The sequence below is a fragment of the Athene noctua genome, chromosome 1 (genome assembly GCF_965140245.1).
Source record: "Athene noctua chromosome 1, bAthNoc1.hap1.1, whole genome shotgun sequence".
NCBI lineage: Eukaryota > Metazoa > Chordata > Aves > Strigiformes > Strigidae > Athene > Athene noctua.
In genome coordinates, this window is record NC_134037.1 from 23,636,892 (window position 1) to 23,708,980 (window position 72,089).

The 72,089-nt window shown below is 38.8% G+C and overlaps 2 protein-coding genes across 5 annotated transcripts in view; one reads left to right on the forward strand and one right to left on the reverse strand.

Annotated features, from left to right (window-relative positions):
* Positions 1-7,026: 7,026 nt before the first annotated feature.
* On the forward strand, positions 7,027-43,278 carry FBXO25 (F-box protein 25). Of its 3 annotated transcripts, XM_074895716.1 has the most exons (12): positions 10,737-10,809; positions 14,762-14,769; positions 15,880-15,903; positions 16,031-16,042; positions 19,394-19,481; positions 20,826-20,875; positions 24,471-24,563; positions 29,043-29,136; positions 29,856-30,040; positions 31,892-32,074; positions 34,183-34,326; positions 41,175-43,278. In XM_074895716.1, exons 1-12 carry the CDS (start codon positions 10,737-10,739, stop codon positions 41,262-41,264), a joined length of 1,044 nt encoding a protein of 347 aa, XP_074751817.1. In that variant the 3' UTR covers positions 41,265-43,278. The 3 variants fall into 3 exon arrangements, with proteins under 3 accessions (XP_074751815.1, XP_074751816.1, XP_074751817.1); XM_074895714.1 differs by lacking the exons at positions 14,762-14,769; positions 15,880-15,903; positions 16,031-16,042 and adding exons at positions 7,027-7,128; positions 38,439-38,465 and having other exon boundaries at positions 10,730-10,873; positions 19,372-19,481; XM_074895715.1 differs by lacking the exons at positions 14,762-14,769; positions 15,880-15,903; positions 16,031-16,042 and adding an exon at positions 7,027-7,128 and having other exon boundaries at positions 10,730-10,873; positions 19,372-19,481.
* An 8,339-nt stretch (positions 43,279-51,617) lies between these two features.
* TDRP (testis development related protein) overlaps positions 51,618-72,089 on the reverse strand; it is a 27,886-nt gene continuing 7,414 nt past the window's right edge. Inside the window, exons 2-4 of one of the 2 annotated variants that reach the window (XM_074895717.1) lie at positions 66,792-66,851; positions 57,111-57,214; positions 51,618-54,861 (exon numbers count right to left, since the gene is read on the reverse strand). In XM_074895717.1, the coding sequence (XP_074751818.1) occupies positions 54,516-54,861; positions 57,111-57,214; positions 66,792-66,851 (510 nt within the window). In that variant the 3' untranslated portion in view covers positions 51,618-54,515. The remainder of the gene's footprint in view (positions 54,862-57,110; positions 57,215-66,791; positions 66,852-72,089) is intronic. The other variant, XM_074895718.1, reaches the window with a different exon arrangement.

Genomic DNA, 72,089 nt, shown 5'->3' on the forward strand with positions numbered 1-72,089 from the left:
GGTTATATCACAGGCACAGCTAGATGGAACAGCAGCACACTATTGGCAGACATTTTACTTATGAGTACACATACAAAATAAGATCTGTAGGGAATTTAATTCTGTTTTTCAGACCCCATCTCCAGATCATTTTTAATTCTTAGCATATCTTTCCACATTCTTAGAGATCCCACCAGTTTCCTACCATCTACCAATTTACCATGCATGCACTCTATTCCATATTCAAGATCAATGAAGAGATCATGTCAGTTCCAGATTTTTCCACAAGAAGTTAAATTTACAAATTATAATTTATTGTTTCTAGTTTTATTTTTTTATTTAAATAAACACAGTGTTTGCTCTTTTACGGTTCTGCCGTACTTCTCCAATCTTCCATATGTTTTCTACACAACGGCTAGTATCGTTAAGATTACTTACTAAGTAACCCGATCTATCAGGTCCAGCCAAACTGATGAGCATCTAGTTTCTCTAAATACTCTCTAGCTGTCTTTCTCTTCCTCTGGAAACCCCTATTTTTGTCTATCTCTGTCTTCCTCTGGAAACCTACCCTTTGCAGCTAGCCATCTCCTTCAGCTGAACATTTTAGTAAACACCAATGCATATCACTTTGCAGAACAGCAGACTAATAGTTTAATACTTTTCTTAGCCTTCACAGTACCTCCAGGAGTTTTCATTCAGTTACCTTCAGTCATATTCAAATACATCATATAGCCTCCTTCATACACTGATTAAGCTTCTCTTTAAAATTAATTAGATTTCTTTGTTCCAATTCTTCCTATGGGAAAAGCTGAGAGAAAGAAGAGAGGAAAAGGAGAGAGAATTTCTCTCCTGTAACAGTTAGATATCTTCTCATTTATATATTAATTTTATATCTATTTTAATTATTACAACATTACCTTCAATTTTGATCCATTTTCTCCTTGAGCTGTATGTCCCTAGTTTTTGCTGCAGTCTTTTTTGCTGTTTCTTACGAACAAATTTGAAACCACTGATCCAAAACAATTTATTGGTTGTATGGATGCATACAAATACGTTGAAAACAGCTGTTAACTTACCAATCCAGGAAGTCTGCTTCTAAAGATTGTTTTTTTCTGATTAAAGGTGTCAAGTAGAAGATTAGAAAATGTCTTGCCATCCTTCATTAGCATAAAAGCAAAGAACCTCACTTTTATGAGTAATTTCTTACTGATTTCTATAGCTTGAACTGCCATGAAATTCCACCCCATACAGTAAATTCCTAAACCGGTTCATTTCCTTTCTTAGTTATCTCTCTCTTATATAGGCAAAGCTCATATTTTTTAAAAAATGAAAATTTATTTTCCAAAACTTAGTTTTGATCTCACATTTCCCCCACTGCAGATGAGTCAGTTGCAGTGTCCAATCTGCCATTGATCAAACAGTGTAATTTCTGTTGGTGTCCCAGTGCTTTCAATTAAAGATTTGTCTCAAGATATGGTACATGCTGGTTTTTTAGATTGTTTCTCCAGAGTTTTACTAAAATCATGTTTTTCACTGCAACGCTGAAACTTCTTTTATTTCTCCCTTAGTGTTATTTCCCAGCAAACTGTTACCATTTTTTTCCTAGAATAATTACTAGTTTTCAAGATTCTTTACCCTACCCTACATAGTGTTTCTTCCAACCCAGATAAATTTGGTTTTGCATTCAACAGGGAATTGTTATATAATAAAACATCTTTTATATTAAAATTCTACATCCAGCATTGGTTTGTGAATCCACTGAAAATAATTATATTCCTGAATGTATTTGTTAATAACCTACCATATACCCTTGAATTTATTTTTTCACAAAGCTCATATGTTTCTTTGCATAAAGGCTCTTCATTCCCCATGTTCTTTGGAGAGCGATTTTTCTGATTACATTACCGAGAGGGATCCCAGGGCCAGCAAGGCAGGGGCCTCACCAGCCAGGGCCTGTCTGCATGAGGCAAGCAGATGAGGGCAGTCTCACAGATGGTGGCCAGGTTCAACCAAGAGTCCAGATCATCAGGCAATGGTGAGGCAGGTCCCAGGTTAAACTGAGAAGTCAGTCTGCAGGTCTAGGCGGGGTCCCACTCAGGAGGTTACATGGTGTCGTGGTTTAACACCAGCCAGACACGAAGCACCACAGCGCTGTGGGGAGCCTCTCTCCACCGTTCCCCCATCATGTAACTCAGCCATCTCCTGCCCCAGGGGAAAGGGGGCTGCCCTGGGCTGCACCACCTCTGAGCTGGTCCTAAGCCTCCAGGAAGCACAGTACTCTCTTATGCATCCACAGTTATCCCAACAGACTTAAATATTTATCTTCTCATAACTTGGGGAGAGTAGTAAACGTAATGAAGGAAGAGCTGCAGCATTACCTCTTGTTGTGGCAGTGCCGATGATAAAGATTTAGACAAAAATTATGCCAACCACAAAACAAACTTCTGAAGAACTGTGTAATACACTGGAAATGACACAATAAGTAATATTTAGGACAATGAGACTTTTGTCCAAGATTTGCTTTTCTTTACAGGTTGGAAGCTGTCCTGAAAAATGTAACTATAAGCAACGGACTCCTTGGGAAAATGACAACTGTTTGGAATATCTATTCTTTTCCAGTTTTATCTATAAAATACTATTATTTCTGTCTTCATTAGTGTCATGACCTCCCTTCTGCTGTCTAATGATTTTATTGCTGCTGCATTACTTTCCTGTTTCTTTTTGTTAGCATTAAATGTTGCTAAGTAACTGAATCAGGCCGTGGTATTATTTGGCATAACTATTCTCTCCTTTGAAATATGTATAGAGATTACTCAGCAAAATGTAAATTATTCTCCCAAGGGAAAGAAGGCCATTTGCATCTACCACAACCCTTATTTAACAGATGATTTCTAAGAAAAGTGAAAGGGAATCCTATAAATGTGATGCATATTTCCAAACCAGGTAGTCCAGGAAATACAAATGTTGATGAAAAATTGCTTCACCTTCTCCATGAGGATATCCTAAGTCACCCTAAACAACAGCATTTATTTTGCTTTTAATCATGTCTCAGGTCTTACAAAAGTAACTTAAAAGTAAAATAGCTTGGCTTTCCAGTGCAAGATCATTTAGAAAATTCACCTTTGCTGCGGCTCATTAAATAGAAATAATAATTGAAGTAATTTAATAGGAAAGAAATGGAAAAGATGGAATTTGCCAATATATTTAGGTCTTCTAACTTCGTGTTAACGTGGCAATTATTTATAGTGTCTCATCTGTACTACTCACATGGATCTGCTATCTACAATAACGGTAACCATCCCAACTGCAAAACAGGAGACTGGGTTTAATGAAATCTTCACTTTACATCCATCTGAAATACTCAAAAGCAGTAACAGTCACACTGCAGACCAGTTTGCTCGATTTCCACTGCAAAGGTTTAAACTGCTTCAGTATTAATAAAAAATAATAGAGAAGGTCTAGATGAGGACTGTGACAGCAGAATAGAAAAACAGAATTTTATGAATAATGTCTGAAACGGAATAGTGTCAATCATTATTAAATCACTCAAGAATTGTTTGAGCTGCTCAGTGTTGATTAGAATAGTCTTAAAAGGTTCCACATTCCATTATGTTATTTTAATGTTTCAAATCCCCCCAAAATGAACAACATATTTTCTTTTGTATATTTTTAACAGAGACATGCACTACACATAAAAAATATTCAAAAATAAATTTCTCAGTCTTAGAACCCAACTCCCCCAGATGAATTTTTTATAGGTAAGAGCTTGGATTCTCAAGATAGCAACTACTCTTTCCATGGGAAATATCTCTAAATTTGCTCATTTGAAAATTTATCAGCTTTTGTTAAAAAAAACCCCAAAGGCAGATGGACAGATATCATAAATACTAAATAGCTAAAAGACTTCTGTTAAGTAGTACAGAGAGCTAAAATTACACTTGTAATAGAGATGATGGCTCAACACTAACTATGGGCAATAATCACTTTACATCTGCTTGTTGAATTAGCACAAGATTTTTTAGGCATTTGGAATGAAACCACATAAGTCTTATAACAAATGGCTCTGTAGTAAAAAAAAAAAGAAAAAAAATCCACATTGTTGCAGGTCCCTCTAACGTATAATTAATATAAATATTTTGAAGCCAGCAGGTAAAATACTATAATAGCTGGATACGAGCAGCAGTGAATATTGAGGAAAGAGAGTTGTCATGGAAAACCCAATTACTTATGTACCTCAGCTATTAATGACTTCATAAAACTTGTAGCACAAGTCAAAAAGTGAGACTGCCCAAGCTGTGAAGGCACACTTGTCCTTGCCCTTCTAGATCCTATACCATAACAGAGAAAAAAGTTACAAGAAACTTATCCCTTCCTCTGATTCTTCCTTTCATACTGTATCCTTCCTAAGGTGTGAGGTATTCACCCAGGGTACCATTCACGAGATGGCCTTGATAGTTAAGAGAGTGTGGTGGGTTGACCTTGACTGGCTGCCCAGTGCCCCCCCCAGCTGCTCTCTCACTCCCCTTCCTCAGAAGGACAGGGGGAGAAAATAAGATGAAAGAGCTCTTGGATCCAGATAAGGACAGGGTGATCACTCACCAATTACCATCATAGGTAAAACAGACTCAACCTGGGGAAGATTTATTTAACTTACTGTGAATTAAAAATAGGGTATTATTAAAATAGTATAGTGAGAAAAAAAAAAACAACCAAAAAACAAACAAACAACAAAACAACAAAACAAAACCAAAAAAAAAAACCCACCTTCTCCCCAGCCCCCTTTTCTTCCTTCACTCAACTCTACTCTTTTGTTCTCAACTCTTCTGTCACTTCCTCCCCTCCACAAGTGATGCTGGGGTATGGGGAACAGGGGTTGGGGTCAGTTCATAATGCTTTGTCTCTGCCACTCCTTCCTCCTCACACTATTCCCCTGCTCCAGCAAGGAATCCCTCTCAGAGGATACAGTCCTTCATAAATGGCTCCAATGTGAGTCCTTCCCACAAGGCTGCACTTCCTCAACAAGTAAGCTCCAGATTACTCTCTTTCAGTGTTTTAGTGCTGCCTAGTCCTCAGGTAAATGCAAAGGTACTACATCATGTTTTCTGGACTGCATCACTTTTGGATTACATGTTTCACTCGTGATGCTCTGCTAGTTAAACCCCAGCTGCCCTCAAAGCTCAACCTCACCTGAGCTGTGAGGGAACTGTAATTATTGTATGTCCATATGCCACAGGATACCTCAAGAGACAGAGAGAAAATATAGAATGAACCTAGAGACAAAAGGATTTTTGCCACATTATGAAGGAACTTTCTAGATCTAGAACCAAAAGAGTAAAAAAGACTCTTCCATGGGCTGGGCAAGCATTACAAGTTCCTTGCAGAGCAGTGTGGTTGAGACATATATTTATGACAGAATCATTCAGTGAATGTGGGGATAACTGCAGGTAGACTCAACTATCTTGCTAGCTGTGTGTGGTTGAAGGCTGCCCACAGCAGCCAGTGATGTCAGCAGACGAGTTGAGGAATTAAGATGGGGGGCTAGCAAGACTAAAACCATTATGAGAGAGTGCGCTCCCCACAAAAAGTTCCAGACCAGCATAAACCATCAATATCAATTCACATCCTTTGCCAAGGTGAGGCTGGGAAACTCTTTTCAATCATGGTGTTTTCCAATGTGGCAATCAGGCTGGCAGACAGTGTCGCCCACAGCCTTCTACCATGCAAAGGCAGCATGTTTGCCATGGCTGTTTTTGTGTCAGGAAAAAGACTCGGGTATTGTCTTTTTTCTCTCTTCCTAAAAAGAGATGAATCCTACCTCTAAGACAGTAGCTTAATTACTAAAAGTGACAGACTGAGAACATAATCAATCCCAGATCAGAAAGAACCACTTATGTAACATCTTCAAGCCCAAAGACTGAAAAGAAGCCCTTCTAAGATGTCCAAGCCTATGCTGAATTCTGTGCTCTCATAGCAATGGATTTATTTCATAAGATCATAACCTACACTTTGATATGGAGAAGAGCTGCGAAAGGATTAGTGAATGCTTCCAGGTAGAAACGAGTTGCAGCAATTGCAGTATTGTCAATAACAAACATTCAAATAAGTGAAAGTTCAACCCCTCGTTCTGCAGCACAAAATATTTAGGACTGATTATGATGTTTTAAAAAACAATTTTATTTTTAGCTCGACTTTCTCTTTTTGGTATCTTTCTCCACATTTACACAGGGGAAAATCAATGATTTTTAGGTGAAAGTTGAAATGTTTATACAATCATAGATTCGTTCACAACAAAGCTTTAAGAAATAAGGAGCTCCATAAGGTTGGTTTCCTACAGACTTCCACTTTCACCCAGATTTTTGTTTTAGAAAAATAAGCCTAGTGTAGCTCCGAGCCTCCTAACGCACCTCTAAGGCACCAAAACGCACGGTGCCTGTCTAGGGAGGGTGTACACAAGCAGGGCAGCCGACCGAGGTGTTGGCTGACCCACAGCGCCCGCCGCTCCCAGGCACCAGCGTTCCTCCTGCTCTCCCCAAGGCAGCCGTGAAGCGGCACAGCCCTCAGCCACCTGTTCTCATACAACCTACGGGAGCTTGATTGTCCCCGAGACAACCGCTTCTGCTTCGAGCCCGGCTGAGACCTGCCAGCGGGTTTAGGAACCGAAGCGAAGGGCCGGACGGCACCAGAACCTGCTCTTCCCGCAGGGCCCTACCCGGGCTAAAAACACTCCCTGACCGACCCCACGACCACCGGCACACTCCGCACGGACACCTGCGCTTGCGTTAAAAACACCCACCCGGCGCCAGGCCCGGGGCCGCGCAGGGGCCGCGCAGGGGCCGCCCCGGCGGTGACCGCAGCTCAGAGCCGCTCGCGCCACACGCCCCGCCCCCGGCCGACCAAAACATTGACACGTGCGCCTCGCTCCCGCGTCACGTGATGCGTCCGGCCCGCGCCTGCCGGTGACGCCACCGCCCCTTCCGCCAATGGCGGAGGGCGCTGCCGGGTAGCAACAGGCGCGGCGGCCTCCGGCCAATCAGCGGGGCGGGGGGCGCGGCCCCGTGCTGCTTCCGTCAATAGCCCCGCGGCCCGGGCCGAGCGCGCGGGGGGCTGTCGGGCGGTCGCGCGCGCCGTGGGGAGCGGCGCTGCCGTGAGGTGAGGGGGGACGCGGCCGGGAGCGGAGCGGCACGGCGGGCCCGCGTGTACAAGTGGGGCGGGGAGGGGTGTTGGGACTGTGTAGGTGAGCCCCGCGGGCCCGGGGGCTTGGGGCTGAGCGTGGGCAGAACGGGCAGGTGTGGCGTGAGGGGCGTGCGGAGCTGGAGTAGTTCGGGACGAGGTGTTAGGGTCAGGATGGGCGGGCAGGTGGGGCTGGAGAAGGGGCTGGAGCTAGGAATGAGGGGCAGCGTGGAGGGGGCTGAGGGGGGGAGGTGTCCGGAGCCTGCCTCCAGGAGTGGGGTGTTGGGATATCAGTAGGCCCCATAAGGATGGGAGGAGTGGGAGAAGCAAGAGCTGGGACTAGCAGGCTGGAGGGAAGAAGCTGGAGTAGGCAGTTCAGTTGGAAAGGAGGAGCATGTGTGCCTGTTGGGAGCCCAGAACTGCGTGGCCGGTGTGCACTGAAATTGTTATATGGGGAAATAAGAATCAGAATGGGGTGGGCAAGAGAAGAGCTGAGGAGTTGATGAATCATGGTCTTGTGGAAGTTTGAGATCTGATTTGAGACAGTCATTTGATAGGAAAAAGCACTGGGTAGGATGAAGTCTGTAAGCAGACTCTGACCTCTGAGTCACAGAGGTTGGCTGGGCTAACGCCTAGAAGAGGGTAGTCACCTGCCCGTAGAAGGAGCAGTTTCTGTTGAAAGTTGAGCTGCTGAAGAAATTCTGTTAGCATGCTAAAGGAAGAGATGGGTGTGCTGTTGGATTGTTAGGAAACAGAACCTTACCTGTTCCCATCATGTTGGCAACAGTCTTGCTACTGAATAACAAGAATGGTTTAGGTCATAGTGACAGGTTCTTGAAGTACAGGAATACATAGACAGATCTCCAGCACAGTGACAGAGTAATTAGGGTGACTTGCTACAGTTGTAAATGGCTTTGCAGTGATTTTTGCTCATGTGGTGAGTTACCTATCTCATAAAAAGCAGTACCCTCTTAAAAGTGCAAGGATAGCTGGAGTAGTTATTGTATTCTCAACCCGTACTAAGATAGCATGCGCAGTCCTCTTTTGTGCTTCTCTCTGGTGATGCTTGTTTCCTTAGTCCTTTTTTCCCCCTCTTCTGAGGAAAAGGTGCATGATGCAAAGCAAAGAACTCTTGTTCTTCTTTGCTTTTAGGAAAAAGTGAAATGCAATCAATGTCTTGTCTTAAACTTCTGTTGTCACCTAATGACCACATTCCTTTCCCAGTCCTTTTTTGCTTTAAAGAACCCTGTCCCACTGTGTTTTCCCCAAAATCCACATCTGGGGAGTTCCTACTTTGTTGTGGTGAAAAGTTTTAACAACTAAACAGCTGCTTGCTGTTACTGAAGGTACACTACATAAAGAATCCTGGAACTCCTGAAAGCAAGCTTTGGTCTGGAAGCCACAGGGATGCTTTAGTGCAATACTTGTACTGGGAAGCAAAGTCTGAGTGGAGGCAGAGCAAAAGCATGAATTTTCTTACCTGTATTGTGGTTTAACCCCAGTCAGCAACTAAGCCCCACACAGCCGCTTGCTCACTCCACCCTAGTGGGATGGGGGAAAGAGTCAAAAGAGTAAAAGTGAGAAAACATGGGTTGAGATAAAGACAGCTCAGTAGGTAAAGCAAAAGCTGTCCACACAAGCAAAGCAAAACAAGGAACTCATTCACCACTTCCCATCAGCAGGCACGTGTTCAACCATCTCCAGGAAAGCAGGGATCCATTGTGTGTAATGGTGAATTGGGAGGACAAATGCCATCTCTCTGAACATCCCCCCTTCCCTCTTTCTTCCCCCAGATTTATACGCTGATCATGACGTCATATGGTCTGGGACATCCCTCTGGTCAGTTGGGGTCAGCTGTCCCGTCTGTGTCCCCTCCCAACTCCTTGTGCACCCCCAGCCCACTTGCTGGTGGGGTGGGGTGAGAAGCAGAAGAGGCCTCAGTGCTGTGTAAGCACTGCTCACCAGTAACTAAAACATCCCTGTATTAACAACGCTTTTCAGCACAACTCCAAAACAGCCCCATATTAGATACTATGAAGAAAACTATTGCAGCCAAAACCAACATAACCTGTCCAGGCATTCAAACTCTATGATCACTTCTCATATGAAAGACATACTTAGGAGAGAAGTTTATGATATACTGTAGCTTCTTAAAATTTGGTCACTTATGCTGAACAATGATCAAATCTATACCAGTACTACAGGAATTGAGAAGCAATTTTTTTTTTTTCCTAGTTGCATATTACTATGGTTCATATTACTCCTATGAAGCAGTAAAAAGACTGGAAAAGCAGGTAGGCTTGAATAGAGTTTGTGACTGGAGGAAAGGATGTGGTAGATTTTGGAGAAGATTCCTGTTAGATGAGGAGTAAGGCTGAGTTATGAGGAGGAAGGGGACTTTAGTCAATGCTGAGGGCTACACAATGCACTTCATTTTGTGTGGTGTGTGGATTTTTTATTTTAAAAATCCTGGCTCACGCAACTTGTATGTATTCAGGCTTTTTATGCACTTGCCTTCTGTTCTAACTAGTGTATTGGGCAGATGCTGGTCAAGAGTGCAAGTGGATAAATAAATTTATAGTAATGTTTGACTGATGTGGCCTAATATTTTTTTTCAAATTGAAAAAAAGATAAAAATGGATACTTGTTGGCAACAGAGCTGTTGGTGTTATATATTAACATATGTTTCAACTACGGTAATGCTATTTTCCGTATGGCTTGCATATGAAATCTGTAGTTAAAATAAGGAGCAACATATATGCATGATGAATGGGAAGAAGAGGGCAAAGGATAGCAAGGTCAGAGTCTTCAAAGTGTAGAAGATGGCTTTGTTCAAATTCTTACTTAATGTGTCAGAAGTGAATCTTCCTTTTGAAAAGGGTAGCAGAACACTGAATGATATACTTGTGATGACTTGCATCTGTAGGAATTTCAGGAGACATTTCACAATTGACTATGTTGCATTCTCCATTTGTCCTGGTATCCAGTTAATAGCCTAGCGTGGGAGGTGACCCTTAACAACAACTGAAAAAATATTTGGGAAAATGAAAATTGCTTTACTGAAATATGACTATAATTTGTAGCACAAACTCAGAATTTATAAGCCTTAGGAAAAATAAAAGTCACATGATTTTGTGGCATGTCTAACTCTTTAACAACCATTTATTATTGTCAGGTCTCAAAATCCGTACTCTGATCATGGCAGAGCAGATTACACAGGATACAATTCTGCCTGTCTTGGTATCACCCCTTTCCGGGACTACCATGATTCTTTTCTAAAGAAAATATATATTTTCTAAAGAAAATGTAGTTTTCTAAAGAACTGGGAAACCTACCTTGATCTAATAAATGCTGAAAGACAAGAAGAATGAAGTTGCAGAATCAAAAAAAGTACTTAAATCACTGAATCAGTTTCTTAAATGGATGCTCTCAGAGAACTTTCTTTCCTCAAAATAATCATTATATTTTTAAGGTTAAAGAGAAATAATGACTGAAACTTAAAACTGAAATAATGACAAGAAGTTTAGCAACTTTTCTTGATAGTTAAATAATACAGAAACAATCTTCTTGCTGCTTATAGAGAAACCATGCCATTTTTGGGCCAAGACTGGAGATCCCCTGGATGGAGATGGGTTAAAACAGAAGATGGATGGAAACGATGTGAACTCTTTAGTCCTGCACTTGAGGATGGGAATAATCAGCTGAACGATATCAGTCACGCTGTGTAAGTTTAAAAAACCCTGAAGTGATTCTGCATGAGTTAATAACAGGTGGGAAGGCAAAGATTGACTTAATTTCCATTCAGACTGAGAGTGTTTGTGGTAGGTGATATGTGTGTGCTAGAAGTATACTAGCGCAACCATGTGTTTTGTTCAGTTAGGCAGACAGGAGCCCCTTATGGAAATTGTCTTTTGTCACTGCATTGTGAGTTGCTTGTTTTAGGCAGACAGATCCCATCTTATGTTGTATGTCTTTATTTTAAAAACAAACAAAAATGTCAAGTGCTATTTAAAGATAAAAGTGATATTTATAAATTACAAGTGCAACGGGCATATTGAAATTTTATCTGGATGTGAATGAAGCCTTTCTATGGATTGGGTGTTGGGTCAGGGCTGTTTATGGCAGCCGTGCAATGCCTTTGCTCCAAATATACAATTAATAGTAGTTTTATGGTAATTCTCAAAAATTATATATGAATGTATGTGCTCCTGAAGAACAGGTGAGAAAGTTATTAGTTAAATAACGTAATACTTGTGGCAGATGCTCACAGACTGATGTGATATAAATAGCTTTGTCAAAACAAATTGCTGCTTGATTTCTCCATGAAAAAGTAATTCTCAGGGATAGCATTCTTGGTCATAAATTCCAGGATAATGTGCTCATAATGAGAAAAGGGAACATTCAGTGTGTTGTTGCTAGTCCAGTAAATGATACAGTAACTGATCCTATTTAGAGGGAATTTGCTGGCAAACCAGGACTTGCTGTAGTCATACACCTGTGTTTTCTAAATTTGAGAAATAAACCTCAACAGAGCTATCAAGCAGTGAAGAATTATTATTAAGACTATTTTGACCTGCTGTTTTCTTCATGCCTTTTTTCTTTTTGTGTTCCTCTGTCACTGATCTTATTTGGGCTTTTTTTCCGCACAGTCTGCTACTGTTGATACAAAAGACTATGCTTGTCTGGAAGAGTGTTCATTAAGCCTCCAACATAAAGTTGCCTTAAATACCTTTGAAAAAATAACTGTTCTTCCCTCTTTCATACATCTTTAATAATACAGTTGACAAAAGGAAATCACATTTAATTTTGATAGCCATTTGCACAGTTACTGAATAACTGTATCTTGTAGGTTGCTTTAATGAGTATTGTTTGACAACTATCATATCAATGATAATTGTCTTTGTGAATATCATTAAGACTTTTGCTCTTCTGATCCTAATTTTATATATATATATATCTGTGTGTGTGTCTGTGTTTCCTCCAAAGAGCGAGGTGAGGTATTTTTATTGCTTCTTCAAGCAAAAATACTAGATTTTTTTTTTCCTTAGTCTTGAAAGAACATAGTATTGAAATTCTCTGGAGTTGTCTTACTAGAAACTGATTTGAATCAGCTGGGTTTGGAAAGATGTAAGTATTACAGTTCAGGACTAAAATAGGTACATTAATTTGAAGGGACTGGTCGTGAAATATTTGGGGAGGGGAGGGGAAGTTTTCATTAAATCTGAGGTGTTTCATGATTTGGGTTTATTAGGCTAGCTTGCCAATTGGTCAGAACACCAAACTTGGGGACCAACCTAGTCCGCAGCAGATGCCCTTATCTGTAGCGATTCCCCAGTTTCTCGTCTTCATCTTGTACATCTCCTTCTTAGTGACGCCAAACCACACCATATTCTGTGGCCCTATATTTTTTTCTTAATTCTAGTACTGTCTATTCAGTTAAAAATGTATATAGTCCAAATTTAGACTACAGAATTCAAGTTTGTACTTTTTGGCAAAGTAGCACTTCTTGCGGATAACTTCACTACACCTTGAACTTTGGATCTATGAGTTAACCTTTACCGCAGAAAAGCAATTAATGTCTATTTGCACAATATTATGGAACAATTCAAGCTGGAGAGGACCTCTGGGGGTCATCTGGTCCAAACACAGACTCAAAGCAGGGTCAGCTGAGGTGGGGTTGTGTAGGGCCTTGCCCAGTTGGGCTTCGTGCATTTCCAGGAATGGAAATTCCTCTCTGGGTTCCTGTTCTAAGTTCTGTTACCCTCATTGTGATTTTTTTTGTTTGTTTGTTTGTGTGTCATGTCATGTTCCCCTTTAGCACTTGATTTATTACTGCCTGCCTCCTCGAACCTTACAGTCTAGCTCTATCTTACTTATACTCTCATATTAGATATTAACAGTAATCAGATTTACCTCCACTGCCACCTCTTAACAGTGAGCAAGCTTAGGTCTCTTACTCTCATGCATCATATGCTCCGGTACCTAATCACCTCGGTAATTCCTCACTGGACTTCTTCCAGTATGCCAATGTTCTTATTGAATTGGGGACCCCCAAACTAGACAGAGTACTCCAGATGCAGTTTCTCATGCCAGATAAAAGGGGATGATTACTTCTTTCAGTCTGCAGGATACACTTTTGTTAACTGAGACCAGGGTGCACTGCTGACCTGTGTTCACCTTGTTTTCCGCAAGACCTGGGGCTCCTTTTCTGCCAAACTGTTTCCTATCCAATCTGTACCCAGCATACACTCAGGCATGGCGTTCTCCTATTCCATGCGCAGGGCTTCATGTTGAAGTATAGCAGTGTACTGTGTCTTGCTGGCTGGTTCTCTGTGCCATCTTAAGCTATTTGAAAACAATTATCTGTATATGTTGAATAGACAGCTCAGCTTAGGATATCTGTTAACATGATGTAGCACTGAGTAAGAATGGGGCTTGATAAAATGCTTCCTTCCTTGTGGAAGAAGCATATAGTAAACAATACATAAATACTTCTTTCTTTTTAAACTGCTCTGTGAATAGGGATGATCGTGTATGCTAGTCTGGCTGTCCTAATACAGTTTTATTTGTTTACATCTATTAAATAAAATAATATTTTTCACAAAAATATTCTGTAGAAATCTATGCTAAAGGTAACACCTGGGTATTGTACTCCAGGGAGCACTTACAGCAGTTTTCTTTTAAAAAGAAATAAATTTAATCTATATAGTTGATTGAAACTCACTTAAATTTTACTTATTCCCTCTTTATACTAATTCTCTCTTCTATGAGAGAAAGTATGGATAGAGTTACTTGCAAAACTGTCTTTTATCCATCACAAATATTTTCTTTTCAGAAATGAAAAAGATCTAATCACAGACTGTTTCAGAAATAAACTTTCAAGACATATAAATAACTTAAATTGCAGAATGTTTTTATTAAAATACAACTTTTTACCTTTTTCAATTAGTCATCCAGTGCCTTAGTGAATCCAGTTGATGGAAGAAATGAGGGACCTAATGATAACCACACTTGAACAAACAGTCACTTGTTCAGGAACAATTTAAATGATTTGGAATGATGTTTGAATAGTTGCACTTTAATGTAGTTCCATCTATGGAAACTGAGACCTTCAGTTCTGTAGCTCTTATTTGGATAATTAATATTAGTATATAAGTGAAGAGTGCCTTGTATTCAAGGTGTACAGTAGCAGGAAATGTGGTTGAGGCAGTGCTCATTCAGTCTCTGTGGGCTCAATGCTGACCACGACTACCTGCAATTTGTACCTATAAATTCTAGCACAGATGTCCAGGGCCATGGCACTGTGTCCTTGAAGTGTGGCGGGGAAGAGAGAATAGCACTGCCTTATAGTAATTGTATGTAAATACTTCTCAGTAGCCTGCAATTTAGGAGTAAAGCTGTCTTATGCTTTCCTTTTGAGGTAAAGGAAAGAATCAGACTAACCTAATAAGACTTTCATGATGGTGATAGTCTTTTTTTTGTGTTAGGCTCATATGAACTACTTGGGCTGGCAGGGTAGTCATTAGAGTCTGCAGTGTCTCTTGTCTAATTCTGTGAGATACATGGTTCACAAAAGTGTGCACTGGGTACAAGTCCTTGGATTGGAATCTAGTCTTAGATGTTTTTGGCATTCGACAAATATATTGTAACGTTATTTGGTGCAGGCTCTTACAATAGGATTTTTTCCATGCATGGTCATCCTGTAAATGGCTTCAAGTCTCTTTTGAAACACTCAAGTTTGTCTCTGTAGGGAACTGCATGACTTGAGGGCACTCCTTCCACGGTGAGAAAAGAAGCAAGGGGATGAGAAAGAATAGTTGGGAGTTCAGATAGCCCTGCTAAGTTTTACAGCATTTTAAGTGTCATACCCAAGAGGTTATTTAAATATTGCTATGAAATTACTTTTTTGAAAAAGCTGAAATTCTTGCATACTTTACATAGGGTATTGTAGTTCTAGGACACCAGCTACTTTGCTTTTAGAAGCTTTAACTTCCAAATAATTTTTTATGAAGTGCATTATCAAGACAAGAAAGTAAGAATAGCTGTAAATTGGCAGTATTATGTGTGTATTTAAATCCTTCCAGGTGCACTCAGATGTCATGTGCAGTATTATAGTAAAAACGTAAAGTCTTTTGCTACACTATATGGCATGTGCAGCACTTGATTTGGTTTCTTGTATCTTAGCTTGCTATTGGGGGGTGGGGGTTGCTTTTGGAAATGGTAGAGTGGCTTTGTGGAACATCAAGCAGCTTTCCAGATTTCTGGAAAGAAGGCTAACTGGGGAAGTGCCTGTATCTCTGTCCCATTCTTATAGTGTCTGTGGGACCTTTGTTTTCTTTCTCATTAAGAGACTTAAAGTTTCTCAAGAAGAATGATGATGGTTACAGATAAGTAGGGACTCTCCACATGAAGTGGGGCAGAATGTGTGGAAAATGAGCCCCATATGAGAAGATCCTCAGGGCTAACAGTCAAATTCATCTTTTATCTAAAATAACATGAAGAATTCCAGGAATGTCACACGTGAATTTGAATGTCAGACAAAGGTGTTTCAGACAGCCCTCTTCATCTTCACAATGCCTTGTATTAATTAACTGCCCCTAAGCTGCCTTGCTTGTTTATCTGATGCTTGAGGAAGTGTATATTATTGGGGGGTAGCGGTGGACTTTAAATCACTTCAGGTATGTTACTGGTCTAAAATTGCTTTTGACACTTCTCTGCCAGGAACAAAAGGAGGAACCTGGCCAGTTTGACCTTGCTCTTCTAAAGCAGGCTTTCAGGAATACCACCTCCACTCCTCTCCCCACTGCACTGCCCAGTGGGAATGGGCATGTTTCTGGTGTGCCTGAATCATAATGCAGAGTATCAGGCCATACCTTTCTAGTCTAGTATCTGTGTTAGGATGATAAAGCTAGGTCTGGGAGCTTTGGGCTCTACTTCTGATTCTGCAGCAACTTTTCATATTCAGCAGTAACTTCTCATGTGACATGGTGATGCAGTCAGTATGATAAAACATTAATAATTTTAGTGAGCTTAAAAAGGTGTTTCCTTTATGATAGCTTTGGGAAAAAAAAGACTCTGATGGACTGGAATGTTACATAATAAAAACAACTCGTCAGTGTTGATGTTACACTTTTGTCAATTACCAGTTCCTTTTCTCCAAACTCGTTTGCTGTTTGACCAGATAGGATATTTGTCAATGTTGCATAGAACATGGAAGTTGATGAGTCTTTATCCTCTGCTTAAAAAATGGTAAGAGGTGAACTAAGGCCCTCACCTTGGATTGAGCTCTATCTGAATGCAGAGGTATGTTAGTTTTTTTTCAGTATTTAAACTGAACATGAAAACAACTTCCTATTTTGGAGTCTTCTCAACTTGTGTTGTGGGACCAGATGGGTTACACCCAAGGCTGCTGAAAGAGTTGGCAGATGTGCTCACCAAGCTGCTGTCCATGATTTACCTGAAGTCATGGCTAACTGGGGAGGGCCCATTGGACTGGAGGGTGGCAAATGTGACACCCATCTACAAGAAAGTCAGAAAGGACGATCCAGGAAACTATAGACCTGTCAGTCTGACATCGGTGCCAGGGAATGTCATGGAGCAGATCATCTCGAGTGCCATTAAAAGTCATATAATAGATAACCAGGGGATCAGACCCAGTCAGCATGGGTTTATGAAAGGCAGGTCCTGCCTGACAAACCTGATCTACTTCTACAACAGGGCGACCCGCTTATTGGATGATGGAAAGGCTGTGGATGTTGTTTACCTTGACTTTAGTAAGGCCTTTGACACCGTTTCCCACAGCATTCTCCTGTCAAAACTGGCTGCTCGAGGCTTGGATGGACACACGCTTTGCTGGGTAAAAAACTGTCTGGATGGCCGGGCCCAAAGAGTTGTGGTGAATGGAGTTAAATCCAGCTGGCGGCCGGTCACAAGTGGTGTCCCCCAGGGCTCGGTTTTGGGGCCACTCCTGATTAACATCTTTATTGATGATCTAGACGAGGGGATCGAGTGCACCCTCAGTCAGTTTGCAGATGACACCAAGTTGGGTGGGAGTGTTGATCTGCTCGAGGGCAGGGAGGCTCTGCAGAGAGACCTGGACAGGCTGGAGCCATGGGCTGAGGCCAACTGGAGGAGTTTCCATAAGGCCAAATGCCGGGGGCTGCCCTTGGGCCACAACAACCCCCAGCAGCGCTACAGGCTTGGGGAGGAGTGGCTGGAGAGCTGCCAGTCAGAGAGGGACCTGGGGGTGCAGACTGACAGCCGGCTGAACAGGAGCCAGCAGTGTGCCCAGGTGGCCAAGAAGGCCAATGGCATCCTGGCTTGTGTCAGCAATAGCGTGGCCAGCAGGGACAGGGAAGGGATCTGACCCCTGTACTCGGCACTGCTGAGGCCGCCCCTCGATTCCTGTGTTCAGTTTTGGGCCCCTCACTCCAAAAAGGACATTGAATGACTCGAGCGTGTCCAGAGAAGGGCAACGGAGCTGGTGCAGGGTCTGGAGCACAGGTCGTACGAGGAGCGGCTGAGGGAACTGGGGGTGTTTAGTCTGGAGAAGAGGAGGCTGAGGGGAGACCTCATCGCCCTCTACAGCTCCCTGAAAGGAGGTTGCAGAGAGCTGGGGATGAGTCTCTTTAACCAAGTATTAAGCGATAAGACAAGAGGTAATGGCCTCAAATTGGGCCATGGAAGGTTTAGACTGGATATTAGGAAGCATTTCTTTACAGAACGGGTTGTTATGTGTTGGAATGGGCTGCCCAGGGAGGTGGTGGAGTCCCCATCCCTGGAGGTGTGTAAGAGTTGACATAGTGCTGAAGGATATGCTGTAGTTAGGAACTGTCAACGTTAGGTTAATGGTTGGACTGGATGATATTCAACGTCTTTTCCAACCTAGATGATTCTGTGATTTCTGTGTATCTTTAAGCTGAGCTAGCATTTACTGATGAGAGCAATTAAAAAACCAAAGCTTTTTTACAGTGTTTAGTCATCCCCCTTAACAGATGTTCAAGCCTGAAAATTTTAACTGTATAAGCTAGCAGCAATAGACTAATATAATTTGATTTTTGGCACTTAATGCCCAAATACAGGTTATTTTTGAATAAACTGGTGTCCTTTAGTTTCTAGTACAATTTGAAGTTCAAACTGACATTGATAGATTCATCTGGCAAATTTGGATTACCAAATATTAATGAATGAGGGGAATTTTGTGTACAGCTTTCTTGTCAAATAATAATAATGGTGGGGAAATAAAATAGTCCTGCAGTACCACATTTCCTTAATTACTCTGGTTTTCTGTGCAAGACTGTGGCCTTTGTATGAAGTATCTTCCTTCTCTGTGCTAGAAAAATGAACACCCATTCTTATCTGTACTACTGGTCCTTATAATTATCTGCAAAAATGAAACCAAAACTTTATGAAACTGTAGACCTTATGTAGTGCAGTCAGTTTTTAAATATATATTAATTTTAGAAAGGTTAGTTTATCCAATAAAACTTTTAAAATAGTCAATTTATATGTATATTTTTATATATATATACACATTATATATACCCTATATATATATAATTACTCAGTATAGTTGTCAGTGTTAGTTAAGTGTCAGAAGTGACATAGGTATAGTTGAGTCTCTCTGGAGAGAGAGGGTGGTAGACCACACGGTTCTTGATGCTGTATAAATCCCTGTTAAAACACTACTGTGTCACCTACATTATGTACAGTGTTGTGATTCAGGCATTTCTTAACAGAAAGACTTTCTTTGCCCCAAAGTTGATAGTAGTAAGAGAGATGTCTTTATGTGCTGGCTTTCTGCCTGTGCAAGGGGGTGTGGTAATTCTGCACTGTTACCTGTGTGCACAGTTTTTCAAGGCTTGGTCCATTTCAAATTAATTTTTGTACACCAGAGCTTTGCAGACAGGCAGTTGTCCAGCTAGTACTGTTTCCTCTTCTCTTTCTAAATGTCAGTAATGACTTAGAGGGACTTACAGGATGCTTAGGAAGATACTTTTGTGTATTTAATCACTTTGACACAAAATTCAGCCCCACTGGGAAGAAAAGAACACAAATAACTTCTCTGAAGGTATATGTTGCTATAGACCATCAGGTAGAGCAACATCATTAAAAATATGACTTTTTTTTTTCCAGCTGTCACACTTTAATGCAGAGAATTATAAGCTGTACGCATCTTAAATATTTGTTCACTGCTGTTCTAATTAGATGTGTTTATTTCAGCATCATAACTGGTGATGAAGAGGATGAAGAAATATACAGTACTGAAGATTGTGAGTTTGCAGCCAAGAAAAGGAAAAAAGATCATTTTAGGAATAACACAGATTCACAATGTAAGGCTGTTTTTTTGAATTTATTTTAGAAGACTTATAGGCTCAGCAGAATTTTATAATAGCCATTCATTTATAATTCACCTTTAGAGTAGCTTTCTGAGTTATGTGTACTTCTGTTGGCTGCAAATTCTGGTGTCGGAAGTGACAGATCTTAATTGAACTGTGGCATTGATCATCTATTGGATGATTTAAAAATTTTTTTTTTCCAAAGATCCAAAGGTAATTCATTAAAAATAGTAATTCCTGAATAATAAATTTCTTCTGGTACTAACCACTGTTTTGTCTTGTGGACTAGTTTTAGATTAAATTCATCTGGATGCTTATAGAAGCTGATGCTTACTAAAGCAGTTGTTATTTTGCTTAATTCAACTTCTGATCAGCGATACAAGTCCAGAATCAGTTCGTAAATATATTTTGTCATAGTACTTCCAGCTCTTTGTAATGACTTTATCAGTATTTAATTTCTTGATGAAAGTCCATTTTTAAAAAAAAATATGAAAACCATTCGTCAGTTCTCATTTTTAAAAGATCACCTCTACTTTGAACTGCGAATGTGTATGACAGCAAGTAAGAAGTAGAGAATTTAATAGAGTAAGTGAAAAAAAGGTAAGTTGATGAGCAACTTTTTGACGTTTCTAATGCTTTGATCTTGAAATGATCTCCATTATTTGTATATTCCCAAAAATGTAATGGAGATGGTCTTGCAGAAAGCAGCAGTCTTCCCCAGGTCTGTCTCAGTTTTAAGTATTTCAAAAGATTCAAGTGGCTATCTGTAAGAGCATACTTTCATTTGACAACATACTAGACTGCAGAAAGCTGAGGGTCTGCTGAATTGCCTTTGTTCATCTTGTATAATTGACTTTTCTGCAGTATTCTGCAACTAGTTGAGCCAAGTGGATGTGGAGCAGGCACCTTCACAGGATAAAATAAGTTTGAGGGGTAGAGTGGTCAGGAATGGAAAGGTTGCTTATTTCTGTACGTTCTGTGTTAAGTGCCAAAGAGCCTGCCAGATTAAAAAAAATCAGGGGTTTTGTAGGAGAAATTGATTGTTGTTGGTACACAGTTGACGAAAGTTGTGCTATGTCTGCCAATTGTGTGCCAACCCTTGTGTTTGATTTATAAAATTATTTAATGTTTCCTTTATTTTTTTGAAGTACGTAACTGCTGAAAACTTGTAGTCATTCTTTTCACCCTTTTTAAACTTCCTTCATTAAAACTGTTCTACCATATCTCCTATCTTATGAAGCAATTTTATTGAGGATGGTCTGTTTTGTTCAGTTTCTTTCTAGAAGGCATTACCTAGAGTGGAAGCCTAAAAATGCTTATATTTTGATTTTATTTTAGGTTTTTATCGTGAAAAGTGGATTTATGTTCATAAAGAAAGCACCAGGGAAGTAAGTCCTGCATGCTGTGTGTCAATTCCCACAATCTTTATGCTCCTTAATCAACAAATAGTGTATTTTAAAAAAAATGTATTTGTGCCATGTGGTCTTAGAGGTTATTTTATAGTCTCTCTTCATTGGCAACGTAGTACATGTGCACATGGTGAAGCAAAGGCAGCTAGCAAAGTGATGTTTCCATGGGTCATTGTGGCAGAGATGTGGGAACTTGTACCACTTCTCCAAGCCCATCTGTACTTTGTGTCTTTGAACTGAAGTTGAAAGTATTTGCAAAACTAGAGTAATGTCCCCAAAGAAGGTATCTGCAGGCAGCTAACTGATATTTTGGAATCTTGGTGTAAATTTGTATGTAAGTAAGTAAAACTTCAGTTTTAAACTTTACAAAGAGGACCTTTTTATTCCACAAAGTCCAAAAGCTCTCAGTTTGGGATACAAACTGTATCATGCAACTGTAAAGGGAACAAGAAAGATCTTGGAATGACCACTTAGAAAGACAAGAGTTAAAATACATCCATCGTATGTAGAGATAAACTGTCTCGAAGTTAGAATTTCATTCCCGTGTTGATTCCTACCGTTATCTGAGATGAGTGGAACTTGAGCACCTCTAAGGATGTCTTTCATCCACACAGTAACATCAGCCAGGACAGACAGAAGGAGGCGAGTGTGATGACACTAGACATGGCAGGCAAGAGTTGGTGTTGCATTTTAGAGCCAAGAGAGACCGTAAAGAGCTCTGTACTCCCTGAGCATGGTGTTGTGGAGAGAGCTTACGTAGAAGAGACCCTGGAAAACTTCATCTTTCAGGCCAGTGACCTGGAGGCTGCCCTCTACATCTGAAGGGTATTAGAAAGCCAGATTCATAGCCCCCTTTCCCAATTTTCCCAATTTTATCTTAATCTATGGTAGATGTAGTTACTTACATCGGTCTGCAAAAGTCTCGAGCATGCTCTTTCCTTCTGTGCTATCTCAAGTTTAGGGTAAGGAAAGGGGAATAACAGACTGTCATCAGTCATTATGGCGTTTTGGATGATAAGGTTGTTAAGCTGAGTTTTCAAACTGCATTCTGTCTGAAACACAAATTGCCTAAAATCACACATTGCTGTCCTCCATAACCAGTATGTTGGGATTATTTTTTTCATATTACTTGTGCAGAAGTTTGTGTACTAGTGATGTGTGATTATTTGTTTGGGTTTCTTGTGCATTCAGAGAGTGTACAAATTAACTTGTACTTGTCACTGCTCGTGTCTTCTAGTGATTGACCATTCACCTTTCCTGGGTGGTTTTTTTTAATATAAAAACAAACCCAGTATGGTTACAATTTATCACTAATATTTTTCAAGTAATTCCTTGTATAAATTAAAATGCTTAGAGTGAAAGTTAAAAATTAAGTAGCAGAATGAAAAAGTAGGAAGGAATAAGCATACTTGAAAAAAAAATTCAAAGCAACAGTTGCAGATATTCTAAATCATAATTTACAGAAGCTCTAGTTTTCCATACAGGTTATAATCTTAGTTGATTTTGAAATGGCTGTCTCGCAGCTACGAAACTTTCCCAAACTGGGTACTGAATTTTAGGGCAAAGTGACAGAGTAGGAAAGTCTTGATATGAAACATGTGAAACATGCTGTGGGAGAGCACTGAATAAAGAAAACCAAACCAAGTGCGGATATAGAGCTGAAATGAAATAGGAGATGCTCTTGAGTAGTTTTGTCATGATGGGAACGGTAGAGCTGAAGTTTCATAGAAATGTGCTTCCAGCTATTCAAGGAAATGTACCTCTCATTAATGTATTTAAGCATGGCCTTTTGATAACTGTTTAGCCAGAGAACAGCCACAAATATTTACATTTCAACAAAAGTTTTGTTGTCTGTAAGGGTTAGTTCACTGCTGTTAGCTGACGAAGTTGTGCATATTGTGAAGCATGCAGCAGTCTTGGATCTTGGGTATATTAACTGGATGAGTGAGCAAGCAGTACAATCCTGAATGCAGTCATTAAAGCAGTAGGCAGTAATTACCACCACTCTGTAGTGAATAGTTAACTGTCTCCTGTCCCACTGGGGTACATCCAAGGTAAGCTTTCTTTGGGTTGCAAAAAAGAACATTAAGTTGTACTGTCATTACATAATTCACCAAAAAAAGTCCATCTAGGAATGAACTTCAAATCATTATTTATCCCCCCCTCCCTCCCTGGGCTGATAAGCCGTACTAGCACACTGCTCTGCGACTACCTCTTTGTACTGGGTCTGGCTGAGCTGGAATCGGTTTTCCCCTGTAGCAGCCCTCACGGTGCTGTGTTTTATGTCGGGAGCTGGCAGGGTGTTGGTAGCACCCTGGTGTTGTGGCTGCTGCTGAGCAGTGCTTACACAGCACCAAGGCTCTTTCCGATATTCCCCCCTCAGTGGGACGGGGTGGGCAAGATCTTGGGAGGGGACACAGCCAGGACAGCTGACCCCAACTGACCAAAGGGACATTCCAGACCATATGACGTCTGCTCAGTATAAAGCTGGGAGAAAGGAGGAAGGGGGTGGGGTCACCCTTGGTCCTCCAAGGCAACCACTACACGTATCGGAGCCCTGCTCCTGAGAAGGCCCCACATCGCCTCTTCGTGGGAAGGAGAGAATAAATCTGTTTTCTTTTTTTTTTTTCTTCCACGTGCAGAACTTTGCTTTGCTTTGCTTATATTAAATCTGCTTTTGTTTTACCCACAAGGGTTGGTCTGTCTTATTTTCTTTCCTCTCTTTGCCCTGTTGAGAAAACAAGGGAAAAGGGTGGGAGGTGATAGAGCGACTTGGTGGGTACCTGACATTTAGCCAAAATCAAACCACCACACTCTTGTACCAGTTGTAAGGTTTTTCTAGCCTAATTATATTTGCTCCAAGGCTCTTATGTGGCTTTTTGCCTTTGGATTTAGTCAGCTTATGTGATTCTATATTATTTTGGCTGCTAGTACTATCTTAAGTAGTTCCACAACAGCCTCTGAAACTTCCATTTTCACCTGAAGACCTCTGTGCAGAAGTACCAAAAGAAAATGCAATTGCTTTTGCTCTTAGTACCTAACAAAAAATGTACCTAAACTTCTAGCACCCAGAACATAAATTCTAGATGTTGAGACCATTTGTTCTTCCAATCCCCGGATCAAGTAGCTGTGTTCTTACCCTCAAATGTGAACATAAACTCAGTCAGTTAATGCTTATGGCTGTAAGCTCAGACTGCTGTACAAACAAGCTCTACCTTGTGCTGAGGCAAATGGGGACTGTGATAGCCATGAGAGTGACAGCATTGCAGCCATGCAATAGTGGAGTAGATTCCCAGGACACTCACAAACCCGTGATGACAGATTACATGATTAGTGTGAATTTAAAGGCCTCGCTGTTGAGTAATATTGCCTACATATCTGTTAGTTCCAAATAGCATATCTGGTGTCATTTGTTCTACAAGAAATTAAATAAATCTTCAGTCCAGTTACATTATATTTCTCGGGAGCATGGTATACATAAGCACCAGTTGCGTGGCAGAGTGCTTTTCTGAATATTTTCCTCAATTTAATCTTTGTTTCTTTTAATTTAAAATTTGTTTCCTTTTCTTCTCAGAGACATGGCTATTGCACTTTGGGAGAAGCTTTTAACCGCTTAGACTTTTCAAGTGCAATTCAGGACATCAGAAGGTTCAATTATGTGGTCAAAGTAAGCTCTTTTTTATATGCATATTTTAAAAATGCTTTTGCTGATGTGCCTGTGTGTACAAAAGAAATAATTTTGCACTGAACAGCTGATGATTTGTGACTATAAATATCCTGTTCATATGTAATTCATACTGCATGAAGCAACTTTAAATTGAGTAATTTTTCTTTGATGAAAACTTGTTATATTGCTCTATGAAAGCCTGTAACTTGAGGAGGATGGTGGTGGCCAGTATGCTACATACTTACAGTGAAGCACTGATGGTAGTTTCAGTTGTTCATCAGTCTGGGTAGTGAACTCTCTATAAAGGTAAAATAATTCCTACACAACCAAAAATAACAAAGTGTAATACATCTTAAATGTACTTTACTACATCTTAAGTGTGCTTAAAATAGCAATTTCCAGAAGAATATTTGATGTGTAAATGTTCTGCAGTTTCTGTTTCTTCTGCAGCTTCTTAAGAGTCCTGTGATTCAGAGAACACTTTTTTAATCTAGAACAAGATCTATATACATTTACCTTTGTAAGCATCCCTTAAAACTTGAGACTCCAGCTTTTTCAGTCTTCCTTTTTATTGTCTTCTAGAAATGAGTTTTATTGCAAGTCATCTTTTACAAATAATACAGTGACGTGATGTTTCTAGAAACAATTACGATCTCATGATTCCTTGGAAGGTCCCTTTCTCACTATGTTAGCTTCTCTGGGTCAGGTCTAGTCTTGAGACTTAAGTGCATGGAACCTGTAAATTCTGGACAACATTGCTATCTGCCTTTTTTTCCAAAACTATGTCACTTGTACTTTAGGGAGTAGTACATAGGGAGTCACATAGTGTTATGCCTTAATTTCCTTAATGCCTAACCAGCTGCCTGCTTGAAAATACCTGTTCTGGGAGATCTTTCTCTAGCCCCAAGTTTTTTTTGTCATCTAACCTGAGGTCGTAAAGCACTTGTCCCAACTCTTAGAGAAGCTCAGAATGAGAGACACATCAGGTCTAGAGTTCAGTTCAGTCATGAGGCTGTTTGCAAATGATGTAGTGGTTAGAATGCATTCAGAACTTCAAAAGACACAAATCAAAATTAAATAAACATACCAGGAGAACACCCTTACCATTAGGCCATGGAATATTTGGAGAGAAAACACATTCTACCCATCCATATAAAGCTGAGACAGTGTATTATACTGCCAGAAAAAACAGAGATCTGGGACCAAAGGAAACAAAACAAAAAAAGCTTGCTTCCAGGCTAGTGGTTAGGGTACTTGCCTGTTTTATTCCCCTTGCAGATTTTTTTGGTATATGTATGCATTGTCATTTAGAACACTGCTTTTTAGTGCAGTTTTTGGAGTAGAAACAAGCATCTAGATCTTTCCCAAGACTTTACAACCTAATCAGTAGGAAGAAAGCAAAGCACCTCAAAAAGGTGACGTGTTATAAATGGTGTCAACCTTGAGTGCCTCAATTGAATGGTAAACAGGTAAAATGGCTCCAGAACTAGAATTTTACTGTGGGTTTTTTTTTTTTACATGCTGCAGTGCCTAAGCTAGGTTGCTCAAAACAGTTGATCATAACAAAGTGCAAAGTCTAACATAAGCATATTAACCAGTTTCTCTTCTGTTTGGCAAAGGATATAAAATCTTAGAATCATAAAATAGTTTGGGTTGGAAGGGATCATCTTCGTTCAAACCCCTCTGCTATGGGCAGGGACACCTTCCACTAGACCAGGTTGCTCAAAGCCCCATCTAGCCTGGCCTTGAACAGCTGGTTTACCAGGCTTATGATTGTTGAGAAAAGACCAATACTTTAAAATTCAGAAATTTGGCTTTGTGACCCAAACTGTTACTAGAGTAATGGTAGACCCTAAGAAATTAGGATGGATTTAGAATAGCAGGCAGACTTCCAAAATCCTTTTAACATTTTAGAATTTATTTGAAATTTTTTAAAATGTTAGAATTGTTTTACAGTTACAAAAATGTAATGATACCTTTGCATCAGTTCCTCTGAGGTGATGGAGGCAAACTGGCTTTTTCAACAGGTACAGAAACTGTTTATCTATGATCTTAGAAGTTACTGAGCTGCTATTAAACATGATCAATAAGAATGACAGCTTCTGCTCGTTCTGTAGCTGTAGAACATGAGAAACGTTTGTGGTGTTGTATCTAACAAAACATCTGTGTGGAAGTCAGTAATATGTGAAGTTGCAGCAGATTTTTAAAAAGGGTGTTTAATCTGCTCTATCAGGTTTTAAGTCAGTCTGCAGCTGGGACCTACTGGAAGAAGCAGGCCATTCCATACCTATCTGCTTTATAGAAGTTTTCACTTACTTCCCTGAAGTTTCTAATAGTGGAATGTTCTGTGTAGATCTCATTTAATGCAGTGCAGCAGTTCCTATTTCTTCTCCTCTAAGAATTATTCCTAGTTATGCGTGAACAAAATGATGGTTACTTTTATGTGTCGTTCTGTTTCTTGCATTCAAGATAGCAAGGTGCAAATCAAGAAGATATTTTTTAAATGTCAAGGCCTACTGGATAGTTGTTTGATCCCAGACCACCAAGATGATCCATTTGTATTCTCCAACTAACTAAAAACCTCCCAATCCTCATTAAAAATGAGTATAGATGTCTGCTCAGGACCTTTTTAGAGTGGACAGTGGTGGGAAGAGGTAGGATCAGGTGTTTTTCTGTACTTGTTTGTGCTGTAGTATAACGATCATTTCTTAGCTGTTAAATGTCTAATACATTGAGTTTGATATAGGTGGTCTTTTTTCAGAATGTTTTCTTTTGAATAAACAGTTGATCCATTCAAAGTTACAATCTTTAGTAGACAACATAAGACATGGCTATGCATGTATTGGTAAGACTGAACTTGTGCCAGATCCTTGGACTTGTGCAGCTGCTAAAATTCTCTTAATCTTTGCACATTAACCGTCACTGAAATTGGAATCTTCATTAAAATCAGGCATGAGGAAGTTGTTTCTTTGATTTGATCTTTATTCTGACTGACATAACTGAATTTGTTTAAATTAATCAAGAGAAATGTACATACTTGCTTGAATTGGCAAACTGCCGGAGACCTCTGAATTATTAATCAGACTAAAAGGCTTTGAAAGTGCCAAGAAAGAGATCCTGATATCTAGTCTCAAAAACTGTATAAATAGATTTATTGTATTTAAATACACAGGAGAATTATTTCCTCCTTTCATAGTACATAATGTTTTCTCGGGGATCATGCAGAGAAGCCAGAAGGAACATTATCAGGGAGTGAACAGGTGTATTCACTCTTCCTCCAGAGGAAAATTAATGTTGATTTTTAGTGTCAAATCAGTGTTTTAAAAATAATTTTTGGCAGGCGTAGTCTTTGTTCACCCTCTGTACCAATAGCTGATGCTGTCCTGCAAAGTGTGGCTTGGCGGGTTGGTGTTTCAGGCACTCTGTAGTGGATATGGGTTTCAACTCCCTGCTCTTACTTTCTGATGTATTTAGAACACTTGTTCTGAACTTGGTGTCACGAATCACAGTTGTCAAGCTTGGTGCCACACTTCTAAGCGTTGCAATACAGTTATAACACCAAAGTCTCGCTTCTTTTTTGTACTAAGAGACCATTTTTTGCTGAAGAGGCAATGGTCCTCATCAGCTATAAAACTGAATCTAAAATGTGAAAACAAAGGTGTTAGAATGGAGCAAGGGCTGCCTCTAGTAGCTATTGCTTGGCATTCATACATGGCAAGAACTTAAGCTATTTTGGTTACTTTCCCCTGGATCACTCCCACTGTTCTTGCCAGTCTTCTGTTCACAGTGGTTCCAGAGAGAAACGTGCGGACAGCTAGGAGATCCTTACAATAGAGTTAAGGGAAAGTTACTAATGCAGTATGTGTACTGTTGATTATTAGATTACTGTGGTTTCTTCTACCAGGGACCTGAATGTGGGAGTAATACAGATTTTTTTTTTCCCCACCCCACCCCCCAGTTTAGGTCAAATATGGCATTTTCTCTCCATGAGCAGAAGGTACCGAGCTAAGTTAATCACACCTTGGTTTGACCAGTATGATACTTTCACTCAGAAATTGAAAGTCTGGTAGTTGGTATCAGTTCCCAGTGGTGTTCCTGGCCACCAAATCTGTCAAGGAATTCAGGACCCAGCCACATCAAAGACTGCATTTCTATTTGTGAGACTCTAAAACAGAATCCCTCCACTGTTTCATTACAGCTTATAAAGACCATATGTCACGTGCTCTATCAGAGATAAACACTAGTGTTTGTACAGTATTTTGAAAATACACATCTCAGAGTTGTTGATGGGATGCCAGTGGGAATGCCTGAAGCTTTCTGTGTTTGTCTTGCTTCGTTTTCTGAACTCTGTAGTGATGTTTTCATGAAATACGGTTGCAGTGCTTTAGACTATTCTAGGTCAATGTATGTACTGAAAGTGTATATTTGAAACCATCCTTTAATTCTGTCATTCTTCTGAGTTTTAATTTTTTGTCCTAGCTTTTGCAGTTAATTGCAAAATCCCAGTTAACTTCACTGAGTGGTGCAGCACAGAAGAACTACTTTAACATTTTGGACAAAATTGTGCGGAAGGGTAAGACTTAAGGTTTTGTAATCTGCTTGTTTAGATTTAATTGCTGCTATTAAGCTATCAGTTGGTGGGGTTTTTTGGTTAGCTTTATTACTGTTTTTATGTTGTAAGACAAAGCAATAGCATATTAATTAGTGAAAGGTTTCATGCTTCCCATCTCACAGCTGCAGTAAGTTGTTTTATCTTGATTGAGTCATGTCTGTTGAAACAAATTGGTGAAGTTAAATGACAATCAGATTCTATTCAGAAACTATTGGTTACTATTAAATTACACTTTTTACGAAATGTGAAAGCTTTTAGATTAGTTACATGTTTGGTTTTCAGTTTGTATGATGTACATAGCTGCTTTTCTTTATTGTTTGTTTGGGTTTTTTAAAAAGCTATTGCATAATATTGGGAAAAAAATTCTGGCAACCACACTAGAGATGTAATACTATCAGCTTTGAAGAGAAGAATTTGGATTTATAACTAGTTGTCCAACATGAAGTTTATTAAATGCATAGCATGAAATGTTACATCAAATTTGCCTGTGAAGTTGTTAATTATTGATCTCGCACGTACGGAACAGCATTAATGAATCTCCTGGTGGGAATTAGGGCAGCTATTTGTAGCAAACAGTTAGTTGTAATTAGTTGATCTAAAAAAAAATGTTGATTAGCTTGAGCTAACTGTATTAGCTTGGTTAACTCAGTTAACAAACCAAATACAACTTTGTTTTCCAGTCATGGAAGACCAATATAATCCACGATTAATCAAAGATCTTCTACAGGATCTGAGTTCTACTCTCCGTATACTGATTAGGGGAGTAGGAAAATCTGTGTTGGTAGGGAACATCAATATTTGGATTTGCCGATTAGAAACTATTCTTCTGTGGCAACAACAACTGAAAAACCTTCAGATGAACAAGGTATATTACTAAATGATGCTAAAAAAGTAATTGGGGGAGGGGAATTATACTGACCATTGGTTTCTGATTTATAAGTGAACGAAGTTTCAAATACATCTTAAACTGTTTTAACTGGAATGAACTTAATTTTCTAATGTTTTAATAGCTCTTTTCTGAAGAGGACTTCTACAGTGCCTGTACTGTTGGTTTGTAGTAGAGATGTTTAGATGTAGTTGTCTTTCTCACCCAAATAATCTGCAAAATGTTTGTCTCTTAGATTGTCAGATAGAGATGGAAAAAATACCAGTTTTTAATTCCAAAGCAAATGTTCTTCTACTGAAGAAATACAAATCTAAGAGGAATTTTAGAGGTGGATCAAGAAAACAGAAGTAAAATATTCAAGTAGCAATTTTACAGCTTTATTCATTAGCATAGTTGCTTTTTGTAAGAGAAGGATAATGACTTCAGCATCTGGATTCTGATCATGCGACTTTGTTCAAAGCATATGGTATGCACTGTTCCAGGCTTTTATAGTGGAAACTTCTGATAAGCAAGCAATTTTTTTCAACCTGTCTGGGTTACTCCTGGAGGAAGAAATGCTACAAGACACTGCTCACAGTAAAGTCATACAACTGTTTCATCTGTTTGCTTTCAGCTGTGAAATTTTGAAGTTGTCTTTGCTGTGTGTGCTGGGTATCTGAATAAAACAGCTTATTTTGGGTTCCCCATTTCTCCTTTCCATTCCAGCCTCAGCAGTTTTCATATGCCAAGCAACCACAGCATAGGCAGTTTTGAGGCACTGCAGTTGCTGCGTTTCTTTCCAGTGTGCCACTTCTATTTGAGCAGTTTTACATTGGTTGAAATAACTGATGAGAAATCTTGCATTTCTAATGCTCACATATTCCTGAACAGAATGACAGTCCCAGAAATGTTTATAACAGATGACACTATGGAAAGTCTAGTCTATAAGTGAGATGAATGGTTGTGAAATAAACTGACATAAATGAGAACCTGCCTGCGTGCAGCTGCTGTGCTGCCAGTGCCTTGCGACTGGGCAGCTCTGCTAGGTGGGGCCGGCAGCTGCCCACACTCCCTCCCTTGCCAGCAGAGACACTGCCTCCAGCTGTGCCAGGCTTTGTGCCACCAGGCAGTATAGGCTCCACATTCTGTCATGTATGTACACCGTTAAAGTTCAGCAAAGATGCATACTCTCAACAAAAACTTTCTCAGTGCTCTGATCTGTCACCCCCTGCAGAATTCCTTACTTAGATATGAGGAGAACTATCTTCAGACTTCAAAAATAGACCTACTCTTTTCTGCCTCTGACTATCATAATGTTTTCATTCTGTGTTTTGGCTCTTCAGTCCTGTATTCTAATTGTCTTAAAGCAGATTGACACATGCTTGATTTCTTAATAAAAATTGAGAAACTGTAGTTATCCTACAAATTATAACTAATTGGTTCATTCTTTTATTATAGTTAGGGTTTTGGGACACTTCTCACAAAGGTGAAATTGAATATATTGTAGTTTTCAAGACTGTACACTACTGAATTCATTTGTAAGAACAGAAATGTTTTAAAATTATTTGAAATTGAAATAATTCAGGATATGGTTTTTTAACAGTAGGAAAGCTGTAATTTATAAAGCTACAGTCTGTGGCTCCTTCTGTACCTGTAGTCATTTAAATTTTCAACAACAGCAGCTAGAGAAGAATGGTAGCCAAGAAATCAGTGTCACAGAATAAACCATGGATATTACTCTGGGTTTGTACAAACTAAACTAAGACCTGAGAAACCTCTAAAGTAAGAATCTTACTTGTACCTTATACTGTCAAGTTTTTGTAGTTAAAAGTCTTCAACTCTTATTTTCAGCAAGTCAACAATGGTCTTACGCTTAGCGATCTCCCTGTCCATATGCTGAATAACATCTTATACAGATTCTCTGATGGCTGGGACATTATTACTCTGGGTCAAGTGACCCCAACTTTATACATGCTCAGTGAAGACAGACAGTTGTGGAAAAAACTCTGCCAGTACCATTTTGCAGAAAAGCAGGTAATAAACTCTATCATTTGCATAACTGTGGCCCTTATCTTTGCAGTATGGTATACAAGTAATGAAATGTGAACGTACCCCCTTTTTGAGATAAAAATATGACAGTGTGCAGTAATAGTGAAAATGTTCTCTTTTGGGGGCCTGATTTGTACTAAAAATTGTATCTAGCATGTCTGAGTTTAGGGTAACAGGCCCTTTCCTTGCATTATTTAAAAAAAAAATGTCTACTGTAAGATACTATTTTTTTTAAACTACAAAATCCCCAACAAATGTGTCAGAGGATTCCTCTAAGGTGTTTCTGACTTTAGTACATAAAGCAGAAGTTGTTTTACTAACCAAGATAGGCAGACAGATTGCTCAAACTTTCAGGCTACATGAACAGTTTGGTGAAACCAAAATTGGATTTTTGAAAAAAAAACAGAAAAACCCAAAAAAAACCAAATGCTTGATATTTTGCAATTAAGAACAAAACAGAACTGGTACTTTTCTGTCACTTCCTTATAAAAAGCATTAAAGTAATCTAGGAATGCCTCCAGAACTGTCTTCATTTTCTGACAGCAATATATGCTGGTACAAAATCAGACTAGGTGAGAATAAAGCTATGAAAATAGAAGTTACCTCATCAGAGGTGGAGAAAGAACTTTAAAAACCTAGTACATCTCAGACTGCAGGAAGTGAAAATACACATTCTTACATTTGATGGGTTGAAGTGGTACCATTTGGTTGATGACTACCAGATTAAGTATTATTATAACAGGAAAGGTAAAAGTGAAGATCGATTAACTCATGTGCATTTGACCCAAATAAGAATTTTGGCGAGATGAAAGGCTTTAGAATGAACTTAATGGAGAATGTAGACAGATAAAAACTGAAAAACCCTCCTTCAGAAGCAGCTCAGAAGAATGCAAGGTGAAGTTATGATCACAAAAAGTTTAAGTTTAATGTCGCAGTTGGGTGGATTTTGAGGCTAGATGAGGTAAGCTTTATTGAACAGTGACAAAACTGGTTGGAGGAGAAGCTGTTATACTACGGTAATGCTGGGAAAAAGATAATTTAAGCATTAAATTAGAATTAGCTAGCCCTGTGCCTTATAAAGGACACTTCTACACAGTGTTTCCAATACATTTCTAAATGTTCACATTCAATTTCTTATTAGGTTATTAATAGAAATCTAATTATTTATTTTCCAGTCTCAAATTCTGCTTTTTCTGTTTAAAAGTGTACTACCTTAATAAGGTACAAATCATGTTCAGTTGTTCTTCCTGTCCTCAGTAGTATATTTGTTGAACCATTGAAACAACCACAAAAACATACTTGATATCTGAAGAACACTTTTGGAAAACAAAAACTCTGCACAGGGACACTGTTATGAAACGAAGTGAATTGTAGCTGAAATGAGGAAGGCGGTGGTCTTCTTCCCATCTAGGAGTTGTCTTCTGAATGAAGAAAGCCCTTAATGTATTAGTATTAATCCACACAGAGTGGAACAGAAGCCCTTTACAATACATGCTTAATAAACCTTGGCTGTTTCTTAAACCAGGGAGAAACAGCCATTGTGCATCAGCTAATCTTTACATGCAGATTATGTCCTCAAGTACGTTAGTCACTGATCATTGCTATCCTTCTAGAAAGATCATAAGTAAATGTGATAAATAATCATGTAATACTTATAAAAAAAACATTATTTAAATCCATTGTTACTGTCTTAACAGAAAACCACTATTTGTAATGTACCATCATTTTTTTAATCTCATTCCTGAGTGCGTTTTTAAAAGTGTAAAATTACTTACTGCTCTAAATATTGTTTATGGTTTTTGACTATAACTAGAATCATTTCAAGACAGTAGAGTTACCTCAGCTGTGTATGGTCTACTTTTCCTTGGCAAATACCCATCCTCCTATTTTTAGTGTTTTACCTTCCATTCTTTTTTGTGGCTAGATCTCTCTCTCACTGCTTTGCAGAGACGTATGATGTCAGTTTACTGACTTCAAAGAATTCCAGTTACAAAACTTAGTTAAACTACCTTCTTTTTTTTTTTTTCCAGTCCTTTACCTGATTTGACTAGTTCTTTAACAATTTTAAAGGAAGACATTAATTTTATGTCCAGTTTTGTAGGCATTTGATTCCATCAGAGAAAGGTCACATTGACTGGAAGCTGATGTACTTTGCACTTCAGAAATATTACCCAATAAAGGAACAGTATGGGGATACCTTGCACTTCTGTCGACACTGTAGTATTCTGTTTTGGAAGGTAAGAACTTTGAAGTAGATAATCAGAAATAAGTTCAAACAGCTATTGATAATCATCTGAAAGGAAAAATATTAAGATTGTCTTGTCAGCTTTCTCATGTGAAATGTGATTAGACAGCTAGTATCTAACTTTAAATACTATATAAAACTTCTCTATAAATCAGTATTAAATTGCAGAGTTGTTGTTAGCTAGTATTCTTATTTCTTGATATATGATAACCTCAATACTTAGAATTGCAAGGAAAAGTGCCATGTTGCACTCTTGTGTTGTCTTGCATCTACTTAATCTTACGCAGAGTTGTTAGGAACTTGTATGAAGTTAGCCATTTTATGGCATGGCCATCAATACATCTCTAATGACAAATTAATCAGTATTCCTACCACTTTGGTGTAAAACTCTGTATTTTTAGTCTTGCTTGGAAGAATGTTTGGAACTTCATTCAAAATGCATTTTACATTGATTTTGATGTTTATCATGAAGCATATACTGTTTTACAGGATTATTTTAATTTCTGTAGGACATTTTCATGTTTAACTTGTGTGTGAACACATAGTCCTGCTTTTACTTTGTGTTGCACCATAATCTAGCCTTCTAGTTAGTAAGACTTCTTTAATTTTGCACCTGAAAGACTGGATATGGATAGTGCTAAGTGGACAGCAAGGAGTGGGAAATGTTTGAGAAATCTTGGAAAATACTCATATTCTAATTAACAGAAATTACTTGCTCTTGTGTAGTCTTTCTGTGACTTTAAGTGGAGTTGCATGCCAGTGTGAGGCTTTTTTTATTTTCCATAGCAAAAAAATCTAGTCTGTTTAACAGAATAAGCTAGCTTTCATAGAAGTAGGATGTTGCTGAATGATCTTGCCTTGAAGTTGAGTATTCTTGATATCACAGGAGCCCTTCCAGATACAAACGTTTTGCTAAATTAATAGTAGTAAAGCAGATAGTCAGAAATGGCTTCTGCTGTGAAAAGCCTGGGCATTTGCTGAAGAACCTTTGTCAAGAATGATTAAGAACTGTTCATTACAGTGGAATAAGTCTTTATCATGTTGCCGAATATGTAGGGTAAAGTTTTTCTCTTTTGAAAGTGGAAATTTTAAATATAAGCACACAATGTGCATGCGGTTGGGCTATTTTGGTATCAGATTTGTTTGGATTTTCTGGCTTTGCTATCTAAAGGGTTAATGCTTTCTATAGTAAATTTCTCTCATTCTGATCTTGGTATAAATGAAAGTATAGAACTTTAATATGAGGAATGACTAAAATGTGTTTGGAATTAAATATTTAACTTTGGAAACTGGGTGTGACAGAGGCAGTGAACCTGTGCAGGCAGATGTCTTGTTACCTTGACTACTCCAATCTATTACTGGTATAATAGAATTCATTTTGTGGTTTTATGGTTTTAGTGAAATACAACACAGTAAGTTCTAAAGACACTTTGTTTGGATTGATGAGCAGTACCTACTAGGTGACTATTCCAGTGCTGACTGCCTCATCCTGGAGATTTGGGCAGGTCTTAAGAGTGACAGTGTGGTTATAGAGTAATTGCATGCTTCAGCACTAAAATTCTGGAGCAGTTGTTTGGGCTCAGCTGTTGTAGCAAGAGCAGAGGCAGCAGGTTGAGGAAAGTGATTATCCCTTTTCACTTGGCACTCATTAAACTGCATCTGGGGTACTGCATCCAACTGGGGGTCTCCAGTACATAAAAGATACTGATAAACTGGGTGGAGTTCAGGTGAGAGCCAAATAATTAGGGAGGCTTGAGGACTTGCCCTGTGAGGAGAGGCTGGAGAATGTGGCTTCAGAGGAACCTAAGAGCCTGCTGTGAGAACAACCAAGCAAGGGAATAGTTCGACCATAGAGGTTGTACAGTTTCCATCCTTGGGTGTTTTCAAGACCTGAGTAGATAAAGTGCAGAGCAACCTGGCATGATCTCAGTTTACTTTGCTTTGAGCAGAAGGCTGGACTAGAGACCTCCTGAGGTGCCTCCCAACCTGATTATTCTGTGAGCCTGCATTGCAGTTTTCCTTCTCTGGGTCTTGGAATCTCTAAGCCTTGTCCCCATCTTAAAATAACTGTTTGATCAGGCTGAAACAGATCGTGAAACAAATTGATTTCTGTAAAACTGGCACCCTTATTGGCAGGCACACTAAGAGGTTAATCATTGGTCTCTCAGGGCAATCTGAGTAAAGTAACGCTAGTCACTCCGAGTTATATGGAGAAGAAAATAGTTCTGCTTCTTCAGGCACTTGAATCTATATCTTTCCTAAGCTTTCGAAAGAGAGATGGGAAGCAAAGCAGGGGGCAGCAGGACAGGACATCCTTTATTAGTTCTAGAAAAATTCTGTGCTAGGCAAAAATATTTCTTAATCAGAAAGAATTTTTATCAGGCTTTGACAATTCATTCAAGCTTCAGTATCATACTTGATGAGACAGATTATTACATTATATATATATATATATATATGAGTGGTTGACATGTAATTGTATCTATAATGTACAGATTTTTGTTCTCAGCTGAAGATTTTACTCTAATTCCATTGGGCATATAGCAAAACCCTAAACAAAATCCCAAAACCGATGTTAAAAGGGAAATCACAGTTACTTTACAGAGGAAAAATAGCAAGTGTTTGAATCTTGAAACAAATGGAAGCACTGGATTGTTCAGATAGTTTATAATATGTAAAAATTTATTTTTTTCTTTTAATGGTACCATTTAAAATCAGGCAGCTTTTGCTTTCAAGGGCATTCAGAAGAACTTCAGGCAGTGAGCTGAACACTCCTTGGTATTACACGTTTTTTTCTCTTTTTCTCAAGAACAAAGCAAAACACTTGAATAGTTGCAGAAGAAGCAGTACTTAAATGATCAGGGCATGAAGAAGACTATCAGAGGTTAATTTCTTTTAACTTAGCTGTCTTAAAGCTAGTAAGGAATGTGATGCTCTCCATAAATTCTTCACAGAGACTGGGAAGGGAAGAATAAAGGTGAGACTGCTTAGGGAAATCATTAAGCTAAGGAGCATCCTTTTTGCAAATAAGCTGTGGAAACTAATTGTTGGTAAACTTATTCTGAGAGTTAGGAGTTTAAGAACCAAAGCAGTGAGGTTCTGAAATAGCCACAAAGCACAGGCTTAGGTAGTGATGAGGAGAATTTTCATCGGTTTATGAAATTGGTAATATAATGTAATTGTTGGCAACATAAGAGGGCTGCCTCATCCCATGAGGGGGAAGTTCTTTCAGTCCTGCATTTTGTGTCCCTTTTAAAAAAGGCCTTGCAGGAGAAGGGGCTGGTGGTCGCTTGATTGAATTAGCAAACAGCTGAAGTAGGGATATAACTCTTCACTTCCCAGTATGCTGTAATAATCTTAGTTTACTGTTAAGAAGTCTTCAAGAGCTTTTCAGGAAGCAGCATTTGTATTCCTGTGTTTGTTTAAAACCTGTGACCATAATAATGTTAAATACAATAAGGAGACTCCTAAATTCATTATAGAAAGTACACTGATATAATAGAACATCTTGTATTCTTCTGTGTTAAAGGAGGGAATCACAGAATATTCTAGGTTGGAAAAGACCTTGAAGATCATGTAGTCCAACCATAAATGATCATAAGAAACTCTCCATACTGAATTACTATCTTTCAGAAGTGACTTCTTGGTAAAGGATTTGTCCATGATGAAATTGAGAAAAATACGTAATTTCAGTCGTGTAAAAGTAGTGGCAGACTAATTACTGATGCCTCTGAATACTTTTTGTGTACACCATTTCTTCTGCTCCACTAGGCGACATTGCAATTGTGGGCACTTAGCTCACGCAGTAGCATGTTTCTGTTATCCCAGGTATGGTCACAGAAATTGAAATACTTTTTCTTCTTTCAGTATCCAGGGCTTTATGTAAAATAGTGCAGCTGTTTTTTGCACAAGTGATATGCTTCACACTGGGTTTTAGTCATCTTGGGGCTTGTGCTGGTTTTGGTTCTCCAGCTGTGTGTGATTTGCCACAAGAATAAAAGACTTTTTTCTAAATGGCATATGAACCTCAGCTTCAATAAACCTTAACTCTGCTTCTTTTACTTTACGGCTCTCCCTCCTGCTTCCTTCTTCATGGTCTCAAAGGACTACCACCTTGCTTTGTTACTCAAGGTATTTCCTGTGTGTCTCATGTTTTCATTGCTGACTGTTCTGTAATGTCAAAGTGAAAAACATGTTCATTTCTAATTGTTTGATGCGCTCTTTTTTTTTTTTAATTTTTGTTTCCCCGCATCAGTTTAGCAGCAGGAATACTTTGTTTGTTTCCATATTAAATAAGGTATCAATGACTTTCCATCTCAGTTTTTCATCAGATTTGTTTTTTTATTATTGCCATATTCCCTGTTAATGCCATTTAAACTAGGGACCATAATTCAGCTTCTAATGAACATAGATGTGTGGTGTCAGTGAGGTCAGACAGATTTTGCTAAGAAATAGGTTTCTCTGCACTTGGTGTTATAAACTGTTTCTGCACTCCCTGATGTATTCAATTCAGTATTTAACTCTGAGAGTAACATGAACCTCAGATAATTTTAATGCAAAGGTACTAAAATTGATTTTACTCCACTTGAAATGCTGTAGTCACACATACTTCTATGAAAGAGTCTCTCTGAAAAGAAATTCCCAAAACGGGCTGCATATGACTTGGGAGCAGGGGCAGGCAATTATAGTGTTGCTTTCTGAATGAAGAAATGGTAGAAATAATTACACAGAGAAGGACTGTAGCTCCAAAGTTGTTATGGGAGCTTCTTAATGTCCAGTTATGATAAAATTTGAGGAGGAAAACAACATTTGCCAGTAAACACTCCTCCTGGTGAATTCTCTTTTTAATTTAAAATAATTCTGGTTTAGCTGTAAGCAGATACATTGAAAATCAATATGATTTGAACACTCTTTATTAAATGTAATTTCAAGGGAAATACACTTTTCTTGGAAGGAGGAAGACTCATAATTACAGGAAAGTTATGACTCTTTTCAGCTCTCATCACTCTTTTTCCACTGTAAAATTGTTGTTTCTTTTTGGTTTTAATAACTAAAAATACCAATAACTGATCTTATTGAGATTTTTATTGGACCTGTAATTCCTGACTGAGGAGAGCTTTCAAAAGCATTTTTAATGATGTGCAGAGCAAAGCAGATAGCACGTTACAAATTCTGTCTAAAATATTTAGGAGTATAAATAAGCACTAAAAGGGGATAAACCCTAGCTGCTTTCCCACAATCCCAATTCTGATGGTGTCTTTTCCTGGAAACTAGGAAAGTAATGACATGGCATTGACACAGCAGTGGGTGGAGAAGATGACAGTTCATTAGCAACTACCTTTGAGAGCATTTTCTGCTGTGCTGTATTTCTTCCTTGCAGACGTCATCTCAAGACGGTGTTAAGTTTAAACACTTCTGGTCTTAATTTTATGTTCTTTCTCATCTGCAACTTCCCCAGACAGGCAGTTCTACCTGGGGGTCTAAGCTATTTGGGGTTTTCTCCTTTTTGTTTGTTTTTCCTTCTGTGTCATGAATGTAACAACTGGTTCTCAGGTGATGTTAAAACATTTTTTTAAAAAAATGGGGAGATGAAGATACCCCATGATGTTTTCATGAAGTCATCTATGGACTACATGAAAAATACAGATAATAAACCAGTAGAGTAACAGTTTTAATTGAAAAAGCTGAGTAGCATTTAGAATGTTTCACCTAGTTTACTTTGGTGTTACAAAGACTTTGGATGGGAATGTAGCATCTTTGACAGCACTTTACTTATGTAAATTTCCAAGTGAGGAAAAAAAATTCACTTACAGGTTCTTTGCTTCTATTAACTGAATTGCATGTAACTTTATTTCCTATGGAAAAAAAAGGAATAAAACTGTAGTGGTCTGTGATCTACTTACCATGTATTTACTCTAGTTTTCTTGCCCCACATGGTGCATTCACCAGCACTGGTGGAAGAGAGAGAAACCCCTTAAAACCTGGGGAGCACAGCTTCTGAGCCTTACAGTGTTGTTGTTCAACCTCTCCATTGAACTGTCTGGGACTTTCTTCTCATTACACCTGTAGAACTTTCTTCCTTTAGAGGGTTCTAATAAGGTGGAATTGTGAACTTTTCATTTGAGGAGGAATTTGAATCTTACATAATCAGACAATTGTGCTCAGTTCAAGTTTCTGTAATAAAGCACTGCAGCGTTAGTGAATTTGTAATGATAAAACCTTTCTACCCTGTCTGTCTTCTATATGCCTAACTTGCCAGGGTGCTAACTTCTGTTTTAAGGCAAGCCCTTCAGGTGGGGAAAAGGTAGGAGTGAACAAGCAGAAAAAGATTTTTGGGGGAAACAAGCAAGGTAGAAAAACCAGGAATTCAAACATGCTGTTCAGGTTTTAATTGGGAAGTGTCTGCTGCCCTTCACTTTGAAAGCAAGGAGCTCATTTTTCCCCCCTGAACTAGTAGCTGATTTCAGATTTCATTAAACAGATAATTTAGGTCCAACGAAGCAGTTTGGTGGTGGTTTTTTTAATTACACTTACCAAAAAATAATGGCTAAGGTATATGAAACTTTTTTCAAGAGTGCTGACTCAAGTTCTGGTTTTGGTGGTGTTTTTTCTGAAATCTGAACTGCTTGTACTACCACAGTCAAACTGGAAAGGCCTATTTTCTTAAAAACTTAGTCTAAAAAGGTAAAGAAAAATATGGTGAATTCTTAAAAAGAGCAAGTTCCTATGGAAGTACTTGCATGTGCCTACGTGTGAATTATTTGCCTTTTTTTTAATTGGGAGTAGAGAGACATTGTGGATATGGAAAGAAAACTTACTTTTTTTCCCTTCCTTTTGCAGGATACAGGACACCCCTGCACAGCCAGTGATCCAAACACCTGTCTCATGCCAGTATCTCCTCAGCATTTCATTGATCTTTTCAAATTTTGAGATGTTCAGTAGCTGTTCTCCTGTGTTTGTGGCCATTTTTGTGAAGAGTCAGGCAGGATATGTTATGCTTTCTGTGCAATATATTTAAGTGTAATGTTGTGTTGTATTTTAAAAAAAAATTATATGGGGAAAATTATCAGACAGGTTTATTTGGCATATTGTTCTTGTGCGGAAAAGAGCTGAGGAGGAAACACATTAAGAAAACTTCTTTGTCATGAAATCTGCAATGAACTTCTTTTCAAGTCCAAGAAAGCCCATTTTCATCTCAACTTCTAATCCATTCTTTTGATGCCTTAATAGTTGGTTAAAATTGTGTGGAGGCATTTTGAAAACTTTGTGGAAGTGTTAGACTAGTCTTACAGGGACCAAAGAAGGGGTTTTCTGTTAATCCTTCTTTCTTTAAGCCACTGTTTTGAAAACACCTCCATGTAATTTGCACTATTACAAAGAATAGGCCAATATTCTCTTCAACTCTTAATAGAACAGTTACCAAGGTGGCATTAATCATTGTGAGCTAGTAAATAAAGTAATAGCTGTGGTTGTATCTGTTGTTGAACTGATGAATGAAGGAAAACAACCAATCTTTGTACATAAATTATGCAAAAATATTTATTTTTCTTAAAGACTTTATTAAACACAATAATCTATCTCAGCACATCCTGTATAACTCAAAGAGACAGATCTGAGGCTACTGGAAAGTGATTTTTTTTTTTTTTTAAATGGTAGCTACAGCCTTCATTTATCCTGTTTGGTTTGTCTACAAATGCAGATGAATTAATGCAGTTAAGAGGAAGACACTATTGAAATTTAATGACAGTGGAGTTACTTGTTTCTGGACTGGTACAGTGGCAGGACATTTTACTAACAACTGAGGTTCTAACCTGACAAGTCTTTACAAGCTCTGGGAAATGCTGAAAGTCAGTGTGAGCTGAAGCACCTTCTGCCAAGTTAATCAGATGATGAATTCTCCAGGAAGCTATTTTCTTCTATCCTGTAGAACACGATTAATTGCTTGGCTTAGGCAGATAAAGGAAAAATTAGGGAAATTTTGGATTTGTTAGTGAAATTTAACAAATAATATGTAATGTACAGAAAAAATAAATCATGTACTATATTCTGCACTTGTTCTGAATCTACTTTTGTATAGTGTAATAAATCATGGTTTTATCTATTATTGCTAGAAGTCTCTTGTGCATAGGGATGAACTGATTTGAATTTTAAGAGCTCTTTCTATAACCTGTTCTCTGTAGTAATTGGTAATGGTATGAGAAGCATACAAGCAGTCCCTGACATTACTTTTCAGTAATTGGTTGTATTAGCACTTTTTTTTAATACGATAGCAGGACTGGTAATAGGCTGCACAACAGGGGGAGAATATTTCTTCAGGAGATAGCTTTATTTGTTTTAACTTAAATTTCAGTGATATAGCAACCTTATCCTTTGAATTTGCTGGTAGGTGGATCTTTCAATACAGGGTTTTGTGGGTTTTTTCTTTCAACTAAGGTGTCTGCTACTGGCGATGGTAATAATCAGGTGTGGAGCCAGTGACATGCCTTCTTATTCCTGTTCCTTCAGAACATTGCTGCAAGCCTCAGTTTCCCAGCCTAAGCACTGCTCTAGCCCCTGGATTTGTTAAGGAAGCAGTAGCTCTTCTTTAACAATGATTTGCACCCTGTTTACATAATGTGATGGTTGCAGACCTGTTTTCCAGTCTGTGTGACCCAGGTAACCTTGACAGGGGCTGGTGATGGCTGGCATCCATTCATCACTGCTTTAAGATGGTTACAGTTCTGCTACCCTTCATGAAACTACCTGTGAATACATCTATGGTGCCTGCTTTCTTTGAGAGTTTAAAGAAATGTTCTGAAGTCAGCATTTGGTTTAATACTGTGCTGAGCTCCTCATTCCATACAGAAGGTCTCTGATCAGGGACAGCAAGCAACCATCCCTTCTGCAGACACTGCAGGCTCTTAAGGGACACACCATTACCTAGGAACCTGCTCGATACTGAAGAAGCAAATCATGTGAGAATGAGGGAAAAGGTATTAAAAGAGCTGAGAGGGACTTTCCTGAGCCTCTAAATTGAGGAAGGAGGGAAATGACCTAAAATGGCTTGTAAGAAGTTAAAAAGATGTGAGAAATCAATATATGTAATAAGTAATTTTCAGTTCTTAATGTCAGGTGACAGGGGTCAGGATTCATCTTCCTGTCATCACTTTCTTGTTCATTCTTCTGTAGTAAAGTGCTTTGGACAGGCCCAAGAAGAGGGAGAGGTTTTGGATATTTTCCTATGTAGGCCATTAAGAGTAACAAGGCTCTCCCACTGTTCTAAAGTGGCAATAGCAAAGACAAGAAGCAGGACTCTAGCTTGTAGCCCTGTTCTCCAGAGGCTTCATTCTACAATCACAGAATGGTTGAGGGTAGAAGAGACCTCAAGCAGGGGTCTCTACTGCCAGATGTCCAGGACTGTGTCCATATGGCTTCTGAATATCTCCAAGGATTGAGAGTCCACAACCTCTGGGCTCCTCCTACCAGCACTGGGTCACACTCACAGTAACAAAGTGGTTCCTGATGTTCAGGGACAACCTCCTGTTTCAGTTTGTGCCCACTGCTGCTGCTTCTGTCACTGGGCACCACTGACAAGAGCCTGGCTCCATCCTCTTTCCACCCTCCCTGCAGGCATTTATAGACATTGATGAGAGCCCCCTGAACCATCCCAGTGCTTTCAGCCTTTCCTCACAGGAGAGGTGCTGCAGTCCCTGCCTGCTCCCCAGGGCCCTTCGCTGGGCTCCCTCCAGTAAGTCTCTATCTGTCTCATACCAGGGTGTGGCCTCACTGGTGGATAGGCAGGATCACCCCCTCCACCTCCTGCAGCCCAGGACACCATTAACTTTACCTGTGCAAGGGCACACTGGCTCATCATGGTCAGTCCACCAGGACCCCCAGAGCCAAAAGCCAGTAAGGTGGTTTTTAAACCTTTCTTCTAGGTTATAAAAAAAAAAAAAAGAAGGTGGTGGGGTGGGGAGAAGGGACATGTGCATGCACACCCTGAGAAGCATTTCAGTGCAGGGCTATTACAATTTTTTAAAAAATCTTAAAAGACTTCAAATGCAGAATCACACTCTCATGAGCAGTGTTAGAAGTGTTTAACACTTGGCAAAACTCAGCTTTGAGAGTAGTTCCACAAGCCAGTTAAATATTTAGTGAATATATTTCTTAGACTGCACAAATAACAGAGCTCGATTAGAAGTAACTACCTGGTGTGAAGTCATAAGATCGATCTTAATTGTGTCACCTAAGCAAAAAGCTAAGGCAGTGATTTTGATAGTAAGGTTTGTATCATACTGTGGTGGGGTTTTGGGTTTTTTTTAAATCTCTGCCTTAGATGGACAGGGGAGAAGATTCCACGTTCAGGATAGCAATGTTGTTAATACCTCACGTTGTAGTGAAGAACGTATTTTGACAATCTGAATTAATCTCATTGCCCTTTATACAAGCACTTACTCATGTAATGTAAAGTGTTGTAACCCTTGGGAAGGGTTATACCTGAAAGTAAAGCCTCTGCTCTTCAGCATCCTGGGTGCTGGCCATCACACACAAAGGCAGGCGGGTGTTCTCTCTCCTACAGCAGAAAGCATGCCTTGAACTAAATCTCTACAGGTTTCTTTTGCTACACAGCCTTTATCCCAAGACCTGAATCTGTTTATATATAGATTTTGTAGGGACAATTATAGCAAACAATGTTCCAACTGTAACGCCCACATGATTAACGTGATCACTTCATACACTTACAAGTGTAGACCATGTCAGGTGATTTCAGTTTTACCGAATTCTAGTCCTGAAAACCAAAACTGATTCAAAGGCAATCAAGACATTCTCTGCCACAGCACAAGGAGCTTGAAATTACATTGAAAAACAGGCTCTTCCTCCCCCTGCCCCAACACCTGCCCCACCTCCAGTCATTACCTCCAAAACCTGTCTCAGAGAATCCAGACCTGTTGTATTACACTGTCCCAACAGTTTTGTTCTCCTGTCTCTGGGAAAATACACTCTGACTGTAAAGACAGTAGACACAGACCTGTTCAGAGAGCAGAGTAAGCCCTGCTCTCTGGATGTCAGCAGGACTGCAGTTCTTACCTGGAAAAAGAGGAGCAGAACCCTGCTCTTTCCCTTTCCCCTGCTTCCCGTCCCTGGAAAATGCATAACCTCACTTTTGGAGAACAAACTGAAACACAAGGAAAAAACCTAGCTCTAACAAAGAGATATCCACTAGAAATACGACTGAAAGACGAGTAGCATTTTGTAGTCTAGAATTCAGAAGCAATGCAGGCTCGCAGAAAGGAGAGGGTGGGATGGAGAACAGTAGCACAATGTTTTGGATTTGCCTGGTACACAGATTAGCGGATCTACTGCTCCATCATTAGCAAGGAAGTGTAGTAGCTAAATAGTCCTATATATGATGTGAGTCAATAATAAGTATGAAAGCAATTAATACACTTGTAGAGAAAGGAGGCAATGAGTAAGTTGAAAAATGTATTAATTTTGTGTTTATGCTATTGCTGTCAACTTCTTAAGTCTTGCCATGTATATGTACATATAGAGTGAGACAGAGTGTATGTGTTTCTTAAGCCTCATCACTTGGAAGTCAGTTTCTCAGAAGCTGATTTCATCAAGAACCTTCAAACTTCACAAAATTGGTTATAGTTACTTTAACATCTGATACTTAGAAGTCCCATAAGCCAAATTTAACATACCAAGCACTTCACAGCTTCTTAAGAAGACATGGGGAAAGTGCCTAAGAAGTCACCTGCAGCAGCTAAACAGGACACTCAGTCCAGCAGCATAGTGAAAATTCCCTCAGGTGCTTAACTTTTGACCAGAGAGAGAACAAGACTTACCTCCAGCAAGGTCAAGCACATGAATCTTCTGGGAGATTGTCACCTGCACTCCTACTTCAAAAAGCTGAGGCGAGCTCATCTCTTGAGAGGTCCTATTTCACTCCCAAACGTCACAGTTGCAACACATGTTCTGGGGACTCCCTGTCCTGACAGCTACATTTGAGACTGTGTTGTGTCCCATGTCACATTCACCCTCCCCAGCCCTGAGCCATGGCAGGCACTGATGCAGTTGCAGAGTCAGCCCGTCAGTTCAAGTTGCTGATCCAACCATAATGAGAAATTATTATTTCTAGGGCTAATTTCCATGGAACCCTTCTTCCTCAGTCTTTTCAGCTGAACCTACTCCACTCCCATATAATAATTAATTTTCTCTAGCCCTCAGTCAATATTTAATCATGGGGCTAGATGTTCAGGTACTCATGTAAAAAAAAAAAGGGTGAAAAGCATCACAGCCAAGCACAGGCAGCAGCTATCTGGCTGTGTGGCCTCACACAACCAAGCACACGCACCCCAGCACCTGTCTCTAGGAGAGGGGAGGACACTCCGACCTCCTGTTTTCCCAGTAACTGGTCCTGATGAAGAGGAATTTTTTTCCTTCCGTATGCTGGGTGTCAGAGTAAGGGTAGATCCTTAATATCCAATTAAAGTTGGCAATTCAATACAAAGATACCAACATTAAATACAGCAAACTATCAAATGTTTGGAAACAGTTCAGAATATTGAAGTATCTGCTAATTACGCTATTCATTTGCACCGTTTCTGTGCTTTCAGCTGCAAGGCTGAGGTCCAACCCCTTGAAATACACTGGAACATATTTCCCAACTCCCACAAAGTTCCACAGGATGAAGATTACCTTTAAAGCTTGTAATGTCTGTGCCCAAGGTCATGACAGGTAAGTGGATTCAGAACATGGCAGAGGTGAGAGTGCCACTAAAGCTGGGTTTCTTTTCTTTTGATTCCCATGGGCTGTACAACACAGACCCGTCCCACTGCCTTTCAGACATGCTGGTAACGCTTATTTCCCACAGGTTGTTTATGTGTACATTCTTCTACAAACATGAATAAAACATGTTCAGCTTTATATCTGTTGCACTTTATGGGCACTCAGTCATCATGCCTTCAGCTGAAAGCCTTTCTAACAATTTTCAAGACATACACAAACACCTGCCACTTAATTCTAAATGTATTTAATTTTTATATGCTCTTTCCACTTGAGTACTGTTTTCCTGTGGTATTCATAACAAAATAATAATGGCAGAATAATTCATTTGCTAAAGTCAGCTGTCATTCCCATACAATGCCTGGACTATGGAACAAAGTTCTGCATGTTTGGGGCACCTCTCCCCCACGTTTCAGTTCCCGTTATTCTCGCAGACACAGCAGTTACTTTTAGACTTTTTCCTACTGAAGACTTTTAAAGCTGTAAACCTCTAGTCCTCTCCCTTTAAAATTTGGCTTATTTATAAAAGGAATACCTTGGCAGTATTTTTGTGTGTCACTAAAACTAGATATGTTTGACTATAATGCACCAGCTCTGGCAGTAGCATGCCCCAGCCTGTAACTGTTTTTCCTTTCTCAGCTGCACAGTGCATGGCCTGGTCCTGTGCCTTCATCTGCAACCCTTCCCCTCTTCTTACACTGAAGCAAGACCACGTTTAAACAGTCACTGGGCAAAAGTGAGACCACCACTAACCAGGACGGTGTCACTCCACTCCCCAGTTAGCCTCCTTATATTAAACGCAACAACTTTAACAAGTGGGGTGGAGAGCGCCCCAACCCAAAACGCCAGCAGCTGGCGCACTCCCAGCAGGCCTGATAAAGGCTGTGTGAGGCCTCCAACCCATTGCAGGTACATGCACTGTAGCCACAGGAAGACTCCAGGCCACCCACCTCTGGCACTTCTGCCAAGACTCGCACACACATACTTTGAGGATCTGGCCCGGTTACCAGTAAGTCAGTGAGGACCCTTCATGCAGCTTCTGATTGCTCAAAACAGCATGTCTGGGGCAGGAGGTGGAAGTCAGGTGCAGAGCACTCAAACCACTGTCTCACCCATTCCAAACAGGCAAATTCCAAGTGATTCTTCATAAATTTCCAGATTCACAGGCTCAAAGGCAACAAAACAGAATAAAAAAGTAAAAATCAACCTCTATCATGTAATTCATCCACTAAGATGGGGAAAAAAAAAAACATTCTGACACTTATGGAAAATCATCAGGGATCTCAGGAAAGGGATCCGGAAGGTCTTAGAGATCTGAGGAATGTGGTAAGAGAGCAGAGACGGGGAGAAGGCTGAAAGTACAGTGAAGAAGCAGGATATTGGATGGAGCTGTTTCAGCTAAAACTTCAGTGCTTTCAAAGTTCTTGCTGCAAGCTGACCATATGCCTTCTACTAATCCTACATTTAAAGGTACAGTCTTTTGCCACCTGCACTCACCTTCTACATTTTTGATCAATTAAGTCTAATTTATAGGCACAGTAGTATGGAATAGATCTGGAGAGGTGCTTGCTGTGAGTTACAGTGCACCAATGTTAAAGGTATCCAAACCTGTCATTTTGTACCAGTGCACAGGGGACATGCTTTCCAACTGCTCCTCACAGATAAAGATCCTGTTCTTGAACAGGATAACCAAGAACACTAGAAAAGGACTAGCCGTGTGTTAGTTCTGGTTCTCTAATGCTAAACCCCTGGCCTAATAGTAAATATTAATACTACCACCTGCCCCCAGGACCATTCTCGGATGTTCTGGACTACTTCTCTTTACACTGTGCTTCACTCCTCAGTGCCAGAACATCTGCTCCTTCACTTGTCTCAAAAACCCTCCCCCCTGTCCCCAGCACAGCCAGTTCTGACCGCACAGGTCAGGAGCTCAGCTCTCCCCCCAGGGTTAAGCTGCCTGCAGGCCATCCACCTCGGCCACAACGGTTTGGTTCAACACCCGCGTGCTCTCTCGCAGTGGCAATGTGGCACCCACGCTACGCAGACAGGTTAATGTGCTTCAGGAGATATGCCAGTTTATAAAACAAAAAAAAGAGCAAGTATATATTCCATTAAGTCTCTTAAATTTCAAAATAACCCTATGTGCAGCATTACTGTATCTGTAGTACGACTTCTGGGAATCTTGTGCTCCATCCTATCAAACAATAGTTTACTTCCTAATGGGAAGTGATGCTTGACTTGTTTTCCTTTATTTGTCCTGTTGGTTGCCAAGCTTCTGTCCAAATGCTCAAAAGATAAACTGTTTACAGGCCTAAACTGAAGGCAAGTCTGCCTAAAAGTAGGTGTCTGTCATGAGAGAAACAGCAAAGATTAGGTCTTTATGTAATCAGAGAGGATGTCTGCGCATATGTGACCCAATAAGAAGCTAATAGAGGACAAGTACAAAAATAAAACAAAGCAAAGAATAATTAATATTCATTATCTGTCACATAAGAAAGCTTTAGCGGGAAAAAAAAAAACAAACCAACAAATACAGTACTTGGACTCTGGATACATGAGTCTCCCTTCCTTTCTCCAGCACTGACACGTGCACCACAAATTTTTCTCTGTCCCTCCAATACCAGAAGCATTCAGCAGCGTAATCTTGTGGAGAATCGTGAGACTCCTGGACAAACAAGATGCTCCAGACAACAACATTTGGGGGTTTCAAGGAAAGGGGTACAATATAAGGCAGGCCAGAAGACACTGGTAACTTAAAGGAATGGTTCTGTATCAAATCAGAGCTGCTTTACTATACAACCTCAAAAAATTAAACCAGCCCAATCTCTGAAAAGTTATTAAAAAACTCAACTGTTCAGTTACGTCCTCTCAGTACAGGGGGTTAGAGCAACCAGAAAGCAAAATATCATGATTATTTTCAGTAGTGGACAAACCAGTCTTACAAAATACAGCTGTGCATTTTTCTCTCCAGAGAGTAATACTTTTTCTTTCCCAATAGCAAACACACAGTTCAGAACGTGGTATTAAGCTTGCACTAGTGTTATTTGGGTCTCAAGAGCAGAAAAATTTAAGTGCTAGCAAAGCTTTTGCCAGATTATTATGGACTTGAAAAGAATATAGTCACTTTCTTGCATCTTTTACTAAATACTAGACACAGAATAGGAAAATTTTCTTCCCAAATACAGAGCAGGTATTTCTTTATTCAGGACCAGTGATAAGAGTTGGTAAGTATCATATGAAAAAAAATCTTCTCCTTACACTTTACTATTAGATACTTCATGTAATTTTCTATTATTTATATCCCTATTTTTTGTTTGTTTTCATACTCTATTACTTTAAGTATAAAAGCAGCATTTTTTTCAGCAACTCTCCTTTCAATCTCTAAACTGGATTCTTAGCCTATCTGTCTGATTCCCTATCTTGTATGGTACAAAACAGTCATGCTACAAGAAATTTTTGAGAGATAGGCAGATATCTAATGATACACATACTATCACCAGTGACTAAGCCTTTTAGGAAATTGCTGCTTCTTCATATTGTTGGTTTTATTTACCAGATACAAACTAGCAGGCACTCAGGAAAAAAATAAAAATCAGTAAGAACAGTTTTGATATGCAAGAAACAGCTAAATAAGATGCAAATTCACATTCTTTTCAGAGATAGGACCTACAGTTTTGTCATCTGACATTCATAAACATTAACAAGTATTTCAAAAAGTTTTGGAAATTTGAGACAGATGCCAGGCCAAATTCAGCTGGGCTGTGGGAACAGCTATGTTCAAAATTTGGCAGGGTCCTTTGGCAGGGCCCTCCACCCCCTCTCACCTGATGTGCTCCTGACCCACCTGGGTACAGTCAGAAGCATCCCAATATAGGGGGTTTTATCCCCTAAGAATCTAACTTGTATAAATAACATTTTCTGTTTCAGCTAGTTCACACACACTGATAAACGTTTTGCCTAAATGTTCCCTGCTAAGTCTATTTAGACAACAACAAAGCAGCCAGCAATATGGAGTGGAAGAATGAGAAGTTGACAATGCGCTTCCTTCTACTGCCGATCTACCGGTAACAACGGCTGCATCCCACTTTTGTCACAGTCCAAGACATGCAGGTCTCACCTCGTTATGGGGCCAGTGTATGCAGAAGCATTCCTGGTCCTCCAGTTTACACGTAGCTGGTGAAATCTTTAGGGAAAGAATGCTGCTGTGCCCAAGCTTTTGTAACAGCCAATAAATTTAAAAAAAAAATGTTTAAACCAATAAATACCAGTAAAACAAAATATTTGTAGTTTGTCAAAACCAATGAATTCTTCCCACTATGAAAGCAATTTGTTATGCTTTAAATCTAGGATGCTGCAGCTTCTGAGACGGCATGATTCACTGAGTTTGGACAGACACAGCTATTACTTTCTTGGCCGTATTCTACAATGATGCAAGTAACGTCCACACAGATGGAAACAAATTCACATGTCAAATAAAATGGGACAAAAAAAATATCAAAGAATAAGGCATTTCAGTTCAAACTAAATCTTTATTCATATGGAAAATACTACTTTTCTTTTTGCAAATTATGCTAATAAATAAAAATACTCAGAAGGAACTTTGCTTAGAGTTAGGTGACTAGTTACAGCCACATGAAGCTTTTAATTCCCGTTAAAACCACGCCAACAATCATGCAGATTGGCTACGAGAAAGCAATATAAACTATATTTTATTTTGTGCAATCTTATCATACAGTCTTAATGCTACCTTCTTCTAAACCATTTCACATAGATTGAAATGCAATTTCAAAACAAATATTAAGGGACATTCTACACTTATTCCACATATGGAGCTGTGTATAGCTTAAGCCCATAAATGTATAATGTGGTTAAGCATCTAAAGAATGTAAAAGAAAAGAAGACCCCATTCTGAAAATTCAGACAAGTTTATAAACATAAAAGAGAAAAGCTCACACCAGTGAGTTCTCAAAAGACAAATACATTATTAAAGCATAACAATAAATTATATTAAATTTAATAATGTTCATCCTTAGAATGGTTATTTCTGAGGAAATATCACTTAAAAAACACACCAAAACTTTCATCACTAAGAGTTAAACTGTAAGTTTACATATCTCAATTTCCCACTTGGATGCAATTTTGTTTTGTAATAGGCTTCAACTTCATGAACATATTCTTTATCATACATTTAAAAACAAATTGAAAAATGTTGCGGTTAAGCTGTGCATCAAACACATCATCAAGGTGAGAAACAGGCACTTGACAGTATAATGTGCAAGGCAAAACCTTTACTGGTCACAGTATAAATAGTTTCTTCAGGAGAGAAATTAAAAGTTCTCAGCCCATCTTTGAAAGCAAAATATTGAGGGCTGCTAGCAGATCTTTTCCCGTTCTTCCAGGTCAGCACCAACAACCAAACTAAATACTAGCTCATGCCTTAGAGGGTATTCCATAAACTATAAAATGCAGCATACTTTACCCAAGAACACTAATTCTTTCCTATAATTAACCTCAACACACGTACTTGCCAAAGGCAAATACAGAGTTTACTCACAGACTAAATGATGTGATACAAATGCTAACCCTTTCTCCTCTGTTGGTATTTTTTTATATATAAAATGCCAATTTTACAAATATATTTGCCAAGTTACAAGATCCTGTTTTATAGCACAAAACACTGCTGTTCATTTATATAAACTTGAGAACAATGTCTTTCAACGTCCTAACAAAACCAGAAAAAAACCCCAAACCAACACCATTTTGCTACAGTTTCCCTCCAGGCACATCTCAACAGGAATCTCAAAAAAATAGCTGTGCAGGAACTGTAAGCCAGAAAACTATACATGAATTGGAAGAGAGAGGAGAAAGAGCGAGCTAAGAAAGCAGTAATGTGGCATTAACAGAAACAAAGTACAAGCTTAGAAGAAAACTGCATGCATCCCTTTTCATCAGCATAAGCTTCTTGCAAAAGTATGTTTACAAGACATCCGTTATCTAAAGGTATAAGCATTCTTGTAAAAATGCTGATTATCTCTGAAATGCTAACTTGATCTTCCAACTGTACTGGCCATATTGCTAGGCAGTCAACGAGTTTTCAGTTCTGCTGTACCAGTTTAACAATCAGGAGAGAAAAGGCCTACTGTTCATTTCTTATGAAACTTTTGGTTTGATTTTTTCCACGAAGGTTAAAGTAGTATTTATATAAACAACAAGGAAACCAACTTTGGATCTGACATCAGCCACACTGCTAATGAGAGAAAATATGCTAGAAAGAGGCACTTTTAGTATTCTTATATACATTTCAAATCTCAAGTTTAAACACTTCACCTTCTTTTACAAAAAAATTAAAATATCAGTAGCTAATAAGACGGAGCTTTGTAACAAAAATGCTTCAGAAGTTGTGTGCATGCACATACTTGCAATGGCTCAGTTACTCAGTTACCCTGCAAATGCCAGAGTATAATTCAATCACTACTTATGGGGCGGGGGGGGAGGAACAACACAGTACAAAACAAAAAAAAAGTTGTTTGTAGAATAAGGATCAGCTACTGTGAAATTGAGAACATATACACTTTCATAAGAGGCAACTTATCCCTAGATTCAGAACTACAGATACTGATTATCAAGATGTTCTTATACTCTACTCACTGCTGCTTTCCAAATTTTCAATCATTTTTATTTTTGGCATAACATGCATCTTAAAAACTGAGCAGTTTAGTTTTGTCAAACAACATACAATATAAAAAAAAAACCCAACAAACCAAACCTCTGGAAGACCCATTTGACCTGACTATTGGTGAATATCCTGTGATGGAAGGAATTACATTAGAATATTATTTTCCCATTTCATACACAGTATAGCACATTGTAACAGGTGAGCATCTTGGGTGCACAAGCTGAAGCATATGCTGAGGCTGAAGATTTGGAAAACAGTCTAAGTATAAGCACTCTCCCTGCAAGCAACAGATCAGTATTCTTAGTTAAAAAGGGACAGCATCAAAACTAAAATTTTGAGTCGCCCTCAAATACCAGAAAAAAAAACCCAACAAAACAAATGGACCTCAAGCTAGTGGAAGTTCCTACATAAGGCAGTCAAATTTACAACCAGTGTATACATTCACTAAGGAATTACATTTTTTTGGTAAAACCAACAATCCAACACACTGCAGAGTCTGAATGTGAAATATAGGCACAAAATAGATTCTCTACTTTTTTTTCAGTGTGGAAAACATAGCTATTTAACAATGTAATAAGAAAATTTACTATCAGGTGAGCAAAAATTTGTAACAATCTGAATAAAACAAAGTACTGTATAAAGGTGCAATATTGAGCAGATTTGATTTTGGTTTAAACATACGAGTAAATCATGGAACCTTTCTCTTCTTATATATAAAGTATTTCACCTTACCAATATCATTCTAGTTCTTCCCAGTTGTCAGTAAGGTTACCTTTGCTTTGACGTCTAATACTAACCAGCTTTCCAGCTGATTTGATACTCCACCTGGAACTGTTTCCTGAGCTGGCCAGGTTTGTATATTTTGTGGAGCCTTTGGTTTCATCTTCCCAGCCTGACCAGGCTGTATAGTCACTTAAAGTAGCTGCTGCATCACTGGTAGAGTCAGCAGCAGTAATCTGCGGCGGTTCCCATCCCTCAATCTCATCTGGTTTCCTAGACTGGACATTCTGCTTTATCACCAAACTGTCCCAAAAACCTGGCTTCTTTTCAGACTTCATCTCTTCCTTTAGCTTTAGGTTTGTTCTAGAAAATAACAGCGATGAGGTGATTAATTTCTTCATTTAACAATGCATGTAATAGTTACTAATAAACATTCAATTAATTTATCACGTTTATAGTAAGGAATGCTAATTAGTCGTCACCCTACAGCAGCACAGCTATTACTACCAACTTCAGGAAAAACACACGTGTACACATGTAAACCTAAACACAGTGGAATCCTGCTGTGATAAATCAGAAGTGGACTATGTATGGCCATTGCCTATTATTAAAGAACTTAACGCACTACCCCACACCACCCCCAGTGAATGACATAAACTGCCTTTGGAAATATACGAAGTATTTTAGAACAACTTAGGACTTTAACAAAAAAAAAAAAAAAAAATCACAGAAAACCCAGAGGTAGGACAGTAGAAGAAATATGAAAATGTTTTGTCTACCAACAGCTTTAACAATCACTCACTCCACTAGTTTCATATACTTGTTATCACCTTTCCAGTTAAAGCTTATACCCAAAAATGTACGATGTACACAGTACTAGGACTTTAAAGATACCAGAATTTTTTTTCATAAAGATCTTCACAATATTCTGAAAAACAGCTGTTCTGTATTTCTGGTAAGAACTCTCAAAATTCCCCTAGCAAAACCAAGACAAGACAACCTCTGTTGTAATTTCTCTCTCAAAGAGACATTTGAAAGGCTACTCATATTTCTTATCCCATTAAGAACCTTCAACCAATATTTTTCATATTTGCAGTGCAGAGTATTTAAAATACAGGATGTCAAATGTTTATAAGTTTATATACAGCATTATGTATGTAATCAAATAATGAACCACCAGAAAAGGCTGAATACCAGTGGTGAAACACACAAGCTTCAGGGTTTATTGAGCTAAGGAGCAAGTTGAAAACATTATCTCCTAGTAGCACACAAACTCCCTAGCCACAAACAAAGCCACCATTGAAGTTTAAGTATTCCTATTAAAAGAGCTTTTTTCCATTAATGAAAGCTTGACACCATCATATTTAAATAGAAGCAACTGAACCAATACCTTTAAAATTACTTTTCCTTTACTGAATGTTGAATGTATGATTATTCAGAATTTTCATCTTGCTAAAGCCAGTCACAGACTCTGAACACTCTTCTCATATTTTGTGAGTTGCATTTTTCTTTAAAAGTAAAGTACAAAATTGTGGTATACAGTTATAGGAAAATACCCCCAAACTTAAAATACAGGCAGTTTTCACAGTAATGTTAAAATAGCTTTCCAAAGTTGTGCTAACTCCATTTTCATACTTCTGAACTCTTCACTGGGTTACCTGACTCTTATATTCAGCATCAATTGCAAAGGATCCTTAAAGCAACCTAGCATCTTAACACCCATAACATTGTACAGGGACAGTTGCTGGCAACTTCTGGGAAATTTTATTGAACAGGATCAAATGGAAATGGAAATATATGTATTTATATTCTAAGCTGTTGAAATATATATATACACACACATGCACTCACCCTGCACACATACACTTTTGCATGCTGAAATACATATATTTCAAAGACAACTGAACACAAAACATACTACAGTAAGTCTTATCAAAGCTAATATTTGGCTGGAACACCCGTACTGTAAGTGGCACATTTTGTACTGTTTGTAACCAAGGTAGCTGGGTAGCACATGTAGGTAAAGCCTACATATATGTGTAACAGCAAAATAGTCTGTCCTGAGAAGAGACAGAGAAAACAGCTCCAACAGTCTGGGCAGCAGAACCATTCTGAGTAAACACCTCGGCTCTGACAGGGAAGATCTGCAGATCCTGGTATAGGTACTCCACTTAACCTCTTTAGGTGTAGACAAGACATCAGAATAGAAAGTAAAGCATGTAAAAAAAGGAATTTGTAAACTGAACCATAATTATCCCTTAAGAGGAAAGGGGGAGGGTGGGAATGACCCTTTTACTGAGAAAACTTTACTCCTTTTCTACAGTAAAAAATCATTATGCAGTTACAGTCCCTTTTCTTCCAGACAGACCTAAAAAGGTTATCAACAATATCCATCCTTTCCTAATACATCATGCCTTATTCATTGTAAGCTTAACATATACATAATTTTGAAATGAACATAAACCTTTTTTTATGTGACTGTTAAATCTGTGATTTAACTTCCAGGTATTGAACACTACTGCTTCTCTGTCTACTATCACTACTTTGCACCGCTATTTTCCATTTCTAGTTTGTGTACTTTAATAGCAGATAGACCAACTGGTTTTACTCACCCTTTGGATTTCGGAGACTTGCATCCTGCTAGCAATTGCTGTTCATCATCTTTATTGAACATAGACGTCACTTCCTTCCAACCCCGAAAACTTGCACCTTGAACCTATGCAGAGAAGCAAATATCCTCATAAATGTGAATTACAGATTTACAAGCACAGAATATGACTGCCAGTGCTGACTCTGGGTGGCTGACAGGCAACAAAAGGCCTACCTCTTGTGTGCTGTGCAGCTGGGAGCGCAGCAGCTCCATCAGTCTGCAGCGGATGGCCACATTTTGAAAAAGAGCAGGTTAGGTTACTGCAGCAAGAGCTCTTCCCTGCTGAGCAGAGTACAAACCTTTGCCGGTTTGCAGAGGCTGGCAAGTGATGTCAGTGGGTACAGATGGGCTCCTGGATGCTCTTCTGCAGGCTGGAGCTGCTGGCTCCATTTTAGTGTATCACAAAGAGAAGGGAGTCCAGGCAGCTTAGGAAACAGTTGAAGGGGCTTCAGTAGACAGAAATTAAATGGTCATTGCTAGAAGGGGCCACAACAGACAGGATGGACAGTTGAATTCTGAAACTCTTAAGATCTAACCTGCTTTGCACTTATTGTTCCTATTTTAAACTTATCAAAACCTACTTCTGGCCCTGCACGCAAAAAGGCTAAGAGTATGTAACACGTAACACATGGCACTGGGCACTACAGCGTGCTCTCTAAATTCACTGCGACCATTAAACATGTAGCTTAAATTATTTTTTTTCAACATTATTAAAGGTTTGATTTCTTCTCTCCCAAAGGAAAAAAAAAGGTATTGGTTGTTTTTATTTTGATAGCACGGTTAGGGACTCTAACAGAAATGCACACATGTGCCAAGCACATAGTAACAAAAATGCTGTTCTTCCTCCCAGGGTCTAGCACGAATGGCAGAGTGACAGTCTAACAGTGTTACTCGATTACATTAAAAAATACAATGATACATTATGAAATATAATAAACAATCAAACCCAAATTGTAGTTGTCAACACAAATGAAGGCTAATTCATCACCTCATATAATGTTTCATCCTTTCTGTAGAACTCATAGTTGCAAACTAGTATCAATTTGACATCTAAATTTTAATTGATTACAGTTTATAATTGCTATGTCCATGTAGGCCTTAAAACATATCACCTACAAACTGAGCCCAAACACAACATAGGGAAAATACTGGTAATGCCATCTCCTCACCTTTCAGAAACCACAACCTCTACCATTTCCAGGAGTAAAACAGCACCCTTATTACTGCACATTAGTGACAGAGTATTTCCATCCTTTGTTCTTCCATTTCACTATGTCCTACACCTTCACTACGTCCTACACCTTCACTACTCACATAGGAACCACCTCAGCTACTCTGAGGTCCATTTTAGGATCCACTTTTGGAGGAAGGTCTAACCTACACTCACTTTCACTTTGGTTAGATACAAACATGGATTCAGCTTTGGGCAAAGTTCTGGAGAACTCTGAAAAGGGAAGGTTGAACAAGCCCAGAGCTATTTCCAGATCTCACTCATGGGCCATGGACACACTGGGTACATGAGAGCCAAGTTCACCACAACCCAGGTCTCCTCAAATGCTCTGCCCACCTCTTCCTAAACCTATGCCTAATCTTACTATAAACCACAGCATTCCTCATGGCTTCACAAGAAAAGCAACGACTTTTATATATTTATTTTTTCCACTGTGAGAATAAAGTGAGTATAGATTATAATAAGCAAACTCTCATGTTTAATTTAAACATATGCTTTCTATTTTTAATTGTTAAAAATATGTAGACAGCTAACTTCCATTTTTTATCCCTGTGAAAGACTCACTATACCCATCTCAGAAGACTGCTACTATCAATAGCATAAAACAAATCAAACAAGCTGCAAATGAAACCTTAAAACAGATACCTTGCTATACAAAATCCTTGTGTTTAAACTATCAGCCTCTGCAAGTACTTAATATTTAATGCTTCTGTGGTGTAAATAATGGTCTAAACCCTCAACTTTAGTCTATAAAGGCCTAATCTTGTTAACCGTTTCTGTTGCTCAGTTTAATTCTGTAACAAGCTTAACATGAGCATTTGTTACTCTGGTTTGGCTTCCTCTCACTGCAAAGTACTTCATCCACAAGGGAGAATCTCTAAGAAGTTAGCTGCTGAAGGAAGTAGTTTGTTTAAAGAAAGAAAAAAGGAAAAAAAAAAGGGGGGGGAAGAAACTCTAGAAAGCACTTAGCTTTTTTTAAAAAAATCCTTCATCTTTTGTTATCTTACTCAAACTCTACTATTTCAGGCCTTTTTGGGAAGGAAACTTTGCTACCACAGCCAAACGCATAACTAAAAGCAACACATAACAACTCTTACTACCTTAATGCTATACACCTTTAAACTGGAAAAAGACCCAAAGATACCTCTGTGATCTATTTTTTATATATATATATATATATATATGCTTGCCTTTCTTTACTAATGATGCTTCATTAAGCCACAGACACATAATAAATCTGCAGATTGGAAAAAACCACCTTGTTACTGGTTTTCAGATAGCAACACAGAGAACTAGCTTAACTTAAATTATATGTGCCTTTAAAGAACAGCACTGATGAAAGACTATTTCGAGATAAGCATTTATACACACGCGTTCAATGTAAAAAAGGATATACCTACCCATACACCTTCTTTCGATCTAGAACATCACACATATTTCACTGATACAACTCCAACCTTTGCTGCATTGTTTTGGATCCCCAAGCAATCTTCTAGCCAAAAAAATCCCAACAAACCTCACCACCCCAAACCCATTTCATAATAAAATCCTGTTAATATCTACCCACAAGTTTTGCATATTTTTAACTTCAGGTATTTTTAAATTTAATTTTGTTAAGCCCAGTTCTGATTTACAGATACCTTTGAGAATGATGATTAGAAAAGTTCTATTCAATGTCAAGCAAGTAGCGTGTGCAAGTCTCCAGATTAAAATTTACAAACTCTGCACTCTTCCCACCTGTATGTAAATCAGTACCTATGTACACATTGTGCCATTCCTTCAATATTTTCATAAACAAGTACTCCCACAATGGATACAGGGCATTTGGTAGGTACATACAAGGGTAATAACCATGTAGCAGACTCCGATTTATTCTTCTCTCAACTAGTCCTTAGGGCAAACGTACACTAGACCTTTAAGACATACTTCCACCACTTAATTGTGATTTCCAAAGGAAACACTGCCAGGATAATCTACATAAGAGCACCAATGTCCAAACAGACCGTATTTTGCTAATATGTGATAAAACTCACTGCACAAAGCCTACTGCTGTTAAATGGACTAGGCTGAAAGAAACACCGTAAGTGCGAGAGTAAAACCGGAATCTCTGCCTACCATGCTTAAGCATCCTCTTCTACACCTTCTCTGCATCAGCACTGATTTTCTGAAGCATCTTTTCACTCAACTGAAAAGGAGTTAACAGCTCACTCTTGACAGTCTTCTCAGTAGTCCCATATTTAAGAATATAAACCTTAGCAAAAGAGGAGGTCAAATACTTATTTCGCACTTCCAGAAGCTTTTTTTCTAACTACTGAACTGTTTAAGACACCAATCTTTCTTTCCAACTACAGCTGTCATGTAACTGTCACGTTTTAACAAAAAAAATCCCTCAAAACAGCCTGCTACGTTCCTTTATTTCCTTCCAGTGTTCTTTAAAGACTTTTAACCTACAGACAAGCACCACCACCAATGCAGCTGGAACAGGTACAGCTCATGAAGGAGATCCTGAAGTCACCAGTCTCTGAAACCATCAGTTTGACATATAGCAGCTGCAAAGACAAAAAATGCTGGGAACCATCACAAGAAAGTTAGACAAATTCAGACAGCAAATCCATAAATGGATACCCTCTAAACAGAGTGATACACCCTCTAGTATCTCAAACCAGTGATTCTTGGTGCTAGAGGAAGAAGGTCTAGACACTGGCCAAGCTATGCTCCCCCTGAACAGCATCTCCTGTTGTTGCAGTCAAAGACAGACTGCCAGACTAGACGGGCTTGTCTGAATCAGCTGTGAGTTTCGTACATTCTTACAGAGCATGTGGAGAAAGAACCAGATCCCAGAACAATGTTTCTTCCTTGCAATGGATGTCACAGGAAAGTCAATAAGAAGAGATGACACTTTAAGCTGACTCCTCACCACACCAGAGTCATTTTATGTAAAAAGATTGAAGTTATGCAAAGTATGAAAATACAGTACTGTCATGGTCATAAAGCATCAGTCCAGTTACAGAAGTTCTGTAAATCATTTTTATGATGTAACTGTCTACACAAAAACTCAAAAGTACAACTCCTAAAATTTTAAAAAAAGTTTACCTACATAACTGACTAGTTTGTATTCTCAAACCTTTAAAATATTTATCTGTGTGCCAATGGAAAAAAATAATCCAGCATCCCAAGTTCACAGAATCACAGAGCCTTTACAGCTGGAAGGGACCTTTGGAGACCACCCAGTCCAATCACACTGCTCAAAGCAGGGTCAGCTTGAGCAGACTGACAAGGATCACGTACAGCTGGGTTTTGAATACCTCCACAGCTGGAGAATCCACAGCCTCTCTGGGAAACCTGTTCCAGGGCTTGACCACCCTTATGGTGAAAACATTTCTTCTTTTGTTTCTTCTATTTCAATTTGTACCCATTGCCTCTTGCCCATTCACTGAGCACCACTGAGAAGAGTCAGACCCCATCTTCTTTACACCCTCCCTGCTGCTGGTATACATGGAGAAACCTTTCTTGTTGCTCTTTATTTTCCTCACCAGATTTAACTCTATTTGCCTTCACCTCTCCTAACCTCGTCCCTGCATGCTCAAAGAACATCTCTATATTCCCCCCAGGTCACTTGACCCTGCTTTCACCTCCTGTATGCTTCCTTTTTATGTTTGAGGTTTCTCAGGAACATCTTGTTCACCCAGACTGGCCGTCTGCCACCTCTGTTTCTTTCTCTGCTTTATGGGTCAAGCCATTCTTGAGCTTGGAGGAGGTGATCTTTGAAAAATCAAAGCTGACTGATACCACTAGAACAGAGCCAGGCGTACTATCAAAACTCCAGGTTAAAAATAAAAATAAAATTTAAAAAAACAAAACAAAACAAAAAAAAAAAAAAAAAAAAAAAAAACAAAAAAAAACCACCACCAAACAAGTGAAATGCCTGTAAGGGACTGCTAAGAAATGAAAGCGCTATAAAGAAGGACTCTGATTGTAACATCAGATGTTAGAAAGTCAAAACCTTTAGAGGACCGGGTTGGATGTTGCAGTTTACTATTTTTCAAAAATTCCAATGAGAAACAAAGCAGAAACTTCTCTAGGTGCCATTTCATTCTGTGACATAGCACTACAGACTGGTCTCATACCAGTTTGACTATAAGAGCACAGAGTATGCCTATCAGAACAGCCATTAATAAAGTTTCTCCTGTATCTTCCATTTCAGATTGTAAAAATCTGTGCAGCACAATGCTCTGTGCAATTAACTAAAAGGATTAGTAGAAGTGAAATTACACATACATTCATCAACTGGCAGACTACTGAAAAGCCAACATCAGTGTCTGCCCCAAGAGGCATCTCAAAAGCTCAAGCCCAGAGCACAGATTCTTCCCCTTCGGTAGAGGAAAATCCAGGTTATGAAGTACTCTTTCTCCACCATGAGAAAGCTGCCATTTAATTAGCATATTTTCTGAAACTGGGAGTACTAGTAGTCAATTCTAGAACATCATGTAAAGGATGCAGTCTGTATTGCTAGTCAAACTGTCTGCTGTTTCTCCTCCTCACTCCCTTCCCCTCTGCTTTGCTGATGCTTCAATATCAGCACCCATCTGTCAGACAAGTTCCCCGAGAGAAGTCTCACAAGATGGCAGATCTGGTTTATCAGATACTGCTGCTGAAAAGGGTCAATCCAGTCCATTGCCTGCTCACATTAACACTGCCTGCCTTACACTATGGTTTTGTACCTGTGTGATGCTGTGGAAAACCAATTCAACTCACTAAGCCAGCAGAAATGTAACTCATTCATTTTTTGCATTCTTTTGGGTTAGTGATAAGAATAAGCTCATTAAAAGATGTCAGACAGTCACCAAAGAATGTAGAAGCTAGGGGCAACAGCATTTTTTGTAGCAGCAGCTACTGTGTCAGCTCAAGCACCCTCTGAAAGTTGCAGTCATCTGTCCTCTTTCTTCCATACACACAGCTTTGTACATACAGTACGGCTTCCCCAAACTCACCCCCGAAGCTTCACTCTGTAAACCCAACCTTTAGAGTTTTCTGCGTTGTTACCTACATCGATTTAAGTGAATCAACTGTACACAAATTGTGTATGTTGACTAATTTTTGTTTCTTTCTTTAGATAAAACAGGGAACAACCGTCTACTGACAGTTAACTTTCTAAAGTGTCCCAGAAAGGAACAGCTCCTCTTAAATTGGAGTCTCTTACAAAATTTAACGGTATTGTTACCAAAAATAACAAATTCTGATGACTTACATGACTCTCAGCTTCCCATACTGGGTGAGCAACTGAAGAGTCTACTGAGCAAGAAGGTTCATGAAAAATAATACTAAAAGGCAACAAATAAGGGATAGTTGGGTATAAATTAAATAAGTAGATCAGTCCTAAAAGCAAATTTTAAAAAGTACATTGGAGGGAAAAAAGTATATAGCTATAGATAAGCATATACTAAAGAGGAAGACTATGTATAAATTTACCTGAAAACAGGTAAATCCATCCATCAGATGGATGTAGTTAACATAAATGAACAACTTATTATGGGAGAGGAAAAAAAAAAAAAAAAAAAAATCACAGAATTCAATCAAGTCAAAGTTTAACAGCAAGGATTTGGGACACCATGTTAGAGGTACCAGACAAACAGTTTACATTTCAAAGCAAGAGATTCAAGGTTACTCTGACTCTAAAATAGTACTGCTTTATAAGTGGGTACCAGTACTTTCAATATATTCTGGTCAGACTTTTCTACTTCCCAACTGCCCGGCCAGCAGGACTCTGGAGCATAGAAGTCATTCTTTGCAGGCTACAAGAAGCCACATGACAAGAGTCTTAGCAACCAAAAAGAGCAATTACAGGGGATTCTTGCTGCATACCTGCAATGAGAATCAGCATGTTCAATGCCACTGTGTACTTAAGCAGCTAATCCCCAAAAAGTCACTGCTCAGCATGTATGAAATGAGATTTCCAGAAATTTATATTTTGGCCAAGTTTTAGCAGATCTTCAGAAGTATTTTCACACAGGATTGACTACTGCTAAATCAAAACTCTCCAACAAAGTAGATGCACTCCACAAAACACTTGCAGAAACTTTTTATAAACATAAACAAAATGAATGCATTTTCCTCTCAACCTTGACTGGGAAGAAACATTTGTTTGTTCTACAGCTTCCCTCCCTCCTCCCCCTGCAAAAAATGAACCTAAAATAAAAAGCTAGAGATGGAATTTTCCATATAAGTACCTTACAGTTCTGTAAAGTTACAACTAAGTGTTTCATAATTTAAAAAATGCTAATCAGCTTTAATTAAAAAAGCATTGAACCCACACTATAGGAAACCTGTTCATAACATGTAAGTACTCAACAGAAAGTGAAAAAAACACCCCCCTCCAAATGTGTCTTCCAGATATCAAGCCAGTGGCATTGGGACGGATTTCTCAACTGTTGTGCAGACCAACAGTTACTCTATTCTGTGATGCACGTGAGCCAAAATGCCAGGATTCAGCCCTACCAGAATGTCCCATCATCTCTAATTTCATTATTCATGTGTATTATTTTGTGTCTCAGAACTTTGTCTCTTTTCAAAAGCTGGCCTATTTACATCTGTGGATGAAGTCTCTACTGTACTTCTAACTCATAAGCTCATCATGTAGATGAGACCCCCAAGACCTGCTCTGCAGAAGCCAAAGGGCCAGGTACAGCAAGAACAGATCCCAGATTTCGGCATTTTGCAGAGCCCCGCTAGAGGGTTCACAGTTCCCCACTTTGAGATATCACCAGGCTTTTTAACCAGCTACACCTGCCCTTCAGGAACACTGTGAAGAGGGAACTAGAAAAATTCAGCACTGCAGTTAGCCTGTCCTCACTGGTTAAGTGGGCAGCTTCCTGCATGAGCAAAACCTAACACCATTTTCCAACCGCCATCTCCAACCATTAGAACTAGCTTCCACTTTTGCACCTCCAAATGTAGGTCAAAAGCCTTCCTCCGCAAATGGGCATCAGGACTGTCTTAAAACTCAGGCTTTAAAAGAGAATGAAGGCTGTCTCCCTAAAGGGCAGACATGCCCTTCATCCACTGCCCTTTTCTTCAAGAACTTCATTGTTCTTCACCATACGGCTTCAACATGAAAGCTGTTTTATTCATGATAAAAAGGCCACACGTGTAGTTCATCAGCCTTTTATTAGCATATTAAAGATTTTGGATCTTCTGGAACATCACTGTACTGACAGCTTCTCAGACAACAGGACAACCAAATAAAATCACAGAATCATAGAATACCAGGTTGCAAGGGACCTCAAGGATCATCTGGTTCAACCTTTCTTGGCAAAAGCACAGTCTAAAGTGCACAGTCTAAAAATACAGAAGTGCTTTCAGAAACAACAATAAAGAAAGAGAAGATGAGAAGGATAAGGTGCTTTTTTGTGAATACATTTTTAAGACAAGAGGGTTTTACTTTAAAACACAAAAATACTGCAGCTCAGTGGTTTGCCTGGTGACCTTTTTTTTTTAAGTCAAAACACACACTTAGCAAGTCTTCCTGAACCACTAAGGGGCAAAAAAGTTTCAATATAAAATAGATTAATTTTTAAGATTCTTTTTCTAAACATTCATCATCTAGCATAAAATAAACAGAAATTTACGTTTTCATAAAAAAGAAAAATTTCTTCTAAAAAGTAGGAAAAAAGTATAGTACAATGTGACTCCTATTTTCAGTAAAAATCATGCTGTATCTGAAGTAGAACAAAAAGAATAAAAGAGACAGATGTTCAGTTTATACATATTAATGTAAAGTATCCTATTGCACTAATGAACCTATTTTTAAATGCTTTCCTCTATACCTATGGAATTTCAAAACAAGCTCTAGCATATCATAACAACTTCCAGCTCTTTCATCTTCTACTAATGTATTTTAAGAACATTAAAAAAGATTCCTGGACACATATCAAGGTAAAAAAATTTAACTTGTATGCCTACTTTTCTTTTCTGAAAGATATGAGATAACGTCCTTAACCTCTTGTGGTCAGAGAGCTGGTTGAGCTACATATAATGGAATAAATAACCCAAATCCCTTCTATTTTTCATGTTTTCATTGACATTTACAGCTAGAATTTAGGGCTTCCTTAGAGTTCACTTCAGTTATTCCTGTGGCTTCTTATTTTTAATATCTATCATGTGGAAGAAAAAAAAAGATACCTTCCCCTCCCCATTAATGAAAGGAAATAAGGCATCTTCCTAATACCGTACTTCTGGTATTAAATCAGTGAGAACCCCATGACCAAGGATCATAAGTAATTATAAAATCATCAATGAAGTACATAAATATCCTCCTTAATCAGTCTGTACATGAAAAACAGGTAACTTCCTAACATATATTGATTGAAACATATATGATATAAAATGTTACACTTCCAAAGAACAGGCATTTACCTTTGTTGCAAGTTGTGACACTGAAGATGAAACTTCATCATGAAGAAACTGGTCTTTATTCTCAAAAAAAGGATAAAAATAAAAGAGGCCCATAGTCAGTTTTCGTTTGACAATTAGCAGTGACACATTTTAGTGTATTCATAAATGCTTTTATTCTATTCAGCCCATCATAAAAGAAAATTGACAAAATGCAATCACAATGCAAAACTAAGTGAATGCCACTAAAATAAGGAATGTGAACAAACCTGCACTTAGAATGAAGAATGCTGCACCAGATGTAAAGAAAAATAATAAATCAAACTCTTACAAAACAAAAAAACCCCAAAGAGAGATCAAGAAAATCCTTGCATCATAACAATTTTAGTACAATTAAAATTTAAATTTTACTTGAATCTTAATAATTGTATCTGTATTTTTGGGGTCTACCTTGGTTTTCTGAATACCATACTAGAAGTGGTCTATGCAGTGTCTGTAGGCTGGGGGGAGAGGAATGTCCCAAGATTTCCTTCTTCACATTAAAAAGCGTTACATTTCTTTTGCCCATATTCCTTTTCCCTCCATTTATAACGAGTTCTGAATTAAAACAAGAGTACTGAAAATGCTAGTGAAGGTAATTCAGTAGGGTAGCACTTCTGTCCATGTTCTGAAGTAAACTGGTATCTTAGTATGCTCAGGCCATCCTGTTGCTATCAACATTCTCTTCAAGACAGGACAAGATCAGTGTTGGGAGTACCTTAGAGGCCAAAGATAGATATAGAAAGTGGGGCCTAGTGTACAGGAATTCTGTAGTTTTAACTTTCTTCAGTCTGCGTTTCAATGAAAAAAAAAAAAAAAAAGTGGTTTTTTTTCTCTACCTATAACTCCAAATACAAACAGTCCTCAAGTACAAAACAAGAACAGCTACCTGTAACTGAAATTATTTAACTCCAAATCCAAGAAAAAACAAAATTACAACAGAATGTTTTATGGAAAGTGTCTCTGAAGTGGCAGTTTCATATAATCCCCTGTATTCATTTTGGTCCATTTTTTGCTTATGTTAGCAGCTTGCTGTTCAAAAAAATCAAATTTATCAACTTCCTTTTGAACTGAATTAAATGCTAGGAAGTTGAGATGCTCTTTGCTCCATAAGTTTTATTTTTGTTTTAGGGTAACTCCATGTGCACGTATCCCAAAAGACACAAAACACACAGTATCCCAGCTCCTACACATTACCAAAGACCTCTTTCACTTTGCTAACAGCATCAGAGAGAGGTGAGAAAGCTGGCATGCGATGTTAGGTATTTCTAGTCATGTGGGGGCCCAGATGCATCACCTTTATTTTGAGAGACAAGCTTCAAATCCCATACATCTTTTATTTGTTATAGTTGTTTCTATAAATATTTTTAATATATTTATATTTATTTATTTGCATACTAATGCTTCCATTTACTTTATAGGCAATACTTTATATTATACAAGGAACAAGGATGGAGTTCAGAGCATTTCTAGAACCAGTATGAAGACCATCACACCACAGTTCAATGGTAACTGTACGTGGAAGTACAGTGATTTGTAGATAGATAGCTTTACTTGTTGGAGCAGAACATAAAGTCAGAAACTCCTATTAATCATCCCAAATGAGAATACTATTTCCTGTGGATCTTAAAAAGTGATTTAGCTTCTGGATTTCAGTTAGCCATCTTTAACACAGGAAGGTATTATTCTAGATGGTGTATCAAAAATGACAAGGTTAAGATTTGTGTAGTACTCTAAAATTAAATTCCTTTTGTTTTCCTTTCTTCCCTTTTAATAGAATCACTGGCAAGGTTTTAAATGGAAATGCCACACACATACCATTTCAGAAGTTTCCTTGTTTTTCCTCAATACTCTTAACTATCAAACTTTTGGATGAGGTTTCAAAGCCTTAGACTTGATGGCATCTATGCTTGGACACTGGGTAAGAGCTAGAGAATACTTCATCTGATTTATCCAAATTTTACCAAAAAGGAAAAAAAAACCTTAAGAACTAGAAAAGCCTCAAGGGGAAATATGGTAAGAGGAGAAATTATCTCAGACATCCAGAGCTGGCAGAACTACCAGTTTCAACAACCAACTATACTGTCTCCAGAACAAACAAGACACTGTTAGTACCTTCCACAGAAATAACACATTTTATCATTTTAATTCTTCCAACTCTCCAAATATCTTAAGAAACATAATAAAAATGTGAAAGTGCATAAAGAGGCTTCATGCTCTACTACAGAGGATGGAAATGTGAAGGCATAGAGAGTCTAGCAAGCCAGAGCACAAGGAAGCAAGACACGAACAACTTTCACAGTTCAAGCTTTTAGGGGAAAACCGAGATGCAGTGAGCACCTCATGTGGCTAGGGAGTCAGCATAACAAAATGTGAATACCATTGTTGATAAAAGACGTTATTCACAATAAACAGTAGACAAAAAGGGGTATTTATTTGCTTCCTTAAAAGTGTGACAACTGGGCCTCTGTTTCTGTGTTAATACAGTCCTACTACTCACGGGCATACAAGGTAATACCTCAAAAGGAATGAGACAGTAGTTTGCAGTAACTGTGCTCACGCCACGGAGGCTGATGGTAGGAAGACAACACAAAGTTAAAAGATACAAAATGCAAAAAAGATTAAAAGATAAGAAACTCTCAAGAGAGCAACTGGTGAGAATTCAGTACCTAAAATACATTTTTGGGGGTGGAAGACCTATCCAGCTAGGGAAAGCAGAGAGAAGCAGACTAATGCCCCACATCAGGAAGAGAGTTTGAAGGAGCACATGTGGGTGTTCAGTGCCAGCCATGGTCCACGTTGCAGGGAGGGACCTGTGCACTGTGCAGCAGGGATGGGTTGGGTATTGAGAAAAAAAAAAAGGCAGAGGGAAAGAAGAGAGGAAGGGAGTGGAAGTGGATCAGTGGCACCACTGGGAAGAGCTGTGCAGAAAAGACAAGAAGTGGTATTACAAGCCATCTTCACTTATCACCCACAGAATAATTTGCAGGTTTTAGTGATACACACTAGTACACCCTCTTCTGATATTTATACTCTACCTTTGTTACTGGTCAGAGATGAGGAAGCCTACAATTTGGTTTTTCAAATTTTCTTTAGGGGACGATCTACTGTACAGCTACATGTAAAGAGTAAAGATGAGCTCCATCACATTCTGATACTGAACACTTACAAATTATTTCAGTGTATTTTAATCTGGGCAGTTTACAGTCACAACAATTCATTTTTTTACTTCAATTTAAAAGACAAATGCAGATCATATTATAGTATTTAGTAACTAATAGGTGACTGAATGCTAACACTAGTGAGAAATGCTGATCAGCAACTTGAATAGCCTTCCAGTTCTGGCAGGGGAAGGTTGGTATGCACAGTGTGTTTTCATAAGGAAACAAGTGCCCTTTTGTTGGACATACTGCAAACCGTAAGGTACTCAAGGGATTAATTCAACTAGCACACAAACCTTTTTGTACAGAGATCAAAATTGTAATCTACTTCCCTCAGCTTCCTTTGTGGTAAAGTAATTAATTAGTCTCTTTAGATCATTCACTTTCATAGTTCAGGCCAAGATGAATAACGCTGGACATCAAAGAGTTAAGGCAAATAATAGCATCATCTGACCCTGCATGCCCTTCTTTTGCTCTAGTACATAAAATGGTGTGTTATCGATTTTCTCTACCAGTTGTGGAACCTTCCTATAGTACACACACTAGCTGTCAAAGCTGAGCACATGTAAGAGTAAACAAGTTATTATTAAAAGAGTAGGACCTTTTGGTGCAAATTCTCACCCTTCTACGGACCTATTACTTCCCCTCTGCCTATCATCACATCTCACCAGGGACTGAGCATAATTTGAAGTCTAGGTTATCACGCCTGTAAATGCAAATTAGACTGTGAACCACAAATGTATCATCTAAGTGGAAAAAAACCAAAACAAACACCACCTCAATAGATACACTCCAGGGTAGAATTTAACACAATTCCCAGTATTCCACAAACCCCACTAAATAATTTAGTGATGGGATAGGGTAAAGTTAAAAAAAAAAATAAATTTAAAAAAATCACTACGGAAATCAACCTCTGAAGTTGGAAAGATTCCCAAAACAGTGATTACAAACCAAACAGTTGAACAACTGTATATACACAGCCTGACCAGAAACAGGAGAGATTTGGAAGAGGAGATCACACTGACAGTTCCCCATCTTAAAATACAGCTAACAAAACAAACCGTTTCCTTCGGCTTGAGTAGGATCTTGCTACAACATCAAATGAAACAAGACTAATAAAGCAGATTATTAATGCAAAAGTCACTGTGCTCATCTAATTTTAGAACTGGATCAAAAACAATGCAAAATGCACTCAACATAGGTAAGAAGAAAGTTATTGGCAGAAGATCAGTAGTGTTGGGCCCTGTTTTCTTTGTTGCACCTATAACATACACCAGAAAAATTCAGTGTGTGGATATATGCTTTCTGAGTCAGGAAACTGAGATAAGTGAACAAATGTAAACAGGCACTGAAACGACTACACTATTTTCAACATATTCTTTTAACACGACTGAAAAATAAAGCTGAACTGTACCTGAACAGTCATACAAAACTGAACATGCCCTTTAAGGAGAAACAAGGTTTGCAATTTTAACAATTAAAGGATGCATTACTCAGTCATACATAGCTTTCTTCTGGGACACATGGCTATGCGTTCAGCAGACATAACTCCCATGCCGAACCGTGAATTGTCTCTGTTCCTTTCTGGCAGAGGTAGCCTAGATTGAGATTAAGATAATTTCATTAGTCTTGTCCATATTTCATCTACTGTGAAATCTCAGTCTTCCATTTGTATGTCCCTAAAACAAGTGAGCGAACCAAACTAGCCACCTGGGCAGATGGTGCAAGTTGAAAATTTCCTATTAATATCACCAACAAAAAATATTAACCTAGGCATTCCTGAAGTCTGTTCATGCTCAAGAGTAATTCAGTATTTTAAACCCATTTTTCTCTTCTATAAAAAAATACTTTTCCACTCCAGAATGCTCACAACACTTCAAAAAACATCTGTATTATCACAATACACTATTTTAAATGCCACTGCATCTAAATAGTGACAGTGACTCCTATCCTGCAAGTTTCCTCTGCAAGTCTTTGTTTGGCAAAACTGAAAATACTTTGTCCATAAAGAAAAGGAAAATGTAAAATTGAAGTATGTTAAAGATATGCACTTTCATCTTGGGATATATTTAATAGACAACACTGATGTTGAAACATTCTCCTAAAATACAATTTATCAAAC

What these genes read in the sequence shown, in the direction of transcription:
- FBXO25 (XM_074895714.1), top strand. Translation starts at nt 10,737, where the DNA reads ATGCCATTTTTGGGCCAAGACTGGAGATCCCCTGGATGGAGATGGGTT. An exon ending in AAAACCTTCAGATGAACAAG is followed by an intron (nt 30,041 to 31,891) that starts GTATATTACTAA and finishes TCTTATTTTCAG; the next exon opens with CAAGTCAACAATGGTCTTAC. An exon ending in ACCATTTTGCAGAAAAGCAG is followed by an intron (nt 32,075 to 34,182) that starts GTAATAAACTCT and finishes TTTTATGTCCAG; the next exon opens with TTTTGTAGGCATTTGATTCC.